At 35.0% G+C, this 72,089-nt stretch overlaps 1 protein-coding gene across 2 annotated transcripts; it reads right to left on the bottom strand.

Annotated features, from left to right (window-relative positions):
- Positions 1-35,043: 35,043 nt before the first annotated feature.
- LOC149576324 (uncharacterized) lies at positions 35,044-48,676 on the bottom strand. 2 transcript variants are annotated; one of them, XM_089816838.1, is made up of 7 exons: positions 48,176-48,676; positions 45,629-45,927; positions 37,144-37,890; positions 36,662-36,790; positions 36,384-36,584; positions 36,098-36,298; positions 35,044-35,963 (listed from the first exon to the last, which is right to left on the bottom strand). In XM_089816838.1, the coding sequence occupies exons 2-7, from the start codon at positions 45,743-45,745 to the stop codon at positions 35,820-35,822; spliced, it is 1,539 nt and encodes a 512-aa protein (XP_089672964.1). In that variant the 5' UTR covers positions 45,746-45,927; positions 48,176-48,676; the 3' UTR covers positions 35,044-35,819. The 2 variants fall into 2 exon arrangements, with proteins under 2 accessions (XP_089672964.1, XP_089672962.1); XM_089816836.1 differs by having other exon boundaries at positions 48,010-48,447.
- Positions 48,677-72,089: the final 23,413 nt, after the last annotated feature.

The following is a 72,089-nucleotide window of genomic DNA, read 5'->3' as shown; positions in this document are numbered from 1 at the left end:
CTCCAGTGAGAATTGATTTTTGGTGATGGAAAAATATAACACATTAATTGAATTTTCACCAATGAATACTGTTGTTAGAAATAGTGGTCATGCACATTTATGATACTACATGGGAATTTTGCGGTCACCATCAACTTTAAAAGGTTTTCACTTTCTTTGAATTTCAAGCATTCGCTATGTCACTACTGGCGAAAGTCATTAACTTTCTAGTCGTGACATAGTGACTCACTGGAAAAAATCAAATTTTGGTGACACCACTTGCAAATTGCTCTACATGCATCCTTGCTAATACTGACAATCCTAGGACAAAGCACGTGACCATAACATTTTCAAATCAAAACAATTTTCCAGTGTCGGACCTCATTTTTAAGTACCATAACAAAGTTTTTTGATAGTCACTATATCGCTATAGTAAACAGCCTTGCAACTTTTTATAACGAGCACATGGCATTTGTGGATCCAAACAAGATCCAATGGTGAGACAAGACTTTTCAAAAAGGACTCAGCAATGACTTCAAAGCATGTGGGAATAGAATATTCAGTGTTTTTAAAAGATTTTGCACCACGATAAATTTAAAAGGGCAAGACCTAGGGTTTTACACAGATTTTAAAGTGCATCAAAAATACAAGATCAAAACCTAAAACCCTAGGATCTAATAAATGGACTCACATTTGATTTTTTATACCATGATTTTAAGAAAAGTTATTATGCAAAAAATCAAACCAACAGATAGGTCACAACCTTTTACCACGACTCTACATAAAGATGTCAAATATAACTAGAGCCAAGATTGCAATCAGTGTCTAAAATAGATAAAGAAATACCTTGCTAATCCACCGATCTTGATGCCTTTGATTCATGGGACACCTCTTATTCTGTACATCTCAGCAATAGAGATATCTCTAGGTATCTTACTGGCTCAAGAGGACAATGATAACAAGGATGATTTGATTTGCATGATGATCTCCTATGAAAATAATTGCAATATCATCAAGAAGGCTTGCTTGGAAATCTTCTTTGATTCCCAAAATTTGAGACACTACATGCTTGCCCATACTATGTGACTGGTTGCTAAGATTGACCCACTAAAGTACTTACTCAACAAGGAAGCTCTAATAGGGAGATTGGCTAAGTGGGTCATGATCTTGAGTGAGTTTGCCTTTCAATATGTTGAATGAAAGGCTATCAAAGGACAAGCAATTGCTGATCAGTTAGCAAAGGCATCCATGCAAAGTCTTCTTCCACTTGACGTTGACTTCCCTAATGAATCAATTTTGACACTCACACATCAAACTTGGATGATGTTCTTTGATGGTGCCTTCATACAATAGGGATTTGGTGATGGGCTACTGTTCATAACACCACATAGATATTCATTGCCTAAGGCATACAAGATTTTGTTTCCTTGTATGAACAATGTTGCAAAATATGAAGCCCTCATTAATGGCATGAAGATGGCAATTGAATGGAGAGTAGGTTAGTTGAACATCTTTGGTGATTCACAACTCATAATCAACTAGGTAAATGATGTATATTATATGAAAGATGAGAAATTGATCCCTTATAAAAACATGGTGGATGATTTGAAGAAATACTTTTCTCATATCACTTTCAACAGGTTCCTCGAGAAAACAACAAAGCAGCTAATACATGGCTACTCTTGCTTCCTTGTTACAAATGTGAGAGAATGATCTCTAACATGAGTTCCTAGTGGAAATGTTACTCTACCTTACCTATGATACCCTTGAATCTTGGATGATTTTTTCTATTGTAGGACATGATTCATCCTGCTACCACCATATATACTCCTATTTACATGACCAAACCATTTCAGACAGTCTAACCTGGAATGAAGAATGTCACCTTATCCACAATGCTTCACGGTATTTCATTATTGCTAATGGCTTGTTTAGGAGAGGTTTTGATAGAACACTCCTTACATGTCTAGAACCCAGTGAGTCCAAATGCACTTTGATTGATGTCTATGAGGGCATTTGTGGATCTCACTCAAATGGCTTGACATGAGCTTGTAAACTTATTAGAGCTAGTTACTATTGGCTGAATATGGAGCAAGAGGCAATCAAATATGTCAAGTCCTATAAATAATGCCAGCTCCATAGGAATCTGATTCATGCTGTAGCTAGGGAGCTAATTCCATCTATCACACTGTGGCCATTCCAATAATGGACCTTTGATCTTGTGGGTTAGATTCACCCACCTTCTTCAAATGGACATTAGTTCATTATTTTAGCTACAGACTACTTCACTAAGTGGGTGGTCCCTCTCTCTATCAAAAATGGAAAAACTATAGCTTTATTCATCATGAATTATATCATATGTTTCTATGGTGTACCTTCCTCTATTATTACTTACAATGGAGGATAGTTTAAAAACAAGGATCTTAAAGAGTTATGGAAAAAGTTCAGAATCATGCAACATTGGTCTTCTATCTATTAACCCCAGGGTAATGGTGAAGTAGAGGCATCCAACAAGGTGATTCTTAAGATCTTACATTGCATAGTAAATCTGGAAGGGACTGGCACCTTTAGATTAATCTAGCTATATGGGCTTATAGAACAAGTATCAGAAATCCAATGGATACAGCACCCTTTTCTTTGTTCTATGGAGTGAATCATGTGCTTCCAATTGAGATTGAGATCCCTACTCTAAGAATCTCCATAAAGGGCCTCATTACTAATGATGAATATAGAATATCTTAGCTTCAAGAGCTAGTGGCATGTGATCATCTTTGAGCTTATTAGCAACGCATGTCTAGAAGTTACAATAAGAAAGTCAAGCCATGTGACTTCCAACTAGGTGATCTTATTCTGAGAGAAAACCCTAAGAATCAGCAACAAAGAGTACAAAAAGAGAAGTTCAAACCCAATTGGCTTGGTCCTTACATAGTCACTACAATATTCAAATCTGGTGCTTACCAACTTTCTATAGTTGAGGAAAAGGTGCTCAAGGAGCCTACCAATACTCTCCACCTAAGCAGTTCTACAGTTGATCCGATTTCCAAAGATCTTAAATGTCTTGATAAAAAGTCTAAAAATTACAAAAGGTCTTGAAAAAAAAATCATTACCCTGGTGAAAACCTAGGAACAGGCACCTTGGTAATACCAAAAGAATACAAAAATACAAAAAAAGAGAAAAATACAAAAATACAAAAAAATTGAAAAAGAAAAAAAGTGCCATTGATAAAAACTTGGCAAAGATGCATCATGGTAGCAAAAAAAAAGAATCTCTGATAAGAAGATGAAAACCTGGTAAACAGGCACCACTTGTTTCAAATGTTATATCTTGTACTGCATCTTCTAGCTCTTATACAATTGCTTTCCTGCTTTTGGTCATGTATCCAAGGATTGAATCTTGTCATAACTTGAGGGCAACACCCTATAGTGTCATAGGAATCTCTTTTGTGATAGTCACTAATTGTTCTAACTACTTCTGCCTACTATTGCTAGTGTCACTTTTCAAGATTCCTCTCATGGAAAATCTCTTGTGATAGTCACCATTTGTTCTAACTGCATCTAGCTATTGACACTAGTGTCACTTTTCGAGATTCCTTTCATGGAAAATCTCTCACGATAGTCACCAGTTGTTCTAACTACATCTGCCTACTATCGCTAGTGTCACTTTTTGATATTCGTCTCATGGACAATCTATCGTGATAGTCACTAGTTGTTCTAACTGTGTCTACCTACTGTCACTAGTGTCACTTTTTGAGATTCCTCTCATGGATAGTCTCTCACGATAGTCACTAGTTGTTCTAACTATGTCCGCCTACTATCACTAGTGTCACTTTTTGAGATCCCTCTCATGGAAGATCTCTCTCACATTAGTCACCAATGGTTTTAACTACATTTATCTACTATTACTCAATTTCCTACTAAGGTTCTTCTTACTAAAGATTCCTCTTTGACTTCAGTCACTAGTTGTTTTAATTGTGCCTGTCTACTATTGTCACCCTACTAAAGAGATTTATTTCATCTGTGTTCTAGAAATTGAAACTTGACATCAATCCTATAACACAAAAAATGAACTTAAAATGATAAATTTTCTTGGTATATGCTAAGCTTTTCTTTGTTTTTTTTTCTTTCTCTTTATCATGTCTCTTTGAGCAACTCAATGATGTATCTTTCGAATAGAGAAGTGACAACTGGAGCATGATCTTTTCTTTGCTTTTTGTTTGTATTTTAGTTCCAATGATCTGAAACATCCACATAAAAGGGGTGTCCACTATAAGAGCCTCCATCTCATATTGGATGGCCATATGTACCTCGAATCCTTTTATACAAACTCTTCATTTGAGGTTGGCTCTTTTCCTTACTTGTTTGAGTGAATTCTCTATGCTACAGTAAATACTGATACCTATCCTACTAAGTGAACATATGGGTCACTACAAGTATACCTAGCACACTTTTTTCTCAGGTTACGAATGCAAGGGTCATTGTAGATAAAATACTTACTGATTACTTAGCATAAGAATGATCTCTCATGTGTCTAGTGTGTTTGTACACAAGAAAATTTTTGGTCATCCTAGTATTTTTGCTTTGATGCTTACGTTCACTTCCTACATTAAAAGGGATAAATGTTCTGGTCATTATGGCTTCTTTGGCCTTGAATGCTTACATTTAATCCTTACAAAACTAGAATAGATGTCCTATTCATATTCCTATGATTGCAATGTCAATGTGGATTGTATGACATCTGGGGTTTCATTTAATACTTGCAATGATAATTGCCGAAGCTTGATAACCAAACCTAGGGTTACATCTAGCCTACGAATTGCATCTAGTATTGGCTTGCATTGCATAAGTACATGGTTTGATCACCTACATCCTTTGTGATGAGGGATTTTTTCTTCCTCAAGTATCATGTTTCATCATGAGTATACAAGCATTTAGTCCTTTGGTTCATCCTATCGATCTTCATGGGATACCTATCACTATCAACAACAAAAAAACATTACATGAGATGTTAGTTCATTCACATTTTACATTTCATACATAATCTCATGATCCACTACATTCATACATCCAAATCAAATCTGCATTCATACATCACCTCATATTTGAATTCATAATCAAAGCATAAACATCTCACATACATCAAACTATAAAGAATGAAAGATGACACATGCAAATGGTGCTCAAATCAAGATCTCGTGTGTGTGTGTGTGTGTGTATATATATATATATAAAGTGTACACCAAGTGCAAAACTATATGCTACTCTAGTGTTGTCGATCTAAAAAATGATACAAAATGGTGCTGGCACACCAATCGCTACATAGCTAGATCTATTAGAATCTAAAAAGATTAATAACCCAGAAAACTAGTGCAAAGAGTAAATATCTAAACTATGAATGCAAATGATACAAAATCAAAATAGCATCATAGAGTTAGTCTCCAAGAGAGTAATGCAAATGCTGGAAGCAAAATAGCATTAAGAGGATGCAAAAACAAGAGATGCAAATACAAGCCAGGTAGCATGCTTATATAGGCTAGGAAGAGAGAGGATGTGGCAACACCAACCAACGAGGAGCAACCATCTATCGGACTAAAGATAGCAAAGTATCTTCCCAAGATAGCTAATGGATGCTCACATGTAGGAAGGTGACACCTCACAACCATTCACCTAATAAGACATGCTTTATTAACCTAAGCGAGATTATTAAAAGTGTAGGAAAAACCTAGCAAAATAGGAAAAATAAAAAACTACACTAACACCCCCCCATAAGCGAAGCTTAGGTGGATGTAGAAATGGGTCCCGGCAAGTCAAGCCTGATGAGGTACCCATGTACATAAAATTCCCCCAAAAGAGAGAGAAAAGAGACTCCCCAAAGAAAATTAGGACTCCAAGTGAGAGGAAGAGGCCCCCCCAAAATATGAAGCATCCCGCACCTCCAGCAAAGCTTGCAAATTTTGTCCGGTAGATCCACTTACATCGAACAAGTTTTCTTCCCTTAGGAAAAGGGACAAGATCCCAAGTGTGGTTTCTCATCAAGGAACTATACTCTTCCTGCATAGCTGTATCCCACTCAGAAATACCAAAAGCCTCATGAAAGGACTGTGGATTTGAGGCAGTAGCAATGAAGATATGTAGAGCATCCTGGAATTGTGAACGAATATGCTTGGTGTCTAATGGATCTCCAACCCAATCACCTGCAAACTGCAAGGTTTGTCTAGCCCAAAGTGGACCAAAAGATGGAGAATCTAGAGGAGAATCATCAACCTGTAAATGATGACTAGGAGAGGAAGGAGGTGAGTCCTCTGAATCACTCTCTGCATCAGAAGTGGAGGTAGAAGACTGCTCAAGTGAAGTTGACCCATTAGAAGATATATCATGTATTCCAAGTGACTCCAATGTCAAAGTAGAAGGCAACCCTGTGACCATGCTCTGCTGGTTAAGCTGATGCAAGTAGTGGAAGTTAAGATGGCCAAACCGCTCATGCCATAATCTGCTCACATCATTAGAGTGAGTGAGTGAAACAGTCAAAGGAGGATCAGGAACAAAGTGAGAAAACATATAGAGTCGTGACTGATGATCTGCTCTCCCAACTGCAGCTGTAGAATCATTGTGAACCTCACATATCTCCACTGAACTAGGAGTGAACTCAACCTGCTTGCCTAAACTTGTGTGAGTGATCTGGTATACCGATAGGAGATTAGTTGACATTGTGGGTACACAAGGAACATCATGGAATGTCCCATCCTCCACATCAACAGACCCTCTCCCACACACCTCAACAGGAGTGTTATCACCCACCAACATAGAAGGCATAGTACATGGCTCTAAGGATGCAATTTCTTCCTTAGATGAAGCCATGTGGTGTGAAGCACTCGAATCAAGAACCCAAGTGGATGTTGAGGAAGCAACTGCAAAAAGAGCCTTGCCCTTTCCTTTCCCCTTGCTATTTTCTTTTTCTTTGTTAGACCCTTCAATAGAACTTTGTTTGATAGACTCAGGAACACTGATATTATTCTTCTCAAGAATGTATCTCAAGTGATCAAGTTGTTTCTGCAAACATTTATGTTCATCATGACCAGGTCTTTTACAATAGGCACATTTGACCTTTTCTTTCTTAGGCTTATCACCCTTGGAAGATGGTGTATCAATAGTTGCTTTTGAAGAAACCAACATCTGATTCTTCTTCTCCTCGCTATTCTTTTGTTTCTTGTCCTTACTATTGTTGTTACTACTTTGTCCTTGTTGTTCTTTTGTGCCTTGGTTGGCAGCCAAGGCATGTGACTTAGAGGACTTAAGAATGCCCATCTGGATTAGCTTGTCATGTTCTCGAGTGAGATTGACAGCAAAATCATCTAGAGATGGCATAGTGAATTGAGTACCAAGTGCACCCTTAGTAGCATAGAAGGTAGAGACAAACACAAAATATTCTGAACTTAGCTTAGAGAGAATATTGAGAATCAGTTGTTCATCTTTCTTTTCAATTCCACATTGTTTTAACTGCAGCCTTAGTGATTTCAATTTGGTGAAGAAATCTTGGATTGTGTTGAAATTGCCTGGACTCAAACTTATTAATTCATTTTCCAACATATGACCCCTCATTGAATCTTGTGTGCCAAATAGTGTTTCTAGCTTTGTCCATACTTCATTTGGTGTATCCAAAGACTCAATGTGAAATAGCAAGTCAGGAGAAATAGACAAACACAATGTTCCAAATGCCTCATCACATTTGTTAAACCACTTAGGCTTATCTTCATCTTTAGCAGGTTCAGTTTCAAGTCCCATAGTTATCCTATTTAATCCAGCTTTTCTTAAGTGAATTGTCATGCGTGATTTCCACTCAAAGTAATTGTATGGAGTTAGGATGGGCATATTTGTTTGATCCATGATGAAGAAATGCAGAGAAGAAATGCTAGAAAGAAGAGAACCCAGCCACAACAATGGCCCCCCCTTTTTACTCAATCAAAGAACCCCCCCAAATAAATATGATTTGGCACTTTATTTTAGTGCATTTACAACTACCACTAGAAAGAGATACTTAGTGGTCTTGATTTCAATGCATTACAAACCCTCATGAAGAGCATATGCTAAAAGTGAAACTTGGGCACAATAATCAAGGAAACAAATAGCACCACTGCGATATACTCAAAAAATCATGTACTTTCAAAACAAGAATCGCCTCGATACAAGGTCGTATGAGAAAGTTATGATCCTTCGAAGTTTCCAAAACGAGAACTGTACACAGTCACGGCTGAGAATCTGCAATTTCTGAAGAATTCATGCATGAAAATCAAAAAACAACTCCACTAGTGGATAGAGCACAAAAAAATAGCCAAGTTCATAACAAGAATCATCAAAATCGGAGTCCGTATGAGCAAGAACAAGACATTTGAAAACTGCATTTAAATCTGCTGCTGCCAACGGAGAGGGGTATGGCTGTAGCTTTGCATGCTCGATTCTAAAAAATATACAGCTTGCATGCAAAATCTAAAAGATTCCCAGATGGTTTTTCGGGGCTGCGAACAAAACCCAGAAAGCGTTTTTCTTGCTGATGTACAGAAGATGTTGTTGTAGTGTAAATTAGATGCCTTTAACAGTAAAAAATGGCTCCAAAAATCAAAAAACGACCCCAGCAACCAAAATATGACATGCAAATGCTAGATCAGCTTCTTAAGTCCATCAATGACATGCTAAAACCTGCAAAACTGATTGAAAACTCCAAATATGCAAGTTGGTTGTCAGATTTGAGATTGAAACCCCAGAGAAAAACTGTTTTTGTCAAAACTTTTCTGATTCTCAGGATCTTCCAAAGATGCAAGAGAAGAGCATACTTTGTTTTTCAAAAAACTGCAATAAAGTTTATTTCCCCCCCCCCCCCCCCCCCCCGAATCTCTCAAATAAGGAAACTAAAATCTACTCTTACACATAGAAAAGCTCTGATACCATGTTAGAATCTGAAAAGATTAATAACCCAGAAAACTAGTGCAAAGAGTAAATATCTAAACTATGAATGCAAATGATACAAAATCAAAATAGCATCATAGAGTTAGTCTCCAAGAGAGTAATGCAAATGCTGGAAGCAAAATAGCATTAAGAGGATGCAAAAACAAGAGAGGCAAATACAAGCCAGGTAGCATGCTTATATAGGCTAGGAAGAGAGAGGAGGTGGCAACACCAACCAATGAGGAGCAACCATCTATCGGACTAAAGATAGCAAAGTATCTTCTCAAGATAGCTAATGGATGCTCACATGTAGGAAGGTGACACCTCACAACCATTCACCTAATAAGACATGCTTTATTAACCTAAGCGAGATTATTAAAAGTGTAGGAAAAACCTAGCAAAATAGGAAAAATAAAAAACTACACTAACAAGATCAAAATCAGATCATATATGAATCTAATTCTCTCCTTCCCCCTCACCTCCTACTGGTAGCAGAGGAGGAGGAGGAGGCATATCTTGTCTCATTGTAGGCCGTGCACCCCCAGACTCTCGTGCTTGGTTTCATCTAGTATAACTGCTACATAAGCTACAAAGTAATAGGTTTCTCTGGCTAACTGCAACTAGATCTCATCTTTTTGTTGCTCTAATCTCTACATCGCTTGCTCTAATTGCCCTCACAACTCTTGGATCTCAAGCTCCCAGTTAGCAATTTAGTAGTCTCTCACAGCTACCTGTATCTACAACTGTCCTAGCTACTACTATGCAGTGCAAATCTGCTCTCTAGCTCTCCTCAGAGCATCTTGGGTCCTTGCAACAGGTCAGTCTTGCATCTCCTCATCTCCCTACTCAGCCTACTCTACTAGCTGCTCTACCTCTATCTGAGGTCTTTGTGACTCACCTCTGATGGATCCCAAGGATCCCATCTCCCCTTGTTGTCACCTCTGACCCATCCCACTCCCACTAGCATTTGGGTCTAATCTCATTTGTCTAGTAGGAATCTGAACATATTAGGTCCTGTGCCTCACACACTCCTACTAGGGCTATTGTGGTGGTCCCTGGGGTGCCTATACTAGCTGTCTAGGTGCAACCATCCCCACTAGATCTATAAACCTAGGGAAAGGATGACTCACAAAGTAAGCCTGATATGCAAGAGTCATCCCCCCATCTACTACCACTGGCAGGTAGTCCCACTATATCGCAACCAAGTTGCACACTTCTATCATCGATCTCCTAGGATCCAATCTTGGGGACCACCCCTGGTCCAAATCTCTAGCTAACCACACATAGGAGCAGTACTCCTATGATATATCTTGTGGCCTCCCATATTGTCGCCACATGTGAGTCAATGGGAATCTCTCCACTATCTGCATAGATCAACCTATCAGTGTTCGTAAAGTGAACATGTGCCCTAGCTCCCGGGGCACATCATCCTAATCCTCAGTTTCTCTCCAAGGTCATCATACTACTACCACCAAGTCATCAAGATGACCTCTCCACTGCTTAGTCTTCTCTAGAGCTATCTAGGTAAGTTGGCCTCTGTATCTGTAAATATATAGCTCCATTGGCTATCGCTCATCAGCAAAAATGGGTCTAGTAATTAGAAGGTTCTCCTAGAACTAGATCTAGAGAACATAAACCCCGATAGCCATGATCTTCCTCTCATGATATACAATCTCATGCATCACATGGAACATGTGCACGAGCATGCACTATCCCCACCCATATCTCTTTGAGGTCTCCAACATCATCTACAACATCCTACCCCATCTGCACTCTAGTCCATGCTGGCCTCTGTCAGGCATCAAGAAATAGCTTATAAATATCCCTAACACTGCTACCAATATGTGTGTGCCCATAGGTATGCACAAGCTCATCCTAGGTGATGAATCAACCCATGATCAACTTCTCATGAAACAGAGCTCTCAGTGCCTTTGTGCCCATCCACGATATTGTGTCATACACTACTCTTGACCCATAGAAGGGTATCTACAGTATCCAGTAGATGTCTTGTAGTGTCACTATCATCTCTCCATGTGGCAAGTGGAATGGGATCATCTCCAAATGGAAACACTCCACTAGTGTAGTCAGAAAATCATTATTCATCAACATTGGTGGAATCCAGAAAAGATATGATAAGCCCAATCTATCAATGTGAGCCATATCGATGTTAGCAAGTCTCCACAACAAAGCTCTATACGACAGGTAATGGGATCAAAGTCCAACATCCTCAAAAGTAACCTGCACACACATGAAAACAATAGGCAAACAATTAGTCTCCTCTAAACAAACATGATGAAAGAAAGCACAAAATTGCAATTAAAAATCAAATTTCACATTCTAAAACTTGCATTTAACACCAGTATTTCACACAAGATCTCATGTTCTCATGCGAGATTGCACATCTTTGCATGAGGATACACTTTCTCATGTGAGAAGTGCTCAACTATTAAGTAAAAAATGAACCAAAATTAGGGTTTTTCACGTAAAAGATGGGTATCCACCATGCAAGAAAACCCACAAAGCCATGCGATGAAGTACTAGGCTAGTACTTCTTTGTGCGAACTCAGATTGGCTTCACGCGAGGAGAGACATCCTTGCACAAGAATCGACAGGCCAACAATTAAAAACACCTAAACATGACCTAAACTACCTTGAAAAGCATGAAGAATTAAATGCAAAGAAAGGCTATTGACCACTCATTGGATTCCCATAATCTACCAGCTAGTTGTGTCATCAGGAGCATTCGAATTGATGTATAGATAAGGGGACCACCATTTTTGCCTCAGAGCTCTCTTCTCCACAAAAGACAAAAGTGCAAATGATTTGAAAATGACCCTTTGGACCCTTATATAGGTTTTCGGCCTAATTTTTCAAAGTGCTCTGATTGACATGAAAATCCCCCTAGCTAATTTGACTATTATGAATCCATTTTTGGGATCAAATTCAAAATTTGACACACTTAAATAGCTCAAAGTCGCATTTTAAAATTTTGGGATTGACACAATCAAACACTTGTGTAGTCCATCTTTCTTATACTTTTTGATTCTTGGAATCTTTTCAAATCATAATTTCTTCAAATTTTCTGAAATTTCTAGGAAAAGTCAACTCAAGTCAACTATGGTCAAACTTTGGTCAAACTTGGTCTTTTAGACCTCAAAATCACTCCAAATTTTCTTTTGACTCTTCTAATATGTTCTACATTCTTTTGAATCTCAACTTTCTTTAGTATCTTTCAATACACTACTCTACATCACTATTCTGGTGTGTCATCTTTCGATTTCACTCCCAAGGGGTAGGATGATTACATCATTGAATCTTTCAAAACTAGCTTCAATTAAGTCAAAATTTTATGTCCTAATCACTTGGGGCATCTTTTTCCCCTTTATATCTGACATCTACTTCATCTATCTTATCTTTTGATCAACTGATCACATCTTATAAGTAGTGCTTATCAGAGTTTGATGAACAGGTATCGAGACAGTCTAAACCCCCACTCCTGAGGGTCAAGCCTCATTCTAGGGATGATTCTATGAATCATGATGGGATCTTGCTATCTTTTATGGATTGGTATCTAGGTGTTCTACCTAGATCCCTTAAGGTTAAGCTCCATTCTAGAGATAAACTTTAAAAGCTTATCAATCAAGGTATCTAGGTGTTCTATCTGGATCCCTTAAGGTTAAGCTCCATTATGGAGATAACCTTTAAAATCCTATCAATCTAGGTATCTAGGTTTTTTATCTAGATCCCTTAAGGTTAAGCTCCATTCTGGAGATAATCTTTGAAAGCTTATTTATCTAGGTATCTAGGTGTTCTATCTAGATCCCTTAAGGTTAAGCTCTATTCTGGAGATAATCTTTAAAGCCTTATCAATCTAGGTATCTAGGTGTTCTATCTAGATCCCTTAAGGTTAAGCTCCATTCTAGAGATAATCTTTAAAAGCTTATCAATCTAGGTATCTAAGTGTTCTATCTGGATCCCTTAAGGTTTAGCTCTATTCTAGAGATAATCTGTAAAAGCTTATCAATCTTGGTATCTAGGTGTTCTATCTGGGTCCCTTAAGGTTAAGCTCTATTCTGGAGATAATCTTTAAAAGCTTATCAATCTAGGTATCTAGGTGTTCTATCTGGATCTCTTAAGGTTAAGCTCCATTCTAGAGATAATCTTTAAAATCTTATCAATCTAGGTGTCTAGGTGTTCTATCTAGATCCCTTAAGGTTGAGCTCTATTCTGGAGATGATCTTTAAAAGCTTATCAATCTAGGTATCTAGGTGTTCTATCTAGATCCCTTAAAGTTAAGCTCTGTTCTAGAGATAATCTTTAAAAGCTTATCAATCTTAGTATCTAGGTGTTCTATCTGGATTCCCTAAGGTTAAGCTTCGCTCTGGAAATAACCTTTAAAATCTTATCAATTGGTCTCCATATCATCAATTTCAAAACCAATCTCATTTCTTGATCCTCACATCATACTTATGATTTCTTTGAATTGAATGTGCTACTCGCACTTTCATTCAAAGAGGGGCAAATGTAATTACCCAAAATTGGCACATTTCTATGTAAACCAATTCTAGTCTATTTTGATCAACCCTAAGTCTTACTTTACTAGGAAATTATTATTCTAGTTATTGCTACTTGACCTAATTGTCAAATGTAGAAAACCCTAACCTACATTAATCACATTCTCTATTTAATTCCTAAGTATCGACTCAAATTAGCTACATTAAACCTATTGATCAAATTTGATTTAATTGTAAGTGTTCATACTTTAATTAAATCAAATTACTTCTATAAGCTAATGCATAAAGGAATTAAACATATTTAATTTAATGAGATAATGTCTTTATTTCAATTATTGGGTTTAATTACTCAATTAATTAGAAATATGCATTTATGAATTCATATCTCATTTTATTAAATTAAATAATCTTCCAAATATTATCTTTAGTTCAGGAATGAGAATTCTATTTAAGAGGGTTCTAATTCCTCATTATGGGGAGGGGAATTGAATTACATCGAAATACTATCAAAATAGATACTCAATTTCTTAATACTGTCATAGCTTTCATAATTGCTTTGCATTAATATCATCTATATTAATTGCACTCATATAGCTTAATTTTCTTTTTATGTTATTAGACTAGAATTGCATGTCATCTAGATTAATTGCACTATCATATAGTTGCATAAATTCTTTGTACTAAAAGGTCTGGTTGCTCACTTCTTAGTCTAAAAGAAAAGGCAAAATCCTTCTAGTTAGAAGGCAATAGGTCAAACTGTTGGATTACTCGGATGAATGATCTCATATTAATTCTGGGATGATCTTCCAGATAATGACTATGTTGAAGTGTGTGTAAGGATCCAAGGCTCACAATTCACATATGCAATACCTACATACATACATACATACATGGTTAAGTGCTACATAACTATGTCCAAGGCTACCTAACTATGTCCAAGGCATCTACACACTGGAGGCATACTCTGTCTTCCAGGCTACCTATATACCTATATCCATAGATCAAGACCCTTGAACTACTCACTCTAATGAATATGTAGTTCTAGTTTCTAATTGTTTGAATGTAGTTGTATTCCTATAACTACTAATGACCTTTACTTGTCCAATATAGCTTTTCACCATCATACACCCACTTAGTCAACCCAGCTAATCAGCAACTAGACCAATTGAACTAGGTTATGGCTTGTCACTTAGCATGGGTTGAGTGAGTTTTATTGTTTTATTATTTGGATTCTAGAATTTGTATGTAGATGGAATAATTTTTCTATTGTGCTAATATGTAATAAGCACCTTAGAAAAGATATCTCTATATACATAAAGACTACAAGTTGTGCAATTGGTCATATATTGCATTTGCATTTTCTTTGCCATTTCTTAAGTTATAAGAGTGTTTCAAGTTTGAGAACCACTTCAATATCCTTTGAATGGTTTAGAGGTAATGTCATTGTGACAATGAGAATAAATTCAATGAAGAGTTAAGTGTAAGGAGTTACTACCCTAAACCTATGCTACAAATTCCTGGAAGGCAAGGGACCCTAAACCTATGCTACATTTTCTAGAGACATGAGAGAAGTTACTACTAGCTTCAATACTTCATAACATTCTAGATCATATAGTAATCAAACTAGAGGAAATCATTGATAAACCAAACATATAATGAACAAGAAACTTGAAAACTTGAATATTGAAATGTTGAAATCAAAGCTATCGAGGATCAAACATCTATGCTAGAGTTATAACAAAATGAGAAAACATATATTCCTCTTATACATAATCAGAATTATGTCAAAGATGAACTCAATAAATTGAGCAATATAGGAGGTGCTCAGCCAGATATTCTAGCCATCTTGGGTGATTTGGTGAGAGGCTTCTACAAGGGAATGAGCCTCATGAGTTAACATATAATGTGTTAAAATAGTTAAGTGCGACCTAACTATGTACAAGGTGTCTGCACACTGGAGGCATACAATATAGCATGTAATACCCTGGTGCAACCTTTGCGTTGTAGTTTATAGTTAATGTAAGGTTAACCTATATACATCCTAACTCACTCCTTGTATAGTTATGTTTAAAAGCTTGTGACAATACAAGTGGCCATGCTACCTATTGAGTGAGTTTTATTTTTTTTTGTGTCTCAAGATCTCTCTATTTATATAATAAATACATACATATACATATTTATATATGTTTGTACATACATATATACAACAATCACAAGGGCACGACAATGAAATCCTATATCTCCACTGACCTCCACAATCCACAAGATCTCTCTATATGTACATACATAGATATGTATATATATATATATACATACATACATATAGATACATACATATATATTCACATACATACATATGCATATGCAATTTTATCACCTTCGAAGGAATTGGAAGGCATTTGATTATAAATATGGAAAAGTTGCAAAAATTGACAAAAAGTTGTTATGCAACAAATATTGTTGCCAAGCAACTTTTTTTGCAAATTTGGAAGGTGAATAGTTAGAGTTTTATTTTGATCAAACAAGTAGGAATGAATATGTAAGGTCAAGAGATATACCCTATAAATGAATGTTCTTCAACCTAGGAAAGGGTTGGAGTTGATATGTACAGATTTGAATCAATAAGAAAGCAATTTTGGTGGGAAAATATGTGTAGACATCAAGTACAATATTAAGATCTCCTTGTTGTTTTATAGTAGGTAGATGCTTATACTATGAAAAGTTGTGTTTTTGCTTCCTAGAAAAAGTGCTAATTAGTTTTATATATGTAGGTTAAACTTGAAGTACTTTTGATCTATTTTGTGTCTGTTGGTTATCCAAATCTATGCTTAGGTTTTTAATTGAAATGGAGTCTCCTTCCTAATCCCCATGGTGTAAAACCCTATTTTTTTCATATAGAAGGGGTATAGGATGGAGATGAATGTTTTAATTTTTATTTTTAGAACACCCACCTTCTTGGAGTACCTAGTTTGAGGACAAGTAAGTAGAGATAGTGCAAGAGATGAAGCCACCTAATACGTTTTAAGATGCCAACTTGGAAAGACTTATAGTTCCCTATAGTCAAAATCCTTATGAAAGGATGAATTGCAAAACTCATTAATTACAATGATAGATTCCTTATATAACAATTATAAATGAAAACATTGTAAAATTGGAACCCCTACAATGTTGTATATGCAAGATATGGCTCCAAAAAATGAATAGTTCCATTATGCACACAAAAATTGCACTACAAAATTGAGCTGGCTAGAGATCTACACTATGGTGACCAATATGAGTAGATAGCATTAATCATGTGTGTAGGTAAATAGCCAAGACTGGTCAAGGGCTTCAACCAACGGACACAAAAAAATCACCTACCCATAAAATATGAAACTAATTATGTCAAGATATCACAATAATTACACATGCCAATGGAATATGTTAATTAAAATGCCAATTATAGGGATCAAACATTGTGAATGTAAATTTTACAACCTATAAAAATCCATTTAGGTTTATACATTTTGATAAGTTAACTCTCCAAATCCTCACAAATAGGTCCAAATGTATTATCTAGCTTATTGCATCTTTCCTTGATCTCTTGTAAGTGTTGTCTTTCTTGGGCAATAAACAATTTTGCCTTCTTAGCTTTTTTGTGACCACCCATACACATATCTTTTGTCCTTTTAACATCTTCAATAGTGTGATGAAAAAAATCATGACCTTTACGCCTCGAGTCCACAATATATGTCTCATGTGCACCACTATCAACTTTAGTATGAACATAGGAAGACTCAACCCTGTTATTGAGTTCATGTGAAATGGATGCTACCTCATGATCAAAACTATTCTTACAAAACTCAAAATAAATGTCATACCTTGGTTACATGTTTTCAACACCTATAATGGGCTAGGCCATGATTATAATTTGATCCATTTTTTGATCACTGTGAAGTCTCAATGGTGTATTATGTGCCTCCTCTTGATCCAAGGTTTTTCTTCTTCTTTAGGGATACTACATGATGATTGATTTTTACATTGATTTTGATGAGTTGTAGTTCACAATTTGCAAACAAGTGACCCTTTCCCTTTCCTTGTTCTTGCACAATTAATTCTTCACTTCTCCCAATGATTCATTACTATATTTAGATTTTTTTTACTTTTTACATTTGATTTGATACCCAAAAATTGTGTGAATGAAAGTATGTCTTGTATCTTATGAAGGAGGGAGTGACGTTTATCATAACTAGCCACAATTTCTTTATTTTTTGGTAAGGCTATGAGGATTAGCTATTTTTGTACATGGAGATGAAGCATTAGTGTGACAAATTTTCCTTTATTATCCTACTGTCCATTATCCTATATTTACTAGAAGATATAATTTTATAAACCATTTTAATTTTTTGGCTCATAGCATTAGACTATCATCCTTTGATACTATTTTGTGGTTCAATTTTTTAATTCAATGCATACTATGATTAATTTTTTTTACATGGCTACAATCTTTATAAATATTTGTACAGCCATGACCAAGTTTGATGGAACATGGGACAAAACCATTAGCAAAACACCATACCATATCACTACACATGTAACCAAAACCATGTAAGGATTGATAGCTTAGCTAGAAGATTTTCACATCATAGTTAAGAAATGTTTCACAAAGTTGGAGGTGCAAGGAGGATTCAATATTATTATTTAAGCATTAACAAAAGAGGCAACCGATTGACTCTATTGATCCTAGACGAAGTTTCAAGGTCTTTTGCATAACTTCTATGATACCTCCTTTACCTTATGGTGCCATGCAACTAGTTTCCACTTATTTTTCAATCATAAGATATATCATTCAATAGTCTCCTAAAAAGGGGGAGCATCAAAAACTTAGGAATTAGAATTCATATTGTGGGTGAATAGGGGCATGTTGGACATATACAACCACTGCTTAATCATTCCATCCTTTTTTAACATTTCCCTCTAGATTTTACTTCCATAAGTATAGGTGATTGGGCATATTTACCTAAAAAAATATATCTACAGATAAGTAGAGAGCCATAAATATCATGGAACCATTAGCACAAAGAAAAGACTCATAGAGAATTTAAGCAACATCTACTAAAAATTTATTTTCTTGCTAGCTAGGGCATTCACTTAGGTTGGCCACCAATGCCCTTGAATTAGAAAGAGTCTAGATTATTCCAAGGTTGAAAAGAGGATATTAATAGAAATAAATTTAATTAAGGTAGTAGTCAACCCCATAATGTTCCCTTTTCATCACCCTAATTCGAGTCATGAATCTCAAATCTTGTCTACAAAGTTCCAAACATTTGTACATAGGGCTCCGTAGAAACCATTAAATACCAATGGGCTATGAGAGAAATTTAAAAATTAGTGAATCCAAAACATTATGAGAAAGTGATTATGTTGATTCATGCTCAAAGGTATCTGAAAAGTTATTTTTTAAAAAATATTGCAGGGCATGGGAGACATTCTTGATTGTGCTAGTTTTTTATTCAGCATGGGTTTCACCATTTGAATTTTCTTTTATTGATGTGTTGTGTCAAATCCTAAAATTTTATATATGCAAGATATGGCTCCAAAAAAAAATAGTTCCATTATGCAAGATCAAAGCACTGAAAACCCTTACCTTGAATGGCTCTTCATCACGCCTCTAAAGCCTCCCACCCACACATTGTCATGTGAATAAATGAAGTTTCACTTTTCTTTTTTTTGTTTAAATACCCAAAAATTTTGATGATAAACTTAACTAACGTCAAGATTTTGACATTATCGAGATTATATTTTTATTAAAAAAATGAATTTGATAAGCCAAATTGGTCTACCTTCAAAAATTTAGGTCAAAAATGCAAGCCAAGTGTACTAGTGATCCATTATCTCTTAAATGTTTTCTAATGCAATTCTCGAGAACATGTCCATATTCTTGACAATAGTGACAACTATACCTTGTATTGTAATCCCAATCATAGGATTTTCCATTTTGTTGTACCTTTGTCTACTTGGTTGATATCTACTTGGCATTAGATCTGCATTCATATGCTTTATGTCCATACTTATAACAATTGTGGTAGTATCATTCAAATCTTTAAGTTCTCATGGACTTGGTCTTGCATTCATGTGCCTGATGTCCTTTCTTGTTGCACTTATGATAGTAACCCTTGAATTTATGCTTAGGTTTTTTATTTGCATTGTTGCTCTTGCAAACATTTGTTATATGACCTAGCTTTCCACAATTATGACAAGTGGATTTTTAGTTCTTACCTTTGTTATTTTTTTTTTCACCACTTTTAGATTATTCTCCTTCCTTGATGTTGGTGTAATCCAATCTAGCAGTATCATTTTTAGGTCTTGGAGATCTCATCAGTTTCTCAAAGTATTTGATGGCTTCACTAGGTTTGTTGAAACTTTAAAAAAATTCCTTTTCCAAATCTTAGTTCATTCCTCAATTGATCATTTTGTAACTTCAAGGTTGTGATCTCAATGTCCTTTCCATTAAATTCATGGTTTGTAATCACCAATTGATTCATTGTATCCAGTTGCATGTTAGCAAGCTTTTTCACATCTAATGTCTTCTCTTCCAGTCTGTTGGTCAATGTTCTTTTGTCATCTTCAATCATGACATTGTCTTCCTCGACTTTTTCTTTTCTTTTTGGTTGCCTCACATAGTAATACTGATTGGAATTATTGTTCTAACTTAAGATTTCTAACATCTTTAGTTATGGCATTGTTCTTTTCCATCAGATCTGTAACTATTGCATCAAACTCAGTTGAGTTTCCATTCTCAAATAATTCAGTAGTATCTTCTTCTTGGTAATGAGTGTCATTTTGATCAATAGCAAGTTGTTTTCTTCTCTTCAATGAACATTGAATTTCATCTCTTGCTTCATTGAGTATGTGTAGGGCAAGTTGTACTTCAATCTTCTAGTTCTCAATAACCTTTCCCAACTTGAACACTTCCATCTTCAAGATCTTTACTCCAAAAATATAAAGCTTTCCTTTCTAGAGAGCAAGTCTCTAATACCAATTGTTGGAAATAACAATGGGAAAGTAAACTATGAGAGGTAGGGGGAGAATCAGCATTTCAAAACGTTAACCATAAAACATTCACCACACATCTATCTCATAATTTAGCTCATAAACTAAAATAGCTAACTTCATCCATAACATGAAATAAATAACAAAACACGATAAATTTGTTACCCAGAAACCCTTCTTTAAGAAGGTAAAACTAGGGTGGGGATGACACCCACAAATCTTCACTACTACAATTGTAAAGTGTAGCCAATTATGGTTACAATAAGTTTGACCATAAACTATGATCTACCCTGTGAGGGGTCTGCCCTATTAAAGACTTACAAAGATTGTTAGGTCTCACCCTATTAAAGGATTTCAACACCCTTCTAAAAGTGTTCCTTGTTAGAGGACTTAAAATTACAATAAAAAAAGCACTCAGTTAAGAGATGTACACAAGTCTGTTAAGACTAATCTGTTAGGAGATTTACTCTGTATCACCTGTTAAAACTATTTAGCACTATGATAATTCGGCTAGCACTCTATTGCTACATGTTAGATCTTCTCTTTCATGATGAATTCTTGATCCTTCTAATCAGATATGTCTCCTCTATCCTCTCTCTTCTTTCCTATGTTCTCTCTAATTGATTTTGCAATTTAGATCATTTTCACAACCTTCATAGCCACCATGAATTCTCTCTCTACACTTAGCATTCATCTCCTTTCACACATTCACTCATCTACAAACTCCTTAGGGTTTTCTTCCTTCAGTAAACATATATGGGCTAGGGTTAGGTAAGAATCAACAACTGATGTTGATCCATATTATTTCTTAAAACATTCCTAAATTTGATTGGTTGCATGTACTGCATAGGGATTCATAATATACCTCCATACATATCTTCTAGAATCGTAAAACAATCGTTAAGTCGCCCTAAAAATGATTTACATATTATTTTGTTTCATTACAAACAAGTATGTCCAAAACTATTCACTTGGCATCTAAGGCTCTATTGCTTGGCCATCACTTTATTCTCAAAGTTTTAACTTGACTTCCAAATGGCTCAAGATACAACTCGGCTCCTGAATCAGTCGACATGCATAGTTTTCTTAGCTAATGAGTGGCTCGGCGCATACTAGGTATATTGCTTGGAATGTATTGTCTAATAATTGATGCTTGACATGCTTTGATCACTCATCTCACACTAATTCCTTGGCTCACTTTAATCACTTGGTGTGCATTGAAATACTAATAGATATGACCAAGTCTTTTGGCATTGCCTTGTCAAATCTAATCTAAGATTAACAAGTATGGAGGTTGATAGTAGAGGGGATGGTGGACAAGGTTTGTAGGAAGTGCCAATACATAAGTGTTATCATGGGGATCATGGGGTAGAGGGACATCATCTAGTGGGGGGATGATGGGCTCACATCCAAGTTCACATCCTTGGAGTAGACACATACAGTGGTTAGTAGGTTATTATAGGACATGTTGGTAGAAAGGGACAACTATAGGATAAGATAGGGAGGTCCTTATAGGGACAGCTAGAGTTGACAGAGGAGAAAAACATGATTAGAAAAAATTTGGAAGGCATGTAGATAGATAAAGGTTTCCTATAGAGGGAGAGGGGCCTGTTAGTCTAGGATCTAGTGGTGGCACGACCTTGGGCACTGGTTTAGGGGAGCAATTCCATTGCAAACATATTATTAATTGGAAAAATTTGGTATTGAGAGGGTGGTGAAGAAGTACTAACAAAATTTATGTCAATTGAAACTTTTAACCATAAAATATGAAACTATACTTTATATTAACCAATAGTGTTTGTTCCTTTAGTTTTACTGACATTATATAACTATAAATTACAAAGTAAATGATAGTAAAATATAACAAAATTCACCCAACCATAACACAAAGATTTTTTGTCTCATAGAAACCCTTGGTTAGAGGCAGAAACTACAATGGGTATGGTATCCACAACTCTTCACTATAGTTGAAAGAGGTTTTTTTATTAGGATGGTAACATGTCACCTTCTAAAAGAATCACAAAGTTAGGAGTAACTGATACATTATTAAGTATATCTATAATTCTATAAGGAACAACTCCATTAAGAGATTTGTTCCCATCAATATGATGTTCACCTTGTTAAAGGATTTATAAAGCTCATACATTGAAATTATCGGTCGTATCAAAGATCATCCAATTAAAGGATTTTAGAACATCTTGTAGAAACTATAAGGAATTCATACCTATATTAAATGACCTATATTATACTTCCCTTCAAAATCTTATCAAATCCTTTTCACTATCTTACCGATCTCTAATCTCAATCCTCTCTCCCTATTCACTGCTCAATTTTCTTATCCATTTTCTTAGTCCTCGTAACCTCTTGATCGATCTTCTCCTTAATTATTTATCCTTGATCTTGATTCTTGATCATTTATTTCCCCTAATTAGGTAATCCACAATCTTAATCCCAAAACTTCCTTAGACCATTTTTCCTTTTCTTTCTCATGTCAACTACATTGTGATTCTCCTTTCAATCAATAGTTGTCATTTTTTGATAGCTTCCTTATTATTTTGATAGACTTATAGTGTTTTGATAAATCCTTTCCTTATGCTAATAGTATATTATTGTTTGTTGATATGACATAAATTTTCACTCCCTTGTTTTGGTTGATCAATTGTTTTACATCCATGTTAAAATAATTATTATCATCATAATATGTCAACAATATCCCCCTTTGGCATTAATGGAAAAACCTTGATTTACAAAATATTCTAACTCCACAATACTATAAACTCTCCCCTTGACAATAGTCCTTGTTTTTCTAAATATTTTTCAAAATAGATTTTGTCTATCTGGATTCTTTCCCTTCTATAAAATTTTATTCCTCTCTACTTCTCCTTTTGTTCTTCTCTCCCTTGTGAAAATTTATCATTATTCCTTCTTCTCTCCCTTTTTGTAAATAATTCAAAATGATAACCAAATTATGCTTCCCAGGGTTTATACCTGCTACAGTTATTAGGTATAAACTGGTATCAACTATGCTCAACTTAGGTGTTTGTACTATTTCTTCTACTTTCTCTACATAGTCCTACATAATTTCCATATGTGGTGTGATTATTCTGTGTAGCTCCAATATCCACATTTTTGTCTTATCCTCTTTTTCCTTCGACTCTTGTTCCTTAGAAATGATTTCTCTCATTTTGGTTGTGTGCTCCATAAAATAAAAACTCGATATGTTGTATCTACTGAATCTATATGTTGATAATATTTCCTTCGATATCCCCAATAAACTCTATGAAATTACACAAACATGTATCAATTTTTGTATCACTCTTTAATGCTTCCTTCAGTACTTTAATAATTCAACCTTTAATATTACAATTTTAGTTAATAGTTTTTCAACTATTACTTCTTCCATTTTCTTCTTAGTATCTTTGAATATTTTATGCTCTAAATCTTGTCCATAATTATTGATAAATTCTATATATACATATGTTGGTTGTTGAGTGAGTTGGCTTCATCAACTATAACATCTGATACTAGTTCCTCAAATCGATTCAATGCATTAGTTAAAACTCTTTGTTTGAAACTTTTTCGATTTTATTTTTCAATTAGGGTCTTCTTCTCAAGTACTTTGGCATATTATTGTTTCTCCTTTGGTCTTTTAAATCTCCTTGGATCTTGTTTAAGTATAGAAAATTCTATATCATCATCATATATAGATCCATCCTTGTCTTTGTCTTCTTCATCATCTTCCTCTTTCCTTTAGTATCTTTGGCTTCATTTTTCTCATCTTTACCAATATCCTTATCTTTATCATCTTTCTCTTCTTCTTTCTTTTCCTCATCCTTCTTTTCATCTTTTTCTCCTATATTTCTTGATTCACTTGGGGCTTGTGAAGATTGGCCACCTATTTATTGTTGACCATTGTAGGTATCTATTGTGTCCTATGATTTTTTAGTGTTAAGCTCCTTGTTGGTGTCATGTGGTTGATGCAATGGTGAATATTGTTGATCTACTAATGTAATATTCTACACATTCATGTCTTCATCTTGATTGTTCATTTATTTTAATACTTCCTCTATTGTCTGCAATTTTGGGTCTATAAAATCCATAATCTATATAGTAGGTGTAGTGATTGGTTCACTCTCTATTTGGTTAACATATGTCTTCTCAATTGTTTGATTGATATTGGTGTCAACCTTGTTAGATTCCGATTTAGTTACATTCACCTGTAGTGAGGATTTACAAATCTCCTTCTAAGAGACACCTAGTTAGAGGATTTTACAATAAGCTTGCTACTAAAGCTTTCCCTATTAAGAGCTACAACTAGATGCAATGGTAAGAAAGAAAACTAATGTATAAGACTTGAAATGTGGCATTGGCTTTTCTTGTAGATCTCTGTTGCATATCCCCAAAGCTGAATTTATCTTCTTTTTAACTTGGTGATTTATTTGGTCTCGCCTCTCCCCTTGGTTGTTCTAAAGAATTTGTCAATGTATCTTCTTTCTCTGCATCTACTTCACTCACTAGTTTGCAGCTTTATCAATTATGTGTGTTGTTTCACACATACTTCATCTCTCTCTGGCTTCTTCTCCAACACTTTGCATTCTTACAGAAACAATACCAACTTATCTATGTTCTAAGCACTTATATTCATTATATGATGTCAGGGAACAATTGCCCATAACAAAATTATCACGCTTGATTTCAAATTCAAATTTTGAATTCCATGTCTAATCTATTCATAGGAAACCCATGACTCCTACTCCTAGGGTCTAGACTAGTAACCATGTCAATCTATTTGTGAATCGATGGCAGCCTTCATCCTTGCCTATTTTTTTCATTTCTCTTTTTGCTTCTATCACATTCATTATGCCTCTTTATCTATCCCATGATATCCACAATGACTCACTTCATTGATGATCTGGATCAACAACCTTTTACTTTTATCTATAGGTGGTGGTGTGGGGTATATGAGTGCATATTGGTTCACTCTTCTTCCTTTGATTAGTTGTCAATCAATGACAAAATTCTTTATATTTCACAATCTCCATGTTAATGAGACTTGCGGGACCAACAATACCTCTTATTAGTTCTATTGCATCTAAGTATGTTGAAGTAAGATTCAATTTATCCTTTTGTAAGGGATAAATAAGTTTAACATTTTCTTATAGGTCCTTAAGAAAAACTTACTTTCGTAGTTTGATGATGAATCCTCGTGACCAAAGCTTGTAGGGTTACCTTCCTTCTCATTTTTCCTCCTTCTTAACCCAAAATTTATTTATATCATTCCTTACTTGTTCTTGATTAGCTATTATTTTTCCTTTTTTATTTGCATTATTGGCTTATTGGTATCCACAACTTGTGCTAAATGGTTATACTTGTGACAAACAAAATAGACCATGCATGTTGTCCTCCAAGGTCTACAATTTCCTCTTAGATTCCTCAATCTGTAATTCATTGTCATGTGTACAAAGTGTCCACATATATTACATGTAGATAGAATATTTCCTTCTATGTTCAATATGATTATCAAATTTTTTGGTATTCTTATTAGTGGAACTCTAGATTTACAATATTTAGCTTTATGTACATACTAATTACATGTATAATCAACAACTTCCAAAATTTCCCTCCAATGATATGATGTATGTTCTTGATCTATAGTTTTTATCTTGATTTCCAAACTTATTGCAATTGTAACAATATCCATTGAATTATGTACCTCTCATAACATTAACCAATCTACTTTTACAAACATTTGAATTGTGATCAAGATTTCCATAGTTATAATATGTAGGTTTAGTTGATTTATCACCTTGTACATTGATATATTATTTTGGCTTTCCTAATAGGTTCGTGTTTATTAATTTGGATGATTCTTTGATTTTAAACTTATTGTTACCAATATAACCAAGACCATTTCTGTCTTTGACTCTTCTTTAATTTTTTAGTTGTTTGTCAACTTTCTTCATTCTTAGATCGAACTTTGTGAGTTTCACATTGACTTCTTTATCAACATTCAAATTGTTCCTCAAGTTTTTGAATTCTTTTCTCATCTTTTCATTCTCGATAAGTAGCTACCTATTTCCTTCATTTGTGTTGTTCAAGTATTCATTTAGTGTGTTTTTCTCTTGTTGTAACCTTTGAATTATGTCATCCCTGTCCTTGATTGTTCTTTTAAGATTTATCTTTTTTGTTTTAAGACTTTTCTTGGCTTCCTTAGTTGTCATCATTCTTTCAATTACTTATGTTATCCTAAGAGCTTGGCTTTCAAGTTCCTTTTGGAATCCAATTGGATTTTCTTCCAAACCTATATTCCTTTCTATCAAGTATGCATTTGTTGCATCAACTTCTTCATAATTTGTTTTATTTTCCAATAGTTCTTCAAGGTTGTCTAGGCTTATTTGCAATCATTCTGATGATCCTTTCCTTTTTTTCAAATGATGCTTTCAACTTTTTCTTCAGATCCTCTATCTATGAAGAGCTTCTTCCATTTTCCTTTCTCTCATATACCTCTCAACAATCCCAAATTTAATTGCAAGCTATTAAAATTTCCTTTTAGAGGACTAAGCTCTAATACCAATTGTTTATTGGAAAGGTTGGGTACTAAGAGGGAGGTTGAAATGATACTAACAATTTTTTTGTCAATTTAGACTTTTAACCATAAAATATGAATTTGTAATTTATATTAACCAATAGTGTTCATTCATTTAGTTTTACCATTATGTTACAATTGTAAATTGAAAAGTAAATAATAGTAAAACATAACACAATTCACCCAACCATAAGATAAAGATTTTTTGTCTCACAGCATCCCTTGGTCAGAGGGAAAAATTGTGGTGGGAATGGTACCCACAACTCTTTAGTGCAGTTGAAAGAGGTTATCCAATTAGGACTACAATATGTCACTTTCTGAGTGACTCACTCGGTTAGGAGGTGACTGATACATTGTTAAGTGTATCTACAATTCTATAAGAAACTACTCCTTTAAGATATTTAATCCCACCAATACAATGTTCACCCTATTAAAGGAATTGCAAAAGCTCATACATTATACTTATTAGTCCTATTAAATACCACTTGAATAAGGGATTTAACAATACTTTCTAGAAACTATTAGGGATATTGTATATTATAGGTGTAACTCTAATCATAATTCAATCAAAAAATGAAGTATCATTTTATTTGTGTTCATAGGAATAGGATCAGAAGAGTGTTCACTCTCAATGTGTTGTGAATTACTAAAATATTAGAATAGAGTCAATTATGTCTATTATTAATATGCATTATGTTATGCTAAAGTTGAGAGTAATCTTCTAAATCTACAATATTAATTTCTATTTGTTCAATTTTGTTAATGTTGCAATAGGTTCACCCACATGGGTTTTGTAGAGCCCAAGGTGAATGACACAATCCTTAATTATGAGGATTAATCAAATAGTTGGTCACTAAAATGAGGTATTTAGTCATAGGTGAAGAAAAATTCTTAGGCTCATCCCAAACATCATTTGGAAACACCAAAAAATTCAATGGTGGATAATGTAATTTTAGATTGTCTTTTACTCAGCCATCTCGTTACACCTTGAAACAAAGTAAGCACATTACCCTTGTGGACCTTCAATTATCCAAGTCACTTGACTAATCCCTATCAACAAAACCCTATATGTCCAATTACTTATCCACATCATTAGTGCCATGATAAACCAAACATAAATAAAAAGTACCCCACAAATATCCTATGGCCCTTTTAACAAAATTACATTGCTCTTGATCAAGCTTCGATGTAGACTTTCTTAGAATTCCCACTACTAGGGTTATACTTGGTCTAGTATAAACCATTGGATACATTAAATTGTTAATTAAAATAGCATAGGGAGCATTAAACATCTCTTCAATATCATCATCAAAATTAGGATACAATTCTAAACTCAACTTAGCCAACCAATAATAGAAAATTTATTGACTTATAGTTATGCATTATAAATATTTGCCAAATGGTGTTAACATACTTACTTTGACTCAACCAAAGCTTTTTGTGAGCCTAATCCCTATTTATTTTCATCCCAATAATATATATAACAATTTTAGAAACTTTCATATCAAATTTGCCTAAAAATTGAGTTCTAAGGTCTCTAGTCATTGTCTTATTACCAAAAAACAACCAACCATCAACATGCATGACAATAATTAACAACTAATCATCAATAACCTTTAATGTAAATAAAGTGATCCTATGTGCTTCTAACATAACCTAGCTTTAGTGCAAATGTAAACTTTTGGTACCACATCCTGTATGACTATTTCAAACCCTACACTTGCCATTTTAACCTACAAACCAAGTTTTCTTTTCCTTACTTGACAAAAAGGCCAAATTCTCACCTATAAATCTCTTATTCAAGATTCCCACGCAAGAAAATACTTTTAACATACATCTTCTCTATTTCAAAATCACAAGCAGTAGCAATAGATAATATGAATCTAATAAAATTATCTTAGCAACATGAGAGAATATTTCACCAAAATCAACTCCCCTATAGGAGTAGCCTTTGACCACCAACCTAGCCTTGTACCTCTCTAATACATTGCTTGCTCCAAATTTCTTCTTAAATACCCACTTGCATCCAATGGTCTTTCATTGGGAAAACTAACAAGATACTAGGTGTCACAATTATATAAAGTTGGCATCTCCTCCTACATGGCCTACAACCAATACTCACATTCTTCATAAGAGAGTGTCTCTCTATAAGATCTAGATTTTTTGTTTATACTAAGTAAAGAAAATTTTCAACAAAAATTTGGTTAACAATATTGTGAATTGGATTTTGCATCTCAGGGAGCTTCTCAAAGGTGGAGTAAGAGGTTCTTCCTCATGTTCATCCTCATTATGATCTAGTTCTTTTGTCACAACAAAATCTTTTGAGCTTTCACTTGAGCTCTCTTCTACTTCTCAATCTTCTTGGACATCCCTCTATTCTTATGCATGTGCATCTTCTTACTTAGTTTCAAAATGTACTTCCTTTAAATTTTCCTTTGGTTGTTCTTCACCCCAACCAACTCTAAATTCCCTAAAAATCACATCTCTAGAAAATATCATATTTTGCATTAGAGGATTCCAAAGCTTACAAGCTTTTACATCCTCACCATTTCCTACAAAGATGATTTTTTGAGCTTTTGGATCTAATTTAGATCACTTTTCTTGAGGCACATGAACAAAAGTCTCACAACCAAAGAACCTTAATATGAAACCAAATCTCAATATTTTATCTTATAATTTGATTGTTTTCAACTAAATCCCTAAACTTTGTGAAAATTGCATATTTTGAATGCATAAAATAAACACACATATATCTTGAGAGATCATCAATGAAGGAAACATAATACTAAGATCTATAATGAATAATCTCTAAAAGTCTCTTAGCTTTATTAACTCTTCTAGGAAATGAAGATTTATTTACTGTATCAAATACACAATGCTTGCTGAAAATCACTTACTAACAAAATAACGTGAGATCCCCTTTATTAGTCCCTTATTAGTCCCTTATCTAAAATGGTCTTAAGACCTTTTTCACTAATATGACCCAAAATACAGTGCCACAACAAACAAGCATTTTTCAGTCCTAGTTACAAAAGATAAAGTACAAATAGTAGCGTTGATGTTAGTTTTTGTACCACTACATAACATATTAGCAATTGAACACTTGATATAGAATATCAAACCCTCAATTCCTGTCTTGAAAAGTCAATACTCATGAAGACATGAGAAAAAACTCCAATGTTCCTTACACCTGTGGATACTAACTCATTTTTAATGATGTGATTTGCTGGTTAATCACGTAGGCGGCCTTATGTTATTCATTCGAAGATAACTCGGTGGTACTTCGCTTGCTTGACTTGTTCTTTTCTCCTTGATCACTTTCACTTTCAACTACTCTTACCACTAAATGCTTATTGCGCTACTACCACTCCTATAGATGGAGAAATTAGGAAATGGATGGAGATCTAACCAAATAAAAGCTTGCCAGTTGCACTACCTCCATTGGTGCAATGATTCTAAGGGATACTCTTAGGATTTTCACATTGACACCCATCTTCCAACCCAACTTGAAGTACAAGTGGAAAGATGATATGCAAGTGGAACTTAGGAGCGATTGGACTAGATTACCACACAAGGCTTCCTAACAAGCTACTAGGATGCTAGTGGCCTAGTATATAGGTCCCTATCAAACATTCACTAACATCACCATAAAATTAGCCATCTACTTCTACTCTAACAACATGAAATGAAATCCTACTTTAATTTGAGAGATGAGAAGAACCATGCAATACACCAAAATGATCATGTATATCCACCATGCAAGCCACAACAATGAATGGAGAACAAATTTGATAGTATTTTGGCAACAATTCTCCAACATAACTCCCTCACAAATGAGAGAAAAATGGCCTTATATAGAGGCTCCAAATTACAATGAATAGCCGAGATTAAGAGGCAAAATCAAGGGCCAAGATTATATCTTACAAACCCTAATTAGGGTTACCATTATTCAACCAATTACATGAGAGCACCAACTTTGTGGGCCAATGAGAAAATTACAATAATTTGTCAACCAATGAGAACATAGGACACTTGGCATGATTTGATTGCATGCACATGAAAGTGCCACCTCATCAACCTTATCTTATAAATCTATTCAATCCTTGAGATAAGATGAAGTCTTGGATGCTTGAGCTTGTCCTTAGAAACTTTCTCATCACCACTCGAACTTGCTTGTACTTGATGTCCTAACCCTGAAAGGATGAAATCTTCATGCACTTGGGGTAATCTTGCCTTGGCCTTGGTAGCTTCCCTAGATGCAAACTTCTTTGCAACTTGAGAGCCTTGCTCTTGGCCACTACCTTGAAATCAAAATTAATCTCCCCATTATCCTTTCCTTTTTGGTCTTCCAACCTTCCCATTCAAATTCAACCAAGCAAGCTTGCATGAATAGCCAAGCCTTGCCCAGCCTCAAATATTTTCAAATCTCTTCTACTAATCTTCTCTTTCTTGAAATTGCGGGGCTTCTTGAATCCTAATCTTCAATGAAATTCGCCCTTCACCCGATTTCATTCTTCACCAAAGCTCGCACTTCAACCTTTGTCAGTTTGCAATCAACTAGAAGGGCTAAGACCCCATGTGGAATTGCTTCTAGTTTTGCACTGCCCTAAGTTGTAATTCTATATTTTCATTTATAATTCTAGCCCAATCAAATTTGCCCCTTCCATTTGCAATTTCATCAATAAAGAAGTACATTTAGTTTTTAAATTGCATACCTTGAGCTAGGCACATGATCCAACTGAGAAGCACCATGAGATCGCCATATTTTGATTTGAAGTCTGCCATTGTGAGCCTCGATGATCTGGTCACTCCTTTTTTTCCTTCATATAACCAATTCTATTTTTGTAGATATTTGCCATAGGGAATTGTCCTTCCTTTAGTCTGTCCTTTACCTATATCATATTTACTATACCGACATTGGTATCGGTTATTTGCCTCATTTTCAAGAAAAAAGTTATTTTGGGCATCATATCCTCTTTGTCTTTCTTAATATTTGTTCCCTTAGGGTTCTTGCTTGCACTAACATCTACCATCCTAAACACTTATTTATGCCCCTTCGTTCTAAGTGATATGGACTACCCTTATCGATCTCCAACCTTCTTTCTATCGATAGATTCTACACTTATTTCTGCCTTGCCAAGTCCTATCACTACACTTATCAATCTCCAAATCTTCAACCTAGGGGTGGGACTGCCACTTATTTTTGCCTCTTCATGTCTTAGGATGAACTACAATTATATTTCCCAGCTTCATTCCTAGGGTGGTCTAGCTTATTTCTGCCTTTTCAAATGTCCTATCATGGATTCTACCCTTATCAATCTCTAATCTTCAACCTAGGATGGGATGATGAAGTGGTGGATGATAAATGCAAGAAGAACCAAGAGAAACAAAATTGGACAAGAACAAAAAAGCAAAATCCGCTTAAGGACCACTTTCAACTCTAAATGAATTGAACTTACCTTTACCAATGGCTGCGTCTTCCTTTGAATTTCGAATCAAACCTAAAAATTTCAAACCCCTTGCAAATATTGATGCCCTAGCTGAAGAAATCAGAATTCTACCCACTTGAAATTGCCCATGCATGTGCCAAAAAATCAAATTTTAATCACCTATTTTCTTTGCCAAATAATACTGTCCAGATCTGATGCAAAATCATAGCTCCTCAAGAAAATCAAACTTCCACAAATTTCAATTCCACAAAAATCGCAGCTCCATAAAAATCATAGCTCCACAAAATTCGCAACTCCCTATGAAAATCAGACATCAATTAAGAATCATCTAGGGCAAGGAAAATTAGATTTGTCTTATAAAAATTGCCAAGAACTACCCTATAAAAAAAACACCAAGGAAGAAGAGTTGCTCCCATATGCAAATCTGCCCTTTGCCAAAAATCGTCCAAGGAGGAAGAGCTACTCCAAGCATGGAAGAGGAAGATGGAAGAATGAGGAGATGAGGGGAAGGAGAGCCTTCTTATACCCAATTCACTTGGCTTCCCTAGCTAGCCAATTTGCACCTAGGAGAGGAAAAAAAACAAAAAACATTAATTAGTGCACAATCTGATCCCAATTAAATGATAAGCCAAATATTAATTTTGCCATAATGAGATTCACATTATTGAATTGCGGCAAGCCAAAATTGATTTTTTCAATTTTAAATTACTAAATTTCTTTAAAGACTTTAAAATCTTCAAGGCAAATTTAATCCATTTAATGTCATTTTTTGCAATTTAATCCAAAATCGATTTTGCCATGCAATTTTAACTTTTTAAACAGAAATAAATCATTTTTGTAAAATCTAAAATCGATTTCAATTCAATTTCACTATTACAAAATCAATTTTCACCAAAAATTTAAAATTTTCTGAAACAAATAAATCTAAAAAATTATTTTGAAAATGCTAAAGATTATACAATTATATCCAATTTTCCAAATAAAATCGTCTAAGTCCCCAAAATTTTGTAATTTTATCCTGCCAAGTATAGTTCTTTGAAATTTGTTTGGCCTAAGGATAAAATTACTTGTTCCGAAAAATCAAACTTAAAACCAGGGTATAAAAAAAAAACTAAACCTCCTCCCTCCTAGCCTAAAGGTGTCCAAGACATAAAATTTTCTAAAATCAGAAATTTTTTGGACAACTTCAAAAAATTATTTATTGCCAAGACGATCGAAAAAAAGAAGGCCCCCAAAGTTTTGGGGCGATGGTGTGAAAACTTCACGACAAGTAGAAGCACACAACTTAACAAAGTTCATGTCCAACATCCATTAGCAACAACCAAACTTCCCTTTACCAACCTACAATCAGATTTATCACATGTCACATGCATTCTGCAATCATTCTACTTAGAAACCAAAAGCTAATTTCTTGTAAGATTTGGCATATGTAAAACTGAAACACAACTTTACCTTTCCTTTGCTAACAACGTATGAGATGTTCTCAACAAGTAAAACTTCTCCTACATCGCATTCCTTACACTTAAAAACCACTCCTGAGGAGTCATATGGTAGGAGCACTACAATGAACAAGCCAAACATCATTACAAAAAAAATTAGCTGAAAATATTAAGCATCAGAATCATCGTCATTTGAGGACTTATCCCTCAAAGTATTAGTTCTTTTTTTCTTTCTACACTCCTTCACATGGCCTCTCTTACCACAATTCCATTACTTCATTCTACCCTTTTAGTGGGTCTTTGAACATTATTTTGACTTGTCCTCCTCCTTATTCCCTTTACGTCTTTCTCCTTAGGCCTTCCTTGCACATGCAAGGCATCTCGGGAGGCAGCATTTATGGTCTTTCTCCTCATCTCTTCCACAAGAATGAGAGGAACTATATGGTCCATCTTATGCTCTACACCACCATTACAAATGGCAACAACTACATTAAACTTATTCCAATTAAATAGTTTAAGAAAACTTAGTCTTAAACCAACCAAAGAGTTTAAGAATATTCAAATTATATATAATAGTTTCAAATTATAACTTTTATGTAACTATTTGACAGTTGACTAATCTAGCTTTAAGTACCTTTCTATTTATGGAACTGTTAAAAACTGTATTTGAGTTTGTAAAATGTGTACCCTTTACTTTTGGTTTTAGAGATAAGGCCAGTTAGACTCTTGTTATTTTCATCCTTGAACCCTTTGAGTCTTTTGGACACCATCTTATACCGCAGAACACTGTAAAATGTTCTGTTGCAATTAACCGTTTTCTGATTAAATGTATTGACACAAGCAGTTTATGTTATACTTCAGTTATGACGACGTGCAATCTTTTCAATCATATAATCAACCTTTTATTAGTAACTATTAAATTGGTGCAAGTCTTTTCAACTCATACAGTGTTCTGCTGCAATTATCCGTTTTCTGATTAAATGTATTGACACAAGCAGTTTATATTATACTTCAGTTATGACGACGTACAATCTTTTCAATCATATAATCAACCTTTTATTAGTAACTATTAAATTGGTGCACGTCTTTTCAACTCATAACAAAGATCCATAAGAGCTAGGTTCGCTGTTTCATCCATAATACTTCAAAGTTTTTAAACTGTGGATTTGTGGAAGCATTCTCTCATCAGTACCTCCACCGTTGTCCAGAACAAGAGAAGTTGTCAACGGAAAAAAGTTACGACACTGCAGCCTCAATATGGAAGATTCCACTCTTTACAAAAATACATATAGCTTTTAACGCTATATTTCTCAGTACATTCTTAGTACAATCTGAAAGACAATATACAAGTTGGAAAGGAAAACAACATAACAAAACTAGTGCCAGTAATGTGGCACCAATCATGTATGAAACAACAGCCAATTTAATTGGCAAAGAATGGATGTGTCAAAAAATGACCTGAACCCACACCATTTTACCACAAGTCCTTTACATTTACTTTAAAATAACCTCTATCACCCACGCATGTTGGATGCTGCCATTTTCATCTGTAATGGGAATGATTTTTGAGAATCAATGATATAAGTATAGCAAGGACACCCTTCCGTGCAATAGTGGATTGCCAAAATTGTATCTTTGCTGGCAAAATCAAATTACACTTCTTCGGAATTAAATGTAACTTACTGTCTCAAACCATAGCCTCTTTGATTTTAATGTAGTAGTTAACTCAATAGCAAGATGGGTTAGTCTGCTTTTGCTTCAAGTCCACCTACTACTCCATTCGAAGTGATAAGCATCATGCACTTGCTCCAAGTTTTGAATCATGTGCCCATTTAGCAGTGCCGAAGTCATCAATCAGACCATCAAGACTCTAACAAAATTGTTATCTATGCTCATCAGATAAGAATTTGTCTGACAAATTCAATTCCACGCGCAGGTTAGAGACAAAAGGTACTATAGCTGCTAACAATTCTTTTGGACACTCTTCATGAGGGAGGTGCCCACAACCAGAAATTGCAACTAGTTTCTGTAACAACATGAGCATCATGTTATGTTTTCACTCGAAATGCCAACAATCAGCTGCTTTAATAATACACAAAATCAAGTTGATTTCCAAGAAATGACATGATAAGGTAATCATATGTAAAATTTACTACTTACAGAATTAGAGATCTTAGATGCTAGAAGCTTGGAAGATCGTAAGGAGACTAAAATATCTTCTGCCCCAACTGTTACCAGTACCGGTAGGCCTTGCACTGCTTTCAACAAATCCGAGACATGGCTTGCTGAGAGCATAGTTCCTATAGACAATTTGCTAACTTCTGCAATTGCTTTATCCCATCCTTCAACTCGCAATGGTGCCTGCATTGCAAGTGAGATCACATGTTATTTCAGGTTGGAAATGCTCACATAAAGTCAGTTTAAAATATATTGAAATTACACTTACCTTATAAAGGTCCAAAACATCAGCTGTTAATTTTGATGCATCATGCCAGGAGCGACGGTTAGCTACTTGGATTATCTCAGTCCGTAGAAGAGGACAGACCAAGTGTCGTCCCAATGATGTATGCAACAAGACTCGAGCAAAGGTTGGTACAACCTCTCTAGAAATACTCACACTAACCAGTACAATGCCCTTCACTTCTACCTGAATAGGTAGGGCATTCATTAGCTGACATTAGATGGAGTTATGAAATGAGAAGTGTAAGTTCTGTGAAAGCCTACCGGGGAAGCATCTATACAGGTTTGTGCTTTCTCAGCTGCCATTAGAGAAAGCAAGCCACCATCATCATGTCCCACCAGCACGACAGAAAAAAGGCTCAGTTTCTTACAAAAAGAAAATAGTGAATCTACCTGCAGGGAGCAAATTTATAACATCAAATAACTTCATATAGTATTCACCTGTTACCACATAAACTTAAATCAATAAATATTTGACTTCCATTTGTTCAACTTGGTGTAAAATTGGGTGCTTTCGAGAAAAATAAAATTGTTATATATATAAGGGTATGGATCAAAATAATCATTTTACAATATAACCAATCACCATGATGATCAATTCTCACATAACATTACTGGTTTAAAATTGCAAAAGCAAAACTGAAGCACTCTCAAAAATCTCAGATGATTTCTCATTTAGTGAAAAATAAGAGCAAACCGCAGTTCTTTGTTAAGAAATCACACATTGAACAATAACTCTGTCTTACCTGGGATCGAAGCTCATATGGGTTTGGCAGCCTTTTTTCTTCCCATTCCGCTCTTTGAGGACGAGAAGTCAGCCCCCAACCAGGCCGATCAAATGCAACAACTGGACAACCTGTATGTCGTGCTAAGGGAGTCATGAGATTTCTCCAAGCAAAAGCTCCTCCGCCAAAACCATGAATCAAAACAATGCCATCTAATCCTGGTTTTTGTTGCCCTGCTTTTGTCACCAAATTTCCACGATTTAAACACTCTGGCTTAGAGTCCACCTCATCATGCATATACTTCTCTGATTTCAGATGAGCAATGTTCTGAGGAAAAGGAAAACACTCATCAAAGCCACAGCTTGATGTTGAAGTCCCCTCCTCTGTGAAGCTGTCCATTAATGGAGCATGTAATAATGTATTTGTTAAACTATCACTTATACTCCTGCTAACAGAGACAACCTTGGATGGATTATCAAATGTTGGCCTCCCAGATCTGATGCACCAATCTCTATCACTAGCATCTCCAAAGAAGTTGTGAATTGTCAAACCCGAAATCGGTTTTTCATTAATTATTTTATAATGGATGGCCAGACCTTCACACAATATGAAGAGGCTATCAACATCAGCAAGCATTTTTGCAGGTATATCTCTCTCTTCATAAAACGGATGCATTTTCCCTTCAGAGTCAACTCTACCAAGTTTTCGTGCATTAGGAGATCGAAGGAGTTTCTGATAACCATTTGATGCTGCTTTGGACATGAGAACCTATAAAATACAAAACAGAATGTGCTTGCAAACTAAGTGATGAACTAATGATCCTCAACTCCCTAGAACTAAAATATAATGCAAAAATGGCATATGAAAAAAAAAAAACTTCTTGAGAGGAATTCACAATTGAAATTTTGCACAAACAAGAAGTATTGTGTTGAATCTTTAAATCAGAACCCTTACAAGCTTACACGTCAACTTTCAAGGCAAACAAGTGAAAAGTATATAAAATATTGATCCAGAAAGCATACAAATAGTAAGGTTCTCATCTTACAAATTGCATTGTAAGAGGCTTTGAAAAAGTATTTCAGGTCTTATTCAGATTTTGAATGCTAGAATATTGTTGTAAATATTTATCAATATTGCAAGTTGTGATTAGTAAGCAGTTACTGGTCAAATCTCCCAAGAACATGATTGTGAAATAGGAAAATGCCAAATTTTCATATCTAGTTCATGATCCACGATCCTGAACTAAGTAAAGTGAGGAAAAAATAGGTTCAACATAAAAACACTAGAAAAAAGGATCAAAAACAAAATAGAGAGTACCCTTCAATAAGCAATTATGACCTGAAGGAAACAGCATCATCATACACATTTCAACAGAAAACCTTCAACTAGAATTTTCACAATTGGATAGTATTGAAATTAAGATTATGACTGGTAAAATCAAATAGAATATAAAGACCAAGTGATATTATAGATGCATATTATCTTTAGAACTTAAGGCAGAAAAAGATGTCATTCAAATTTTCAGCAGCATTGTCCAAGATTTCTCTTAGATGTTAAAAAAATGGTATTTGTACAAATATGCTTTGAATGCTATCAAACTAAGTTATAAACTTATAAGTAGAAGTTTACTAAAGATCTCAAATTAATGACTCAAGTTTGATCAGCTGAGCTCAATGAATGGACAAGACAACCAATAGAATGTACATATTATCCACAATTACAGAATATGTAAAAGTAAAACTATATTATCATTTAATCAGAATTGTTATCAATGTCCATACAAATAATATACCAGTTATACATGTCATCAAAAAATCACAGCTGCTATTGTTATTACAATAATAGATAAGACGTCTATTATTAGTTAATGGTTATCTTGTAAATATCTTTAGCTTTAGTTTGCTTTCGTTTTTTGCTTTCTCTAGAATAGAATGTTTCTATTCTTTACGATCGTTTCTTAAGGAAACATCGTCTCTTCCTTTTGTATAAATTGACCTTTCGGTCTCTGTTATTAATAAGCAAGTATTTACCAATTACCTTGTAATATGGTATCAGAGCTAAATACTTAAATTTTTTCGGAAAAATTTATAATTTCTTCTTGAAATTATTTGTTTAAATTTTTCCAAAATTATTTCAGCTAATTTCTCCAAAACCCACCTAGGGTTTTTCTGCTTGGAGAAATTCCCGAATTACGGGTCTGCAAATCGCGTGGAAATCGTGGCCATTTTTTGAAGACTCGCGTTTTTGGGGTGAAAATCTGCATGTTTCTGTATCAAATCTTCATGCTCTTAGCCGTCTCAGTCTGTCATCGTGCTTTGGGAAGTAGATTCAACCATTTTTCATCAAGAAATCTGAAGTTTTTTCAAGCTTTTTTCAGCTAGGGCCGTTTTTTTTCGAAACCCTAATTTTTGGGGTCGAAAAAATTGTTTGTTTGCAGATTTTTGGTGGGTTTTTCGAGAGCTCAATTGGGTTGTCGTCCGTTTTTTTTGGGTGCCTCGATTTTTGTGCCTCGATTTTCGAGCCAGCGGATTCAAAAAATGACAGCAGATTCCTTCTGGGTTTTTCGAGCTCTCTTTTGGGTCATTCTCTGATTCTTCTGAGTCTTCCGTACTTTTGCCTCGAAGAACGTGCCTTCATAGATTTTCACAGTTTTTCATTGAAAAACGTGCCATGGCATCTCTGACAAATATTCTGCTCGACCATAATTCCAAATTCAATGGTCGCAATTATGGAACCTGGAAGCAGCGCATCATCGCAATCTTCGAATATCGAAACACCGATCAACTTGTTCTGGGTGTTAAGCAGCGTCCGACTTCTCCGGGTCCTGATCAAGATACATGGGATCTGAACAATCGAGAGGCAGTAATGCTTCTCAAACTCTCCGTAGCTGATGACCAGCTTTCTCAAATTCCATCCGGCAAGACAGCGGCCGAAAGCTGGACACATCTAAAAGGTCTTCATGAGACTTCCGACAAGAGCAGAGCCTTCTTTCTGAAAAACACTGTTTTCTATTGTCATGGATGAGCGCACCTCGCTCCAGGCACACTTGAATCGGATTCAGGAAATCCGTGATCAGTTACTTGCCATCGGTCACAAGATGGAGGAAGAGGATATTGTGGTAATCACTCTTCGGAGTTTACCAAATTCCTATGAGCATTTTATCGAGACTCTCAACATCACATCTACTGGTGTTGATCTAAAGTTCACTGATCTCTGCACCCTGCTACTTCAGCAAGATCGGTGGAAACAACAGTTCGGTAGCAGCTCCAGTTCCACCTCCACTGAGCAAGCCTTTGTTGCGAAATCCTTTCAGAAGGATAAGGACAAGTTTCAGCAACCATCTCAGCAGAAGTCTTCTGCTCCAACATCCAATGGTACCAAAAAAGAAGAACATTCAATGCAACTATTGCCACAAGTATGGTCACATGAAGGTTGCATGTCGGAAACGCTTAGCTGCCCAGTCTAAGCAATCAGGTTCGCAACCCAAAGCGAACAATGCAGAGCACACTGAGCAGGTGGAATCTGCCTTTTACGCCTTCATGGCTAAAAGACCCGCAGATCATGTACAGTCATTTGCCTGGTACATTGATTCAGGTGCCTCTCGACATTTCACTCACCGTAGAGACTGGTTTACTGACTACCAGCCTTATTCAGATTCTGTTATCTTTGGTGGTGGAGAAGAGTACACGGTTGTTGGTAAAGGCAACATTCAAATTCAGTCTGTTGGGAGGAAGCTCATATTCCTTGATGTGTACTACGTTCCAGGGATGGAACTAAATCTACTCTCGGTCAGTCAGTTGCTGCAACATTCTCCACACTTGGCAGTCACCTTCAGTTCACATCAGTGCACCATCACTGATCGGGCGACTAAGTCTACTATTGCAGTTGGTCTTGAGGATCATGGTCTTTTCAGACTTACTGATTCTGGTGATTCTCAGGACTTAGCTATGGCTGCTCGGCAATCTTCCATCAGCTCACTTTGGCATCAGCGATATGGGCACTTAAATGTGCATTATCTCTCACAACTTGCTCGGGATGAGCTTGTTCTTGGTTTGCCAGAGATTCAAACCCAACACCTTGGAGTTTGTGACGCATGTCAGGCTGGGAAGCAACATCGCACACCTTTCCCCAGTGGCGATTCTTGACGAGCTTCTCAAGTACTTCAGCTTGTTCATGCTGATATCTGCGGCCCTATGGCCACTCCTTCTGTTCTTGGGTACAAGTATTTTCTGTTGTTTGTAGATGATTTCAGTAGAAAAATGTGGGTGTATTTCCTTAAAAAGAAATCCGATGCATTTATTGTATTTCAGAAGTTTAAACCCTTAGTTGAAAAAGAGTCTGGGAAATCTATTATTACTCTTAGATCAGACAATGGGGGGGAATTTTGTTCTAATGTTTTCTCCAGCTTCTTGGATACACATGGCATCCAACGCCAGTTCACCACACCCCACACGCCACAACAAAACAGTGTAGTTGAACGTCGGAACAGGACAATCACCGAGATGGCTCGTTCCATGCTCGAACACAGACATGTTCCGAAGCGTTTTTGGGCAGAAGCAGTTAACACTGCAGTTTATCTGTTGAACTGATCACCCACAATGGCGGTCAAAGGTAAAACTCCGGAAGAGGCCTGGTCAGGTCGCAAGCCCAAAATCAGTCACCTGAAGGTTTTTGGCTCTCTTGCTTTTGTTTGGATCCCTGATGCTTCACGCACCAAGTTGGATGCCAACAGTTAGAAACTGATGCTTGCTGGATATAGCAGTCTTTACAAAGCCTACCGCCTTATTGATGTTGAGACATCTCGTCTCATATACAGCCGCGATGTAGTCTTTGATGAGCAGCGAGGACCATTCATGCCTGTTTCTCTTGTTCCTGATCCAACAGACCAGCCTATACAGGTTCATGATTTGGGAGTTCGGCTTCCATTAGGTCCACCTGATGGGAGGGCTCCAGTAGCTCCTACAGCTCCAGTCCTGCCAGTGATACCTGTACAGCCACCTCCGGCTTCTCCTGCAAGATCACCTCGTTTTGAAGATGCTTCACCTGAGTTTGATCCAGATTCTTTTGATCAGGATCCTGCTGATCAAGCATCTCCTAGTACTACTGTTGGTCATTCTCCTCTCCAGCCTAAGTGGTGGGCTAAGACACTTGCTGATCTTCATGATGATGAGCTCATTGATGGGAGAACTACTCAGAAAAAGAGCAAAACTATAGATTCTGTTAACTTTGCTCTTATGGCCAACATTCACAGTGTGTTTGAACCTCAAACATATTCCGAGGCTAAAGGAATTCCAGAGTGGGAACAGGCCATTCAATCTGAACACCAGAGCCTGCTGAAGAACAACACTTGGGTCCTTTCTGATCTTCCCCCAGGGAAGAAACCCATTAGCTGCAAATGGGTCTACAAAATCAAATACAAATCAGATGGTACTTTGGATAAGTACAAAGCTCGTTTAGTGGCAAAGGGCTTTTCTCAGCGTCAGGGCATTGATTATGAGGAGACCTTTTCTCCTACTGCAAAGATGAGCACCATCAGATTAGTCTTAGCCATGGTAGCACAGTTTGGCTGGAAGGTCCATCAGATGGACGTAAAGAGTGCTTTCCTGAATGGTGATCTCCATGAAGAGGTCTACATGACGCAGCCTCCTGGTTTCAAGGTTGCTGGTAAAGACCATCAGGTTCTCAGATTGGTAAAAGCTCTCTATGGTTTGAAGCAGGCCCCTCGGGCATGGTACATCAAGATTGATACGTACCTCAGTGATCAAGGCTTCAAGAGGAGTTCTTCAGACTCAAATCTGTACATCAAGACTACTGACAGTGACATCATCCTTCTGGTTATCTATGTGGATGATTTGATCATCACTGGCAGTTCGGCATCTTTGATTCAGGGAATCAAACAACACTTATGCCAGTCTTTTGATATGACTGACCTTGGGCTCATGCATTATTGCTTAGGTGTTGAAGTTTGGCAACAGTCTTCTGGTATATTCATCTCTCAGTCCAAATATGCCAGAGCCTTGTTAGACAAATTCCGAATGTAGGATTGCAAACCTGCATCTACACCTATGGAGAAAGGTCTCAAGTTATCAACCAAGTCTGATTCTCCTTCCGTTGATGATACTACGTATAGGCAACTAGTAGGCAGCCTCATCTACCTATCTGCTACTAGGCCTGATATCAGCTTCGCAGTCAGCTATATTTCACGCTTTATGACAGCTCCTAAGGCTGATCATCGGATGGCAGCAAAGCGTGTGCTTCGTTATGTGAAGGGCACTTCTGATTATGGACTTCTGTATTCTCGAAGTTCTAATCCTAAACTCAGTGGGTTCATAGATTCAGATTGGGCAGGCTCTGTTGATGATAAAAAGTCAACATCTGGATATGTGTTCAGTTTGGGATCCGGTGCAGTCACATGGACCAGCAAGAAGCAGCAAGCAGTTTCTCTCTCTTCTACAGAGGCTGAATATAGAGGGACTGTTAAGGCAGGATGTGAAGCTGTCTGGCTTCGTCGGATGCTTGGGGATATGCAGATGTCACCAGCAGGACCGACTACTCTGTTTGTTGATAACGAAGGTGTTATCAAGTTAGCACGGAATCCAGTCTTCCATGAACGAACCAAGCATGTGGATGTTCATTGTCATTACATACGACAGCTAGTTGAAGACGGGACTATAGATCTGCAGTATGTTCCTACCTCAGATCAGACTGCAGACATTCTCACCAAGCCTCTTGGTCCTGATAAGTTTGTCAAATTCAGAGGACAGCTTGGTGTGTTAGGTAGATTAACCATTAAGGGAGGGTATTACAATAATAGATAAGACGTCTATTATTAGTTAATGGTTATCTTGTAAATATCTTTAGCTTTAGTTTGCTTTCGTTTTTTGCTTTCTCTAGAATAGAATGTTTCTATTCTTTACGATCGTTTCCTAAGGAAACATCGTCTCTTCCTTTTGTATAAATTGACCTTTCGGTCTCTTTTATTAATAAGCAAGTATTTACCAATTACCTTGTAATAATTGTCCCATGCCAGAGCACTAAATAAGAATGATTTCATCAGTTAAAACTTAAGAAATGTAAGAACTATTCCTGCAGTCCTTGATTGAAACACACATAAAGATTAGTTGACAATTACTCATTTCATTGACTCTGTATTTCTGTATTCAGCAAATGAGTCGGTTTCTATTCATAATGAACATCAATTCCCTCAGCCCACTTCTTGCAATTACCATTGCGTAAAATATGTATGATGACATGGCAGAATTGTATACTATTAAAGAAGTTTAAACATGGAAGCGCCTATCCTATCAAAGCCAGGATAATGTTGAAATCAAAGTTGTTGACAACTGCTACTGCTAGACATGAAAATAGACTAGCTAAATTACTTAAGGAGATCACCTATGGCTCTAAAGGCTTTTTTCTTGAACATCCAACACATATACTGACTGCTTCTGAAAATTATGTAAGTATACCATAATAAGTATCATCTCCTAAGAATGTTAAAAGTATTCTCAAATAATAGAAATGAGAAGTCATCATGACTTCCATAGGTACTTGATTCAAAAGACATAGGCCTCACAAGAGTAATGCAATGGTGGAAGATTCAGGGGTAAGGAAAAGCCAGGATTTAACATTTATAGCAATATCATAATGTCAAACATCTGAACTGCCTTCATATTTTGCCAAATTTTCACATGAAGAAATGAGACCTGAGTTTTTTGTCTTAGTTTTATATGAGACTATATTTTTTATTATGCCACCCAATAATACATCTATATTTTATAAAGTTCTAAAATAAATTACTATAATGTAAATAACAATTAATATCTTCTATCAATATCACTACAGCTCTTCCTAGCTCAGACTGTAATAAACCCAAGTGAAAATTCACATGCGGGAGACATACACAAGCAAAAAATGTGGATATGAAGATATTGGGAATGAAGGAATGAATTATATTCTTATAATAGGTGGATTGGTAATATCAAGTTTACGACCAAAGTTGGTCATTAGATCTAAACCCAGGGATACACGATTTGGTGAATATATAAGGTAGATGCAAAAGCAGAACCTCTTCAGGTCTTCCATAAGGGATGTCTCTTTCACCAAATTGGATCTCATTTGATAATCTTATTGAAATGGCAAGGATAGTCATTATGACACAATTTAATCACAGGTACAGAATCTCCAACAAGAAGCATCCAGACAACATATATGTCCGCCAAACAATTTAAAATGTGTTGGAAGCAAATGCAAATTAAGTGGATTCCTCTTGTAAATGTAAAGTTTCTTAAAATAGAATATACTCAAGTTTTAAGGCAGAGGAGAGTGAAATTTCAGAAAAAGGGTATAGCAAACTAATTTAATAGAAATTCTATAAGAGGATTCAATAAAAACACAAAATGGCAACTACAATTATATTACTGTTTAGAATCACTCACAGATTGATAATCTTCAGTCATTCCAACTAATATAGCAAAAAATGACCAGCATGGGATGAATATCTTACAGCTTCTGGATCAAGTCGTTGAAGAAGTAGCATCCGTCGAGACTGATATCGTACCTTGTATGCCACTACTATGTGACCAAGAGCTAGCACCATAGAGGATAAGAACATAGCAGGCATACCCCATGACTGCTTGAACCGACGGCTTCTAGGTGTAGTTGGCGAGGTCTGTAAAGCCTCTAAAATAGTGAAGAAAGAGACCTTAATTATCAGAATCACAGCTGATGCAAGACCACATATTATGGTGATTCCAAGATAAGGACCATTGGAGAGGCAGTGTACATCACAAACATAATAGGCACCTGACAAAAAAGTTCAACTCAAATCAGCCACTTCCACAGCCTTCCCCTGTTCTTTCATTGAGGGTAGCAAAACACCTGCCATTTACATCCATTTCATATCATTTCAAGTCCATTCAAGGACATGCACTGCTTCCTATGAGAGACTCCCAAAGTTCAATTCTAACAAAAGATGTAGAAATTGGAATTCCAAACAGAAAGATCATGTCTGTAAAGTTAAGGTGAATCTAACCGAAAATGACTTGTTTCAAACATCTAAGAATGTGTATTGACAATATATCAGGGATCCAGGAAGGAAAGAATGTCATAATTTACAATGAGCCAGGATCGAGGCCATCAATTTGTAACAACTCATGTCAAAAATTAAAAATGCAAAAATGTCAGTATTGTCTATTTGTGCACCCTTACAATATGAACTGCAATTATGAGGCAGACCTTGCTATTCTGAGCAAAGCAAAACAAAATGTCAAAAAATTCAATTTTATTCTGTAAGGTCTCAGTTTTGCTATTTTGTGTGCAGCAGATAAGTATGAAAGAGTTTTAATGTCTTCAGGCCAAAGAGGCCTACAGAACAATCCAAGGTGCATTTATTTGATAAATAGTAGTTTATATTATATAACTCTTGATTGAGATATCTGTTCTGGACTATAAAGGCATATCTAGGTTACCGTATTCTATATCATTGCAACATCAACCGTGAATATTTTAGCCAAACTCTTTCAAGCATTCTCAAATCCTCTGTTTCAATTTCAAAGCAGTAAAAATCTAAAACACAGCAGTATTTCATTATAAAAATGTCGATTAGTAACTTTCTCGTTGTCACTCAATAAGCCAGCAAAGGATTTTCCTCATTAAATTCTAACCGTGTGTTTCCAGCAATGTTCATTAAATTTATCCAATAGCCTTTAATCGATTGAAGAGGATTACTGAAATTTTTTTTAAATGATCACATTGTAATTCACCATTAAAATAAAAGTAAGAGTGTGAGCCTAAAGTTCAACAAAAGTAATCACAATAAGAAGATTTTAGCGTCCAGTTTCAAACAACTAATTCTCATGTTTCTCCCAGTACCTTAAGCCAGCCATTTGAAGACAGAAATTCGCCTAAATTTGAACGAAAGACAAAATTTACTTTGGTCATCCAGTTCCTTCTGTCAATTTCCTTGCATAAAGTGTTGACCAGTTTTACAGAATTGATCTATTTTCTGCTTTTTAAAGATTATTAGGCTCTCTCATCTTCCCTCTTAATCTCGATTTCTATTGTAATAAGATTTGCTTTGATAATTGGATACTGAGTGATTGGTCCCATGGAGGGGCTACTGCAATTTAATTTTCTAGTGATGCTTCGAGAATTTAGGAGGTTTTCACCTTCAACATTTACCTTTCACCCTATTTCTGATATATATAACAATTACAAGAGTAAATATTTGTGAGTTAAAGTATATTGTAAGATTTAAAACATTAACTGTGACTTAGCCAGACAAAATGATCCTGAAATTTCTATATCAACTACAGCCCCACTTACAAATCTCTGTTCTCTAAGCAATCGCAGTTCACAATTTGAGGAAAATATTCTATTTTATGTAGTCTAGTTTTTCGATTCAGCCGAATTCAAACCCAAAAAACAGGCAACGTTAACCCCTCCGCGGGAGCTTGCTATTACTGACAACTTTATTTTTTCCCTCTTAGAATATTTTTCAGTCCAAAATGGAAAACTGTGTTCTGTAATAATTTGACGACTCTTGTGAATCTCTTCCGAAACCTATTTCCCGTTTACAAACACTAATCTTCTCTGTAAGAGCTTTTTCCCCGAAATAACCCCGACATCGTTTTTCCCCACTGGACCATTCTTACATTGATGCGCCGCAAACAAGCTAATCTTAAACAAATATTTCGTTAACAATTCACAAGCATGTGCATTAAACACCTACAATCTAAAGAAGACTACCAAAATATTTTTCACAATTGTCATAAAACTCAACGGCTATTTTAATGATAGGGCTACCAAAAACTTGATTCTGATAATAATAATTCTGGCTTGATTTTGTTTCACATAAATTCGAAGCAAATAAAAACATATACATACATAAAATAAGGAAGGATCGAAACAGAGAAAGCAGGGGAATATCCGCCAAAGACGATCGGAAACTGTAAGTATTCCACTCAAACGTCAACGTATAACAGGAATGACAACATGTGAAGATAGAAAGAATCACGCAGGGCATAATGACATCCGCCATGGCCACAATTACCGAAGCCGAAGAAGTAACCAGCGAACCCACCATCATCACCATAAAAAGCACAGTCCTCGTAGCCCTGCGAACGCTCTCCATTCTTCCTCTTCCCGAACCCATTCTAATCAACTACCGAAAGTCCCCCCCACCAACAATTATATCTGCAGATGCCAACAAACGAAATCAAAATCGGTTTTAACTGAATCTCCGCACTATTTTATTCACGCCTTGGAGAAGCGGCAATTGAAGATAGGCGCAGAGGCAAAGACAGCGCGTAATTTAGCTTGGACGCGGAAGCAACACATTTTTTTCAGTTTGACAGTTGACCTCGCCGCCAAATTTAGCAGGACCCCGCTAGTTTTGGCAGAGCGCTAAAGGCCTCGCTAGTCTGGTCGAGATGCTTATTCTACTAACATCCGGCCGCCCCTACCGAAAAGTCTTGAGCTGTTCTTTTCAGAAGCATCTTTCGTACTGCTGGGGATTCGAACTCTGGTCCTCCAGAAATATATCGAACGCTTTCGATTTCGCTTTTTGTTCCACGGGGGTTTAGAGTTGGACGGAACAGTGTAGTATCTTTAGGATTGTTTAACCAGGGTTAAAGGACCGCTTACTGAAGTTAAAGCCGGCTTTTGGCTTGCCTTGTTGGGGTTTTCCTTGTAACGAACTATTCGGCCAATTAAATGCGAGGATTTTGACAGTTGTCAACGGCGGAATTGCAGTTGGCTTATGCAACGGGACTTTCAAAGCTAATTGAGTACGATGTTGTATTTAGGCTCGTTTGGTCAAGTGACGGAAACGGAGAATGCATTTTAAAGGCATTTTTTTATTTAATGTCATTTGTGCCAAACTTGGGCGTTAGAGATTTTTAATTTATTTGTAGAAGGGGATAGTTGATTTGGTCATTCTACTTTTCTTTTTTCTAATTGGTCTGGTCGCCTTTTGTTTCTTATTTTGATTATGATTTTTTTTGGTTTTTTAACTTTTTCAATCCGGTAGGTTCTCGAATCTATCTTCACAATCATTTAAAGTGGAAAGTAGAAAAAATAATCAATATTTTACTGAATTGTTATGATAGTTAAAAATATTTTCATTTGTATTTAGATATTTGTGAGATTTTATATAAATATATAAAATTATTTGAGGTAAGTTTAGTTTAGATTAATCATTTGTAGTAATGATTGTATTAAAGTAATAGTATTTATTAAAAAAATATCAATTATAGAAGAATGAAGTAGCGTTTTTATTGGGAAAGGGAGGAGGAAGAAAATTTACAAACAATATATGAAATCAAATATAAATGTTGTCTTAATTAACAATAGTGTTTTGGTTTCATGAGAAATAAAACTAAAACTGTGCAAATAATACAATAAATCATGAATCAAATTGTTCCTTAGGTCCTCTAAGCTATTAGGTAAATCTGTTGAAGTGTTTGTACTCCAATCTGGGTCAACTATAATGTAGAAAATTGATTCAAATGTTGCGTTGAAGTCCTTGTCTTCCAAGCTAGATCAACCATAACGTGGAAAATTGATTTTGGTCCCTAGGAGAAACATGACAGACTACCTTCCATCTAACTCTTCCTTTTAAAGAAAAAAATGACTCTTATCTGCATGTGTCATGTTCCAAGATCATATGTTGTTGATTTGTATATTATGGACCTTACGATTTGCTTCAAACACCTTCAGCTGAGTGTAAAGGTCATCAAGTAATATTCTAAGCTTAATATTGTTATAGAGAGTAGCTTGAAGAGAAAGGAGTAGGGGATAGAAATTTGAAGTGATTATCAAATACTTTACTTGAAGAGAGTGGAAGGTGCACAAAAAGGTAGGTATACATCCGATTCTCTAAATGTGTTTAAGGGTAATGTGTTTAAAAGATTGCATGATAATGTTAAAGACAGAGCAGAGTTGTTTTCCAAGACCAAGCTTGAGGAAATAGGGAAAGTGGAGAAGAGAAACTTCTAGAGTTGTCGGGTATGAGCAAAGAACCAAAATGCATGCTTGATAGTCTCTTTTTTGGAGAAGGGGCAACACGGAGGAGGTGATAAATGAGATTCGGTCACAAAAGGAATTTTGACATGGAGAACTTTCCAAGCTAGCAACTGGTCTTGTGCATCAACTTTAGAGGTTGCTTATTCCTAAATGGTCTTTTGAGGTTGTAATATCACATGATATTAAGTCAGTAGGAGCTCTTATACATTGATCTAAGTGAGAAACTTCAAAAGTTGTGATTGTTGGGTCAATTCCCATCCTAAAGGAAATTGGCATGACACAATTTGAACATAAGACACCATAACTCAAGTCTCACAAGTTGTTGGCTTTTTAGGATTGGGCTTTGTCAATTTAGGACAAATTGAACTCTAACATGGTTTGGTCTCATGATTTCCAGTAAAACCTCAAAGGGTCTCATAAATCATGAATGACTCCAAATACTATAAGAATGAATTAGTATTGAATTAACTAGTTGCTCTTGAATTAAAGATAATTCAAAGTTAATCTAAGAAAACTTTAAGGAATGCAAACAAAGTTGATTATTAATGTATTGAAATGAGCTAACAAAATTAACTTTTAATATTTCTTACTCCTACTTTAATGTGTCAACGTGGGGTCTCAGAATATTGTTGGGACATAGTGGATAACTCGATAGACAAATGTATCCTCTTAGGACGATTCTTTTTGGTAGACCAAATTAAAAATGATGATTGATATTGAAGACGACATCGCCAACATGCAAATGACACATACATAAATGGTGTGGTTCTATTTGTTTACCCCTTAAAAACAAATTGTGATATAGTTATTTTCCTTTACTTTTAGATGATTCTAGTGTTATATATAACTAGTGTACTTCTAATTAGAAATAATAGATGTAAACATGTGATGGATATTATTAATAAGGTGATAAAAAATAAATCAAATTCAATTTTTTATTTTTTAGTTTAAGTTTAATAAATTGAATTTTAGGCTCACTCTCATATGTTGCAAGATTGAAGTGAGACAATCTTGAACCAAGTAAAAATTAACCTTAAGGATGTTGGAAGCATGAATGCTGATGATATTCCTATGGGGGAGTATTGTAGATACATGGCTAGATCATTATCATGATGATATGTTACATTCATGACTGAGTTTGTCATTGATGTCAACAGAGCAGTTTTCTGTAGTATCTAACAGAAGAACAACAAAAAGATCAAGTTGGTACAAATGATTAGTTGAGTATTCTCACTATCTGAGGTTATAGGAGATACTTCTAAGTATCTAGTATATCCAGTTAATGTTAGGTGAAGAAATGTTAAGTCTAGAAGAAGTTATGTAAGTTTTGGTGATGTATGTTCTAAGATAGAGTTTATAGAGGCATATTCAAGTAAAATTGTTATATCTCTTAGCAAAATTGTTATTCTGAGAATCAAGGTTGAGGATGTGAATAAGACATGTTGATGATGACGTGGTTAAGCTCGCTTGTCATAATATTGCATGTACGAAAATATATTCAAGTTACAAGGCAAAAGATTAATGTTATCACTAAGTGTAACGTGTTGTTAATGTGGTCTTATAATAATTAATTGAGAAGGTGTAACAACCAACTAAGGGAATTTTTTTATGGATTTAGTATAAAGGAAGGACATTTTCCTTTATCTTAGAAGTATGATATGAGATGATTGTAAGCAGCACAAAGAGTAGAATGTGAAGTTGAGCAAAGTAGAGTGGAAGTGAAGGAAACTTCATTGTCAAGGTTTTATTGTGTGATTCAAGGTTTGATATTTGGATCTAAGGTTCATGACCTAGTCTACAAGGTCTGACAGTGATTGGTTTGATTGACAAAACAAAGGAAAGAGGAACTCAACAATAGATTACTTGTTTGGGTAGTGAGATCTTCTTGTAATTGAAATTGCATGTTTGGGTGGTGGGCTCTTCTTGCATACATTGCACTACAACTCCTAACAAGGTTGCAATCTCCTAATAGGGATTCAAAGTCTCCTAACAAGGACTCTATGTACTAAATATTGCAATAGACTCCTAACAGGATCCATCCTGTAACAAGGAATATTTATATTAGTACATCATCTTGTGGGCATCATTCCCACTGGGGTTTTCCCTCTGATCAAGGGTTTCCCTAGTTAACATATCAGTTGTAATTGTCTATGTGCATCTTGTTATAGTTTTTGTTTACTTTGGTTGAATGGATAAGATTGTTTAAGGTTAATAAATGTTTTAATTATTGGATAACTGATTCAGTGCGCCACCCTCCCCCCCCCCCCGCCCCCCCTCTTAGTTATCTTGGTGGAATTTCTAACAATTGGTATCAGAGCATCAAGTTTTTGAGGATAAAGTTTAACAACTTTGGGAGATCCATGGCAAGCATGTTTAGGAAAGATAGTTTGAAGTTTGATGGAACAAATTATGATAGCTGGAAAGAAAAGATGAAGACACATCTTCTGTGTATGGGTCTAGGATATTGGATCTTGAGAAAAATATCAAAGACAATCATTGCTGAGAAAGAATTGGAATCTTGTACCAAGGAAGAAAGAGATCTTTTTATGTGTGACATAAGAGCTAGAGAAGCCCTATTGAGCGCACTTCCTAAAATTGAATACAATCAAGTAAAGTCACTTGTTACTTCACATTTGATTTGGAAAGCTTTAGAAACTACTTTTGAAGGTGATGAACATTCTAAGAAATTGAGGCTACAAAATTGGATTTGTGCATTTCAAGATGCTAAAATGATGGAAGATGAATCTATAAGATCATATGTAGGTAGAATATCAAAAATCACTGCAGGTATTAAATCTCAAGGAGGAACTAAAGAAGATGATGAGGTCATATGGAAGATATTGAAGACTTTAACACCGCTTTTTAAGTTAGCAATTCAAATGATACAATTGTTGATAACTTATACCAAAGCTTTCACAAAGGAGACATTCCTTGGAAGACTTGAAGCAATTAAGAATGAGCTTAGATAGTTTGGAGAATTGACTAGAATAGAAACAACTTTCAATGCCTTGAATATTCGACCTAGTTTATCAAGGAGCAAAATTGCTAGAGGAGACTTTGCTAGCAGCAACATATTTGATGAGGATAGAAAGATTGAAGAAGGAGTAGCCCTTATGGTAAGAAGAATAAAAAATGGTAAGAAAATCTTTAAATGTTGGACTTGCAATGAATTTGGTCATCATGTATCTAAGTGTCCTAAAAGAGAGAGAAATTATAAAGGAAATTACGAACCTAGAAGAGATAGAGAGTGCCTATATGCAAATGAAGAAGATGAATCTAATGAACAAGTAGCAAGTGTTAGTGATGATGAAATAGGTTTTGCAGCAATCAAAGAAGAAAGCCAAGAGAAAGTAGCTTTGGTATCATAGTTTGAAAAGAAATCTGATTGGATAATTGATAGTGGTTGTTCACATCATATGAATAGTGATATGAACAAGTTTGTTAACTTCAAAAGTTAGGATGCAAGCATTGTCAGAGTTGGAAACAATGCAACATGCCAAGTTAAAGGTTTTGGATCTATAACTCTTGATGGTAAAACTAACACTTAGGATGTATATTTTGTTGATGGTTTGAAGCACAACCTTCTGAGTGTTGGACAACTAGTGGATAAAGGTTATCAATTGCAGCTCACAAAAAAGACATGCATGATCAGAGAAAAAGATGGAAAGGTAATTGGAACAGGAACCAGATCTAGAGGTAATGTATTTTAGTTGAATCCTACTAAAAGGACATGTTTGGTTGCAAAGGTATATGGTGGTTGGTTATGGCATAACAATTTTTTCATATAAACTTTGACAACATTGTGAAGACTAGTGGTATGTTTGCAGTTAGAGATTTTCTTAAAATTGTAAAACCTTCTAACACAATTTGCACGGAGTGTGTTTTGGCAAAGCATAAAAAAACTTCTTTTCATTGCAAGAAGTTTACTACCATAGCAAAATTGGACATTGTACACACAGATCTCAGTGGTCCTACAAAGACTAAAGGATTCTATGGTGAAAGGTATATCATGATTTTAGTTGATGACTTTTCTATAATGATGTGGGTTGCATTTTTTAAAGAAAAATTTGAGGCATTTGATAAGTTCAAGATATTCAAGAATAGAGTTGAGAATGAATTAGGCATGAAAAATAAATTTTTAAGATCAGATAGAGGAGGAGAGTTTACTTCAAATGGGTTTAACATGTTTTGTGAAGAAAATAGAATCAAAAGACAATTATTAGCTCTAAGAACCCCTGAACATAATGGTATAGCAGAGAGAAGAAATAGGTCAGTAATAGAAGCTGTAAGAGCTATGTTAGCTAAAAATGAAGTATCCAAGATGTTTTGGAGAGAAGCTATGAATACAATAGTATACACTCTAAACAGATTATAGGTCAAGAAAGACACAAACAAGACCCCTTATGAACTATGGTTTGGTCACTCACCTACTGTTACGTATTTTAGAATTTTTGGCAGTAAGTGTTATATCAAAAGAGATGGTGATATTGGTAAGTTTGATGCTAGAAGTGATGAAGGTATGTTTCTTGGTTATTCATTCAAAAGAAAGGCTTATAGATATTATAATTAGAGAACTAAGACTATTATGGAAAGTGCAAATGCAAGAGTTGATGAGAAATTTAGGATACAAGAAAGAATAGTTGATTACAATTTAGATGATGATATTGTTACTAAACCAAGGAATGATGAAGTATTCTTTGAGACTAAGATGATTTGCAAAATGAAGGAGAGTTAAGGTAGGAACAAAGCTTAGAACCTTTAGTAGAGCCAAGAATTGAGATAACAACTCCTACTTTGGGTAAGAATATAACAAAGAATCATCCACTCCAGCAGATCATCAAAAGCAAAAATAAAGGTGTGATGACAAGAAGTAGAGTCAATGAGGAACTATGTTTGATATCTCAAGTTGAACCTAAGAATGCAAATGAAGCATGTAAAGATGACTATTAGAAGAAAGCTATGAAAGAGGAATTGGATCAAATAGTAAAGAATGAGACATGGGAATTGGTCCCAAAACTAGTAGACAAGAATGTGATAGGAACTAAATGGGTATTTAGGAACAAGATGAATGAACAAGGAGAAGTTGTAAGGAACAAGGCAAGATTGGTATGCAAAGGTTACTCATAGTAAGAAGGAATAGACTATGATGAGACCTATACTCCTGTGGAAAGAATAGAAGTAGTAAGATTATTCTTAGCATATGCAACATATAAGAAATTGAAAGTATATTAGATGGATGTCAAGTCAACATTTTTGAATGGAGAACTTGAAGAAGAGGTATACATTGAACATCCTGAAGGTTGTCCTTTAACAAATGACAAGGACATAGTATGCAGATTGAAGAAAACATTGTATGGCTTGAAGCAAGCACCCAAAACATGGTATGCAAGGTTGGACAAGCATTTGACAAAGCTTGGATATAAAAAAGGTATGGCATATAGTAATCTCTATTGGAAAGAAATTGACAATGGACTAATGATTTTGGTAATATTGGCTGATGATATCATATTTGGAGAAATTGATGAAGAAAGTGAATAGTTTGTGGAAGAAATGAAGAAAGAATTTGAAATGAGTATGATAGGAGAAATGAGATATTTTCTAGGATTACAAATTGTACATAATAAAGAAGGAATATTTATTTCTCAAACTAAGTATTTGAAAGATTTTCTACAAAGGTTTGGTTTGGAAACATGTAAACCTGTTGGAACACCTATGGTAACTGGACACAAGTTACCTACAAAGGATGAGACACCTACTATTGAGTAGAAGAAGTATAGATCTATGATCAGCGGTTTGCAATATCTGACTCACACAAGGTCAGATATAGAAAATGTAGTTGGAATTTTTGCAAGATTCCAAGTTGATCCCAGAGAAGCACATTATGCAGCAGTTAAAAGGATATTTAGATATCTGAAAGGAACACCTGAGTTTGGATTGTGTTATGATAGATCTAATGATTTCACTCTAAGTGCTTATACTGATGTTGATTGGGCAGGGAGTATGGATGATAGAAAAAACACTAGTGGTGGAGCCTTTTTTCTTGGAGGAAGATTAATTTCTTCCCTGAGAAAGAAGCAGGATTGTACCTCACAAAGTACAATAAAAATAGAATCTTTTGCAACAGTAAACAATTGTAACCAAGTTGTTTAGATGAAGCAGATGTTGAAGGATATAAGGATATAATTCAGTGAACCTATTGTCATACATTGTGACCACACAAGCATAGTAAATGTGTCTAAAAATGTAGTGTTACGTTCTAAGACCAAGCACATTTGTATCAAGTATCATATGTTAAGAGAGAAAGTTGCAAAAAAGGAAATTAATTTGGAGAATGTGAGCACTAAAGAGAAGATTGTAGATATATTCACTAAGCCTCTTTCAAAAGAGACTTTTGAGTATTTGTGAGGTATGCTAGGGGTTATGCCTCTTCCTACATCAGAGTAGAAGATGCAAGGATGCATCAGTCCAGTGTAACAAGCACTATTGTCTATCTAGATTGAATGTTGATGTTTCATGTATAGGAGAGTATCTGTGATGGATAGAGTCATTAAGGACTCATGTTGGACGTTGTTTTTGAGCAGTGTGTTTGGACATTTGAGCTAGTAAGAATCAGTTGTTGCAAAATTTTGATGGATGCTAAAACCCTTGACATTGATGTCAATGGGGGAGAAGATTAGCATGAAAAATAAGTTGAAAAACAAGTAAGAGAAAGTACAACATGTTCGGGAGAAGTTTAATAGTTGGGGAGAATGATTGATGAAGAGGAATTGAAAAGAAAGGTTAACAGTCTTTAACTGTTGGTATTCTTGGAACTAAATGTTTTTCATCTATGTTGTCATCAATGCCAAAGGGTTAGATTGTTGGAAGCATGAATGTTGAGGATATTTCTATGGGAGAGTATTGTAGATACATGGATAGATCATCATCATGATGATATATTACATTCATGACTGAGTTTGTCATTGATGTCAACATATAATTTTTTTGTAGTATATGATAGAAGAACAATGGAAAGATCAAGTTGGTATTGATGACTAGTTGAGTATTCTCACTATCCGAGGTTATGGGAGATACTTTTGAGTATCTAGTATATGCAATTAACATTAGGTGAAGAAATGTTAAGTCTAGAAGAAGTTATGTAAGTTTTGGTGATGTATGTTCTGAGATAGAGTTTACAGAGGCATGTTCTGGTAAACTTGTTATATCTCTTAGTAGAATTGTTATTCTAAGAATCGAGATTGAGGATGTTTAGAATACATGTTGATGATGATGTGATTAAGCTCGCTTGTCATAATATTGCATGTACGAAAAGTTATTCAAGTTGCAAGGCTAAAGATTAATGTTATCGCTAAGTGTAATGTGTTCTTAATGTGGTCCTATAATAATTAATTGAGAAGGTGTAACAACTAACTTAGGGAAATTTTTTATGGATTTGGTATAAAGGAAGGATGTTTTCCTTTATCTTAGAAGTATGATATGAGATGGTTGTAAGCAACACAGAGAGAGGAATGCGAAGTTGAGCAGAGTAGAGTGGAATTGAAGGAAACTTCATTGTCGAGGTTTTATTGTGTGATCTAAGGTTTGATATTTGGATCTGAGGTTTGTGACCTAGTCTACAAGGTCTGAAAGTGATTTTTTTGGTTGATAGAATAGAGGAAAGAGGAACTTAATAGTATATTACTTGTTTGGGTGGTGAGCTCTTCTTGTAATTGAAATTGCATGTTTGGGTAGTGGGCTCTTCTTACATACATTGTACTACAACTCCTAATAGGGTTGGCACAACTCCTAATAGGGTTGGAATCTCTTAACAGGGACTCTACGTACTAAACATTGTAATAGACTCCTAACAAGGTTCATCTTCTAACAAGGAATATTTATATTAGTACATCATCAACAGTTTCCCTAGTTAACATATTTGGTGTAATTGTCTATGTGCATCTTGTTATGATTGTTGTTTACTTTGGTTGAATGGATAAGATTTTTTAAGGTTAATAAATGTTTTAATTATTGGATAACTGATTCATCCCCCCCTCTCTCAATTATCTTGGTAGACTATTGTTTCTAACAAAGGATGAGGTGATCATTTTGAGTTAGAGAGTGAATTTTGTAGACACCCTAAATGTGAACTTGACAAATTATTTAATTTATTTATATTGATTTGTTGTAGGATTCGATTGTGTAAAATTTTTTACCATCAACATAATTAATTTAAATAAGTAATTATATCCCCCCCATTCTTTTAATGCTTCATTAATTAAGCATACCTAGTCATTTATCGTAAGGTTTAATTAATTTTAATTAATTAAATCTAACCCTTTGAAGTAATATCTTAATTACTTTAAAATATTGTTAACTAATTGATCCTTATTAATAATTGTTTAATTATTTAATCACCATGAATCCTAACTTCATTAACCATTTCTCCTAATTTTAGATTTATCCTCCCCATGTGACAATTTCCCTTCAATAAAAAATTCACCTTCCCCAAAAGTGACACACACATGTCACTTTCTTAGCCTCATTTCTTCTTCCAACTCATATGAATGACCAAATATTTTATTTGATGCTATATGTGGGGGTTGATACCTCACTTCTTGTAGCTATCCTACCACTTAAAGTAATCAAATTTCCACAATCCATTAGAAATGTATGTGATTTTTTTGGAATTCGATTGTGGAAGAATTTTTTAACATCAATGTTTCAAATCATCCACAATGATCCATCATCAGGATGGAGTGAAAGAGGACAATGATCTCTTGCACTCTTTCATCTTAATGATGTATCACACTGTGTGTGATTTGAAGTATTGATGTAAAAAATTCTTACACAATCAAATTCTAGAAAAATATCACATGCATACCCTGCCACTTCCTCTTTTCTCCATTTTCATATTTCCTCCCTTGCACTTCTTCTATTTTGTCATAAATATATCAATTTTTCATCATCTCATCCATCCAAAGTTATTAACACATGTGTGAGCACATATTTTCCTCTTCCCCATGTCAAGTGGAATTTCCAAGACCTTTCCACATGCCACAAGATTATGACCTCAATCCATGTTACCTCCTTACATTCAATCTCAATCGGGCTGCCTTAAAAAATTTATATATATCTAGCTATAACTCCCACTATTTAGGAAATGTTTTTCCTAGCATAGATCATAGCATACATCAAATTTCTAATTGCACTCTAGTTAGAAAAGTTGTTCATGTCCTCCATCATGTTAGGAAATAATGCATCGATAACTAGTTTATCTAATTCATTTCCTACTTATCACATGAGAGAAAATCATGTATACAAGCTTCCAAAATTATGCATGGATCAAATAGATAAGCTAAAAGATGTACCCTCAAAATTTACTCTCACGAGGGAAAAATAAAACCTCCAAAAGTATTCATGCCCATTGTAAATGCTGTAATAAAATATTAGAATGGAATTGTAAAGCCTACATCAACACATATGAAATATCAAGCCTGTCCAATACATCTTTCATGTATCCAAGCATGAATCTACACATCTTGTACCATGCTTCATATATGAAATCTTAAGAGTAAGACTCAATACCTCAAACTAACCAACGTAAAACAACTACCCTTTTATTTTATTTTAAAAAAACAAGCCCATACAACACCACCAAGTGGTATTAAATAAAACCATAAGACTAAAAAATGATATTACAAAACCATCTATAAAGAAATTAAGGCAGTCTCACAACCTCCTACACTGACCTTGAGAGGAGGGTTCTTTAAAACTTTTCAAATCTTTATATAAATAAAACAAAAAACATCCATACCATAACATAGTGCGAGGAAATCTCTTTTAAAAGAAAAATCTGACACTCTAAATGTCACCCAATGTTTTTTTTACAATCAACAATAGAATACAATATACTTGCAAAGTAAGATTCTCATAAGAGTATCACCAACTTGAGATTTAGAGATAGCTCATTAGTTATAAGAGTTTTACACACAATCTACATCTATGCAGCTAATGTATAGCGGATAGAATTGATGGAACTATCCAAAAATATTATAAAATCGTGTGCAAAAATTATAGGGTCATATATTGTGTCCCTTCAAAATTTCATACTTCTTTTTAGGGCCTTTCTTTAATGTTTCTTCTCATAGCTAAATTCAAGTTTATTTTTTACCTTTTTTTTACCAAATTATCATGATATATTCATTATGTCACTAGATCTTTTTGTAACTCTCAAATTGGTTTTGACAAGTGAGTGTCTATACACTTAAGTCATTTACTTAGTTCATGCCAAACAAGTAATGTATGCTAAGCACAACATGTAAGTTAGAGCATGCAAAGTAAATAGTGAGTGTCAAGTCACTCATATTCTGAGTTACTCAAGTGCACAAACTACTATGTAAACCATTTTTGGGCCAACTTAAGGATTGAATTGCGATATTTTGTTGATAAGGATGAATTTTAATTGGGAATCCCTATGTATTACATGTGCCCAATCAGATAAAGGGAAGGTTTAAGTGGCAATATGAATGAATCACAACTGTTGATTCATACCTATTCCTAAGTCACCTAGGTCTTCTTAAGGAGGACAAGCCCTAAACTTCTAATGAGTGGATTGGGAATGAATGAATGATGAAGGAGATTTTTGCATGTGCAAACCAAGACATTTATGGTGATCAAGGTATTATGATCTGAATTGTATTGCAAAATCAGTTAAAGGAGAACAAAGGAAGGGAACAGTGAACCACAGAGAGACATTTGATCAAGTACACAATAGTATAGAGGTGATCTGTCATCAAGCAACAAAGTGCTAATCATAGGATTATTGCTGAGACATTCTAATAGGTGAATTAGTTAAATCTCTTAATAGAGTATTCCTAACAAGCTGTATTGAAATCCTCTAACAAGGTGCTTACTTAATTGTGAGTTGAAGTCCTTTAATCAGGCACACTTCAAATAGCGTGTTGAAATATTTTAACAAGGTAAGACCTAATAGTCTTTGTATGCTTTTAATAGGAAAAACCTTTCATAGGGTAGATCATGTTTCATGATCAAACATTGCAACCTTCATTAGATACACTTTATTACTGCAATAGTGAAGATTTGTGGGTGTCATCCCCACCCTAGTTTTACCTTTGCATTGGAGGGCTTCTAGGTAATCATATCTTGTGTCATATATGTGTGAACACTTACTTGTTTACATACTTTAGATGTATATGCTTTACATGGTATTTCAGTTTACTAATTGAATATGTGAGATGGATGTGTGGTGAATATTTTTATAGGTTTAAAGCAATGATTCACAACCCCCCTCTTAGAGTTTACCTTTCCTATTTTTATTCCAACAATTAGTATCAGAGCCTTGTTCTCTAAAAATGAAGCTTAACAACTTTGAGGAAAGATTTTGGAAATGGAAGTCTACAAGTTGGGAAAAGTTATTGAGAACCAAGAGATTAAAATACAACTCATTCTAGATCAATTGAATGAAGCAAGAGAAGATCTAAAGAAATCATCGAGAAGAAGGAAGGAAATTGCTATTGAGGAAAATGACACACAATACCAAGAGATGGACACTACTAAGTTATTTGCAAATGGAACTCCAATGAATTTGATTCAATAGTTGTAGATCTAATAGAAAAGAATAGAACCCTAGTTGAAGAGATCAAAAATCTTAAGATAGAACAAGAATCACAAGCCATATTACTATGTGAGGTGACCGAACAGAAAAAGAAAACTATAGAAGACAAAGTCATGATTAAAGATGACAAAAGAGTTTTGACTAGCAGACTAGAAGAGAAATTATTAGAAGTAAATAGGGTTGCTCACATGCAATTGGAAACAATGAATCAAGTCATGATTGCTAATCATGAAATAAATAGTAAAGACATTGAGATAACAACACTAAAGTTGCAGAATGAATAGTTGAGCAATGATCTAAAAGGGGAAAAGGAGTTTGTTGAAAGTTTCAATAAATCTAGTGAAGCTATTAAGTACTTTGAACATTTGATGAGATCCCCTATATCTAACAATGATACATCTGGGCTAGGATACACGAGTACTAAAGAAGGAGAATCATCCAAAAGTGCTGAAGAAAGAAGTATCAAAGGTAAGAACTCAAAACCTACTTGTCATAATTGTGGTAAGAAAGGACATACTGCTAATGTGTGCAGGAGGAAGACTATAAATCAAAATGTTAAGTAGAAGAGCATGGGTCATTGCCATAAGTGTAACAAACAAGGTCATCAGGTACATGAATGCAAAACCAAGACCATGCACACTCAAATATTTGAAGGATATTGTTATAACTATCAAAAGTATGGACATAGAGCTTTTGAGTGCAGATCCAAACCCAAGTGGTCATCAAACAAGAAAACAAAGGTGAAGAACAATGGAAATTCTTATAATTTAGATTATACTACAAGGTATAGTTGTCACTACTATCAAAAATATGGACATGTTCCTAAGAATGGTATTAGAACACACTTCAGAAGTGATTACAAAAGGTGGTTGAGTCAAACCACATGTTTCATCAATTTGAAGATTGGTCACATCAACTGATATTGTCCAACAAGGTCAAAGGCACCAAGTTGTGAGTTCAATAAAGGCAAAGGCAAGTTAGATATTGAAAATGTAAGAGATGAGATGAACAATACATGGAAGAGAAAGGAGGATTGCAACACTTCAAGTGCAGATGGGATCACTTCATCCAATGGCTTAGGTGATCACATCTCATCAAAATAAGCAATCAAGAGGTATTTGGGACTAATATTTAAAAGATATACCATACATCAGTTCCAAGGATTTTTTTCTAAAAAGATTACATATGCATGAATAAAGATGCAAAGTGTTATTAGAAATCAAGGAAAAATGTTTAAGTTTTGTCAGTTTTTCATGTTACTGATGAGCATGAAAGGTTTCTTATGGTTGCTGAGTAAAATGTTAGTGGTTGCTAAGCTAATGAAATTAGTTAGTTGAGGTTGAGCTCGTAATAGTTTCCAAGATAATGGAAAGACATGGATGTCGAGTGAGCCAAAAATCAATTGATGTCGAGCTTATAGTTGTGTAAGCACTTAGCATTAATTGCAATGTTTTAAGGGCTATTTGATCGATTTATACTCATTTAACATCATTTGAATTTGAGAAAGAATATGAAGAGATAAAGGTGATCTAGAGAATTTCATCTAAAGTGTTTGCAGAGGATTTGAGTGTTTGACACTATTTCATCAGGATTTATAAGGTATTTACCATGTTTCAAGCTATGCAGTTTCAAATTTTGCAAACCCTAGATATATGTAATGGCATCTAGTTCTTCTAAAGCAAAAGGTGTAGAGGGAAAAGAGGTTTTAAATGTTTACTTAATTGGAAATGAGATCAACCAACCTATTTTTAAGGCTATTCTAGATATAGTGTACAAGTAGGATCCCTTCAGTGTGTTGTCTATGATACCACCATGAGTCTTGATGATTCAAGATGTCAGGAATTGTTACAATTGCAAGATTGGAAGCATAGGAGATATGGAAATCAAAGATGAATATGGAAGACTATGTGAAAATGGAGCATTGAAGGAAGAATACAAGATTGTAGAGAAGAAAGGGTTAACTCGTGTCCTAGATTTCCCCAACATCTTCAAAACAAAGTGGATTAAGATTATCTTAAGAAGAATTCATGATGGATTTGTATGGTTAGAAGATGAGCCAGTTAAAATCACAAGGAAGATAGTTCATAGGGTAACAGGATATCCAACCCTAGATTGGCCAAAGACTATGAGAAGTGAGGCAAAGGAAGTCATTGAAAAGAACACAAGGGGTGTATGGAATAAGAGGGGAATGATTGTTGACACTATCATAGATCCCCTAATAGCACACAAGTTTTATCAATCAAGTAGATTAAACAATGTACCTTGTATTGCAGTGGATATGGGCTACAAAATTGTGAAGAAAGATCATACTTATGAGTTGCAACAATTGATTGAAAACCAAGGAGCTATAAGGAAAACCAAGAGTGCTTAGTGTAAATTTGGATCTATTTGGGTATGTATTTTCTTCTATGTTCAGAATACATTTCCTACATTTGGTAATGTTGCATGGAAGACAAATAGATTAATTTTAGTTCAAATAGGAGAGTTCATTGACCAATTAGGTAATAACTTTGAGTCAGTGATGACTAGTTGTTTTGAATATTTTAAACAATCTATGAAGAAAAGATTAAGGATACCAGTCTCACTAGTGGAGAAATATTATGATGATGTTTTCTTCCTAGTTGATACTAATCACTCATATGTACAAGAAACAATTCCTAAGGTGAGATGGCTAAGGCCATTAGCTTATGAGATCAATGTTGATGAGGCCTCTACAACAATCACAACATTACTTGCAGAAGAAGTGGACAAAGAAGCCAAAGCATTTGGTAATTATGAATTGACCAAATTAAAGATTGCTATGGAGTTGAAGACTGCTTCTATAATTAGGAAGAAGAAGAAGAGGAAGATGATGAAGAAGAAGAGGACACACATGTTCAAGCACCATTGGTACTAACACAAGGTCAGGGAGAGGATCATCAAGAGGAGGAAATAGAAATTGCAGAAGGCACCAAGGAAGAAGAAGCTGAGGAAGCACCTATTCCTACGAACAAGAAGAAAAGAAATGCCAAGACACAAGTAGTGACAAGACCAAAGAAGGTTACAAAACCAAGCTAGCCTAAAACAATAGCACCTTACACAAGGGCTAGTAAAAGGGTCACTGCATTGAAGGCTAAAAAAGTAGCCAAGCCTAAAGAGCAAGAAGGTGGAGCATAGAAAAGACCAAGAAGAAAGTATGTTGCTTAGGCTGATTCTGATGAGGAGAAGACTAAATCTGATGACAACAACCAATTCCAAGTGGTGAGTCACAATTCATCCTTAGACCTAGATAATTTATGTGAGAATGTTAGAAACAATGTCAATTTATCAGGTTTCTCTCAGATTGAATTTGATAATCTTGGAAATTTTGAGAAGAATCAAGTAAAGGAGGCACTATATGCCATGATGAATACATTTAAGAAGGCTCCTCTAGAAATTGCCAACTCCATAACTAAGAGTTTATATGAAAGAGTTGAGTGAAAATGGCACTATTGTTTAGACATAGAGAAGCAAATTAGGGAGACATCCCTCATTCAAGATATGCTAGAACTCAGAAAGGTTGAAATGTCAAAAGGCATTAGGAAATATGTTGTCATATTTTTGCCTAAGTATAGGGAATTTAACATATTATAGAACAACATAGAGGATGATGTCCAAAATTCCAAACAAATGTGGAAGATTACATATGGACTGGCCACAACCAAATATATTGAATAAGAACCTATTGAGGTAGGAGATGATGAAGAAGATGATAAAGATCAAGGCATAGTTGAGAGGAGGCATTGATATGAATGTTGACAATCAGGCAACATCTAAGGAAGGGAAACAACAAGAACAAAGTGTACAAGATACACTAATGTCAAGTGCCAACCCTCCACGGGTGACAAGTATAATCACTGAAACTATCAAAGTAAAGGATGTCTTTGATCCTACTAATCAAAACATCAATCCCCTAATAGAGGAAGATTTGAAAAGGATATTTATCCAATCTACTTTCTAAGCCAAATTATGTGACAACTCTGTATTGGTAACTGTGGATGAAATTCAGAAGTCAGAGACTATAACTATAGGGGAGGAGATGAAAACACAAGAAACATCTATAGTCACTCCTCAAGTCACAACTGTACAACTTTCACAACCCATAGTTGTATATCAAAGGAAGGAGACAATAGGATGCACTATCAGCACACTCATAGAAGGTGCTTTAGTCTCATAATATATACAAAGACCTAAAAAAGACAAAGTTGAGACAGTTGGAGAAGACAAGCTGGAAACACTAGTAAATGATGGGACACAAAGCCAAACAATTCAGGTAGATACACCTGCACCTCCAACACAAGATCAAGGTGCAACTAAAATCAAAGAGGTAGAAAAGGACAAGTCTAAAGAGACAAATTTTATACCCAAGCCAAAGCAGGTAGTTGCAATCCAAGCACTGGTGACATTACCAAAATTTGGAACTCCTTCTAGTCAAACTCTTCAGAGGCCGAGCACATATGCAACACCTTTGCAATTCTTAGTTCCAAATCCTAGCTCATCTAAGGTAGAAGAGGTAATTACTTATGGAGATGTTAGCCTAGAGGAAGAAATTGTATTGCCCAAATTTGATTATGCAACAATAGCAATTGAGCAGATCGGTATATTACAAGAAGCCCTAGCAAGGAAGAAACATCAAGAACTGCTCAAAAGGGAGCATAGGCAGAAGAAAGCTTTGATTGAGATCAAAGAAATTTTCTTAAATGCATTCAGTCTGCCTACTCCAAATAAAACAAAGTCCATTATTGAACAATTGACCAATATAGTGGAAAGAGTAAGTGACACAGACCTAGATACAAATGTCAAACTATTAGAATGGTCTGAGAAGAAGTTTCAAAACAAAGTGAATGAGAAGATATCTAGTGATATTGCACTCACACAAGTTGCATTGGAAACTAAGATAGTTAGTTTAAAGAAGGTACTAGAGAACATTTTATCTCTATACACAAAATTGTGTAATCTCACACTCTTCACATAGGAGATAAGGAATCACATGCTGAGTTTGGAGAGTCAAATGTAGTCATCTGGTGCAAAATTGCCCATGTCTCCAGCTCAAAGTGAGAAACACTTTAGGACCCTTTTGCAATCCCAAAGTTAGTTAATAGCATTACAAGTAGATGAAGCCAATATCAAGGCTAAACTAATCATCATCCAATCTACATTAACTCTTCACATGGAGATTTTACACAAGGAGCTAGGCTATGCAGAAACACCTATGAAGAAAGACCCCAATCTTTCTACATTAGATGGCTTAGTACACCTTACTGCTAAGCTGGGCATCCAAATTAAGTCTTTGGAGGTAGCTTGTGATAACTGGGATGTAACTCTTAAAATTATACTTGAGGTCCATAAATACTTCTTGGAAAAATACACTATTAGTGTATAACCCATTAACATCAGTGTCAAAAAGGGGGAGTAAGAGAAAAGGGAGAGTGATAATGGGGGAATAAGAGCAAGTGCGAGAGCAAGCAAGTAGAAACCACAGAGTGGGAGATCAAGAAAGTAGAAACTAGAGAAAGAGTATCAATTGATGCAAATCTTAGCAGGAGAAAGATTTTGTTATAGAGTACATAATAGAACAGATCAAACAACTCAGGGGGAGTTATGTGATTTTGAGGTATAAATCATGTTGCAAAATTTTGATATTTTGATATTTTGAATAGAAGCCAAATAATCATTTATTTTATGCTTGTAAGAATAAGAGTATTAATGTATGACCAAGTGTTTTTGACACTCATGTCAAAGGGGCAGATTGTTAATCTCATATTGGTTTTGACAAGTGAGTGCCTATACACTTTAGTCATTTACTTAGTTCATGCCAAACAAGTAACATATGCTAAGCACAACATATAAGTTAGAGCATGCCAAGTAAACAATGAGTACCGAGTCATTCATATGTCAAGCCACTCAAGTGCTAAGTAGATAGTATGTGTTGAGTGATTCAAGAGCCAACCAGGTAGTGCATGTTGAGTCATTCAAATGCTGAGTGATAGTATTGAAGTTATAGTTAGTGCCGAACACAAGGGACCTCAGATGTTTAGTAACATAATTTTAACATAGTTATTTGTATTGGCACAAACTACTATGTAAACCATTTTTGGGCCAACTTAAGGATTGAATTATGATATTTTGTTGATAAGGAAAATTTTTAATTGGGAATCCCTACGTATTACATGCAACCATTCAAATAAAGGGAAGGTTTAAGCGGCAATATGGATGAATCACAGTTGTTGATTCGTACCTAACCCTAGGTCACCTAGGTCTTCTTAAGGAGGAAAACCCTAAACTTCTTATGAGTGAAGTGGGAATGAATGAATGATCAAGGAAAGTTTTGCATACACAAACTAGGACATTCATGGTGATCAAAGTATTATTATTTGAATTGCATTGCATAATCAGTTAAAGGAGAACAAAGGACGAAAACCATGAACAATAGAGAGACATCTAATCAAGAAGGATCAAGTACATAGTAGTATAGAGGTGATATGTCATCAAGAAACATAGTACTAATCATAGGATCATTACTGAGACATTCTAATAGGTGAATCGGTTAAATCTCTTAACAAAGTAGTCCTAATGGGCTGTATTGAAATCCTCTAACAAGGTGCTTACTTAATTGTGAGTTGAAGTCCTTCGACCAAGCACACTTCTAATAGGGTGTTGAAATCCTTTAACAGGGTAAGACCTAATAGTCTTTGTAAGATTTTAACAAGGTAGACCTTTCACAAGGTAGATCGTGTTTCATGATCAAACATTGTAACCTTTTTTGGATACACTTTATTACTGCAATAGTGAAGATTTGTGGGTATCATCCCAACCCCAGTTTTACCTTCTCATTGGATGGTTTCTGGGTAATCATATCTTGTGTCATATATGTATGAATTCTTACTTGTTTATATACTTTAGATGTATATGCTTTACATGGTATTTCAGTTTACTTATTGAATATGTGAGATGGATGTGTGGTGAATATTTTTATGGGTTAGAGTTTAAAGAACTAATTCACCCCCCCACCCCCCACCTAGATTTTACCTTTCCAATTGTAATTCCAACACTTATGTCCAAAGATATCCAAACTTGCAAGTGTATTCCCTACTTCTTTTCTAGGTGGACTAGTGTGCCTAGAGTCATAGTCCCTTCAAAAAGGTAGCAAAAAACATGTTAGAGTGTTGATTCTTACCATTTATTCTACGATATTAATACTTTGATATGACCATTGAAATTCATCCTAAAATAGGAAAAACCTTATGAACCATATACAGAGGCATCATCTCTAATTCATTTTCATCTAAGAATATTGTACATATATCTTATAGAAAACATTATTAAGAAACTATCTTCGTATATGGGTATTATGGAACAATAAGTTATAATAATCTACATGTTAAGTATATATTCATGATTGATCTTGTACCATCCTAAATTGGAAGCACTTCAATTTAGTGATCATTTAGCTCCTCTTTAGTGTGTTTTCATTGTACACTTGCACTTTGCACACACTTGGATTGATTTCCCTCTCTTCCCTAGGTGAAATTGAGGTAGGATCTAACACATCCTCCTTAATCCCCTTTCTTTCATATGAAAAAATTGAGGTAGGACCTAACTATTAGAAATTTGTTCAGTGCTCCCCTCAGGATTCATGACAAGGGCTTAACCGCCTCCTATGTACTATAGGTTGAGTGGTTGTATCAAGCATTGACAGATTGGTCTTTTGGTTCAATGACAACCCCACTCTAAAAAATGGTATCAAAGCTTGTTCACATGTTCAAATCCTCAGACCCTCGGGTAAAGCTAAGGGGGAGATTGTTAGAAATTTGTTTAGTGCTCCCCTCGGGATTCATGACAAGGGCTTAATCACATCTTTTGTACTATAGGTTGAGTGGTTGTATTAGGCATTGATAGATTTGTCTTTTGGTGCAAAGACAACCCCACTCTAACAATAACTCCTATGTATCCTCTTCTTTTCTCACTTTAACCCTAATTTTTTACTTAAATTCTTGTTTTTTATTTATTTGTCTAGAAAATTCTGACCAAATATGCATATTTGAGATCTTGAGGGATCTTGTACATTTGGAACATCTTAGGGTGGAGGAAGAGGTCATCCCCTACCTAGGATTCAGGGTGATGTCGTCATCTAGCTAGGGTAGATGGTGAGGTCATCCCTTATTGGAGATACCAAAATTGTAGGATATCATTCCCATTTCAATTTTGGCATCTTCCTACCTAGTTTAGTTGGCTCTTATGGGATTTCATCTCCAAATTTGTATAATGCACCATCATTCGCTTCATTCAGAAAACTAAGCATGAAAGGCATTGTACATGGCCAAGAACACACTTTGGTGGACATCCTAATTGTCTAGATTGTTAGCCTCGTAATAAATTGAAGAAAAATCTTTAAGCTATATATATATATATATATATATATATATATATATATATATATGATAATATTCATAATTGATGATAAATCTATTTAAGAAGTCTGACTGTAATATATATATATGTATGTCTATATACGTACATTTATATATATATATTTGTGTGTGTGTGTGTGTACATATATGTATATATGTACATGTATATGTATATATGTATGTCTATTTATATATATATCTATACATATATCTATACACACAAACACACACACATATATATACATAATATATCTATACACACACATATATATATACATGTATGTATATATATACTTATATACATACATATATACATATACATATCCATATCCATATATATAGATACATATACATATATATACACAAATCATTTTAATCTTATATTTTGATATACCAAATTACCAATCAAATGTATCAGTTATAATCTTATACATACATATGTACATACATACATACATACATACATACGTACATACATACATACATACATACATACATGCATGCATGCATGCATGCATGCATACATACATACATACATACATACATACATACATACATACATACATACATACATACATACATACATACATATATATATATATATATATATATATATACACACACACACACAAATCATTACAATCTTATATTTTAATATACCTAAGTACCGATCAAATGTATCAGTTATAATCTTATCATCTTCAAAACAACTATGTATTAATGTTGATGACATTTGTATTGGGTATTGAATATAGCTGATAATAATGTTTATGGGTATTAGTGTTTTGTACATTGTTCAAATGTTAATCACACTAATATTATGGTATCGTCAATAGTATATGAATCAGTGTCTTCAATAGTCATATTGTATATGTATATAAGCATGACCATGTGGGGTCATGCCCCTATATGATCATGTCTTAATGCATATGTAATATGCATTTGCATCTCCTGAGATATATCAATAAAATTGGCAATATAACCCCAATTTATAAAATCAAAACTGCATACATACATATACTTGAATTAAATTAGTACAAATACTAAAGAAGGAAAGTCTACATACTTTAACCAGAGTTATTATTATCAATACAAGATATATACATATAAAAGAAATAAGTAAACTCATATATAAATCAGAATCAGAGTTGAAGATTACTCAAATATTGAAAATATAATTTAGTTAGTCTCCAACAATAAAGATCCATTAAATTTATATGGTATCAGAGCCAAATTGGTAGAGAGACTGGTAAAATAAAATCTTAAAATTAAAAGTGACATCATGTCAAACAATGTTAATGTCAAGGATAGACTCGAAGGAGCAACAAACTTCTTCTCATGGGAAATTCGAATTACAACAATCCTTGAAGAATTGGAGTTGGAATCATTCATTGAATCAGGCATTTGAATACCTAAAGATGAGTCAAAAAAGCCACTTGGAAAAGATGAAATAACAAAGACAGGAAGATCATTGTTGATTTAGTAAAAGATCATATTCTTCCTTCCATATCAAACCTTAAGAAAGCATTTGAAGTATTTAAAACAATTAATGATACATTTGAGATCAACAACTCAAGTAGATTGCTTGCATTAAAAAATCATGTTATGAATATAAAAATGATTAAAGGAGAGTAAATCTCATCCTACTTTGGAAGAATTTCTGAAATAAAAAACCAACTATCTTCTATTAGAGACAAAGTAGAAGATCAAGAATTATCCATAATAGCACTTAGAGGATTACCTATATCTTGGGAAGTATTATTCCAAGTCAGTAGACCATCAATACCATGTTTTGATCAACTTAAAAATGATTACACCTATGAAGAATCAAGACTAATTTCTAGAGGGATCATTTCAAATCAAGAGGGAGAGAATCAAGCTTTTTTTGTTAGTCTCTA

This window comes from Cupressus sempervirens, chromosome 1 (genome assembly GCF_028749045.1).
Source record: "Cupressus sempervirens isolate cs-2001-9-10 chromosome 1, ASM2874904v1, whole genome shotgun sequence".
NCBI classification, from domain to species: Eukaryota; Viridiplantae; Streptophyta; class Pinopsida; order Cupressales; family Cupressaceae; genus Cupressus; species Cupressus sempervirens.
This window is presented reverse-complemented; position numbering and strand designations above follow the sequence as displayed.

Excerpts from the sequence above, each read along its gene's own strand:
- LOC149576324 (XM_089816836.1), bottom strand. The coding sequence starts at position 48,277 with ATGGGTTCGGGAAGAGGAAGAATGGAGAGCGTTCGCAGGGCTACGAGG. Across the intron at positions 36,585-36,661 it reads CCTGTATAGATGCTTCCCCG|GTAGAAGTGAAGGGCATTGT; the intron begins GTAGGCTTTCAC and ends CTACCTATTCAG. Across the intron at positions 36,299-36,383 it reads ATGTTTTGGACCTTTATAAG|GCACCATTGCGAGTTGAAGG; the intron begins GTAAGTGTAATT and ends CTTGCAATGCAG.